Genomic DNA, 72,089 nt, shown 5'->3' on the forward strand with positions numbered 1-72,089 from the left:
AATTTTTACTCGAATTTCAGTTAAAAAATTGGGGAAAATCGAAGCTAACGTCATTGAATTTGATGTTGGCTGTGGTGATACGGAGTTCCGACGAGGAAAAGAATTCGGCGGTGGTGAAATGGATATGTGTTGTGTTGTTTCTTTGTATTTTCAAAAAAAAAATATGGTATCTATGTATTGTGTTGTTTCGTTGGATTTGTATGTTGTGTTGAGAGAAGAATAATGAAGGAATTCTCAGGAAAAAAATTAATGCTTTTTGGGGGAGAATATTACAGTTTGGTTTAATTAGAGTTGTTGTTGGTTTTGTGTTTCTGGGTTTTATGAATTCATGAATTTATGAATTTCTTTTTCTGTGATGGTGGTGTAGTGATGAATTTATGATGGTGGTGTGTGATGATTTATGAATTTCTAGATATAGAGTAATTAATTGGGGGATTTATGGATTTTGGGAGAAGAAGATATGAAGATTTTATTTTGGGAGAGAAGAAGAGATGAAGATTTATGGAGATGAAAGAATTCTGGAAAGTTTTTCTAGAAAATATTGATATAGATAGAGGAAGAAGAAGAAGAGAGAAGACAATGAAAAGTGAAAAAAAATTAAGTGCTGACGGTTCACTGGAAATACAATAGACATGCAATCAAATGATTAAAATCAAATCAAAAAATTTCGACATTAAAAAACTAACGGAGGGGACCAAGTTGACTAACGGAGCAAAACAAGAGGGACCGAAATGTTAATTTTACGAATTCTAGGACCAAAATGAAAACTGATAATTATTTAGAGGACTAAAAATCCAATTAAGCCTTATTTAAATTAAAAATATAAAAAATACTTTGCAATGAATTTTTTTATAATTACAAAAGTAAAAAAACAACAAGAACACATAGAACACGGCTCGACTTGGGGTATCAAGCTTCAACACTACCTTCAACTCCAGGGCAGGAACCTGCAAAATATCACACTTAATCATGAAGAGTGTCTGGGCTTCGCCAAAAAATCCGTTAAACAATTGCCCTCTCTAAATATGTGTTGGAAAGAAATGTTAGGAATCTGATCATTTGAACCAAAAATCTTGATCAATAAAGAAGCATATACATGTGTATTCCAATGATCCAGATGTTGAAGAATATGGAGAACTTCTAAAGAATTTGTCTCACACATAACTCTTTGAATAGAGTAGTTGATGATCAATATCAAGCCATTGATAAACACCAAATAGCTCAGCAAAAAGTGTATCACATGTCCCTCGTTAGAAGAGAAACGAATGTCACCGAAGTAGGTTGCCAAGACCAATGTCACTAAATGTACCATAACTAACCTCAATATTCAACTTTATCTTGAGGGGACGGGGTCCACTTAACAATTTGATGATTAATGTGATGCTTCGAGGAGTGAATATTAACATAAGATAGGTCAGTATGCATGATATCTATAAAATGAATGATATTTTGAGTGTTCCATTGCATGTCACCAAGAGTATGATTATTTTTTAAGCGACATATTCACCAAATAGTTATTACAAGCATGTTACGAAAGGGCTTTTTAGACATAGTTTGTAAACATATTTTCAAGGTTTGAAGCTGAAGAATATAGATCATTAACATTATGTATCTGCTGCCAAACTTCTTCTATGGCGTACAATCCATAAGGCAGTGAAACACATATTCCTAATGAGTTCGACATCTCTGGAAGCGCATTGTGCATGCAATGTTAAAGAAAATGTTGCAAAGTAAGCTCAAGAAACTTCAGTAGAATCTATCATATGTCTTTTACGGGTATATTGTAAAAGCCAACATACCTTATTTGAAACGAGACATATTCATATAATGGACCGCTTATTGAGCTAAGACAACATTATTTGATGAAGCTACTATGAAAGAGACCAAATAAATAGTCAAAGACAGGGAGGATATGATTAATAATGACCTTAGAAATAACTTTGAAGATTACATTATAGAAATTGATGGGTCAGAATTTCTTAAGCCTCGTAGGATTGTTCTCTGTAAGAGTAAGAAGAAGTAATGTCTAAGGAAATTTATCATCAATATGAACCTCAACCTTAGTCGCTTCATCGGTAAGAGACTATTGGAATAAAATTGGTTTGTACAATTCCTCTAAGGTTTTAATGATAACAAATTATTGAAGATCGATTTAATATGCTAATATTTGTTCAAGTGTGTAGGATCATAAAATATATCCATCAAAGTATTGAACATGTATTATAGCATAAAAAAGCATAAGAGAAGATTAAAAGACTATGGTACAAGATCCGAAGAAAGGTCAACCAAAAGTCAATATCTTGGATCAGAAGAAAAGGACGCCTCTCAGAAGCTGAAGGTTAACCTCATCATACTCTGTGAAGACCATCAGACTTAGAAGACCTCATGAGACTCAGAAGACCCCATCAAACTTGGAAGACCCTCGGACTCAACAGATTCTGAGGGACTCAGACTCCACGTCAGATTTTTCAACTTTTATAGCTCTCTCTGTCAAGGATCTGAATATAATTTTGTCTTCTTCTGACCACATGCAAAAACAGACAAAGAACTTCAAGGACAAAGAGAATGAATGGATACTTCCAGTTTCAATAAAAGAATTTTGAATGACTATTCAACCGAATTATCCATATCAGGCAATTACCCAACGTCCTTGATTTGAAGCTTCTCAACGACTCTAAATGCGTTGACACTCTTCACCAACGTCTCTCAAATCCATGCCTATAAAAGGAGTCGAATACCTAAAGAAGATTAACAAGACTCTACTATTTTAATGTGTCATTACTCTGTCAAAATCAAATAACACAAAACACTTAGGAATTTTTTTATCAACTTTTGTATCTTAGAAATCATGAAGTCTTAAGAGTCTATTGAACATTGTTCAGTTTACACTACAAATTGTATATTAAATGTAAGAACAAATTTGTTTATTTATAATAAAAAAGAAGTCTCTTGCCTGTAAAGCTTGAGCATCAGAATTCTCTTTCAGTTGTGATTGAGCATTGAAAGTCGCTTGCCTGTGTGCTTGAGCAATAGAAGTCTCTTGGAGTTGTCCTCGAGCAATAAAAGTCTCTTGGAGTTGTCCTTGATCATGAGAAGTCTATTGCAGTTGTGCTTTAGTAGTGGAAGTCTCTTGGTAGTGACCTTGAGTATTAGAAGTCTCTTGCAAGTGTGCTTGAGCATTTGGAAGTCTTTTGAAAGAGTCCTTGAACAATTTTAATCAATGAAATTATAGTGAAATTCCTTGGAAGTGCAAGGGGACTGGACTACTATTGTGTTGTGGGAGGAACCAGTATAAATTACTTGTGTATGATATATCTCTCTCTCTCTCTCTATCTATCTATCTATCTATCTATCTATCTATCTATCTATCTATCTCTCTCTCTCTCTCTCTCTCTCTCTCTCTCTCTCTCTCTCTCTCTCTCTCTCTCTCTCTCTCTCTCTCTCTCTCTTATCTTTGTGTTATGTTATTATCCGCTGCATTCAGACTCTGAACTCATCAGACTCTAACCAGTATTAACACTCAGAAAAAGAAACTAGAAAAAGTCAACATAATTAACCCCCCTTCTTGTGTTTTTCTCACCTTCAAAGACTTCCTTCCCTAAAATTTAAGGGCCACAAAATGTTCTACCTTTTGGTTATGAGGGTCAAGTTTGGTATCATTTTCTAAGAGTTTACTATAAAAATTGATGGCTAAATCTCAAATTTATATCACCTTAGTGCACCAAGTTCCATCATCCAAATGTGAGCCTTGAATTATATATATTTTTTTATACAAATAATTGTTTGAGTATGAAAAACCCTATTATTTCTATCTCCAATTTCACCCACTTCTCTTTGGTCTTTTGGTACCAAAAGAGTTCCTCATACTTGATAACTTTCTGGTACAACTTCTAAATACTATCCTCCTCCATGTTGAGATGAATAGAATTCAATCTCTTAGGCTTCTTTTGCATATACTAGACTTGAGAAGGTGGATTGAGACTTACCAGGATTAAATTTTTTTATTTGGGGTTCCTTCATCCATTATTAATTTGATCATGAGTTGCATTATCCTTTCCTCTCTTTCTCTTAAGTGAAATTGTGAAAAACTTTAAAGTTTCAAACCTAAAAAAGGTTCAAGATAAGGGGATCCACTTTCACCTTATTTATTTTTTCAATGCATGGAGAAAAAATATCTCTTATGGTCCAACATCGGGTTAATAACAATATTAGGAAGCCAATAAAGATTTCTCGTGAAGGTGATAGTTACTCTCACTTCCTATTTGTTGATGACAACCTTCTCTTTACTAATGCCAAAAGCTTTCAAGTTAAGGTGGTCCAAGATGTGCAGCAAATTTTTTGTTCTGCTTCAGGATTTAAGATTAATATTCTTAAGTCAAAGTTTATGACTTCCTCAAATGTACCTAGGCCTAAACATTTCTTTTCCTCTTTCATAGTAAATTAGAGTTTTTTTTTACCATTTATCTTGCTTACGTTTTCTCCTATCTTTAATTATACAAGATTGAAAAAAAATGACATCCAAGAAAGGACCTAACTATAGATAGTCTTATTAAACGACCATACCTTTGATAAATTACATATAAGCTTGATAAATTACATATACTTATTAAACGACCATACCTTTGACTTCCTTATTAAAAGATAGTCTTTTTTTGTTGTTTCCATAAGTTCTCTCTACGAGAGATAAGCATATTTGAGGTAAGCCATACATTAAGATAGTCTTTTTTTGTTGTTTCCATAAGTAACTCTCTCAAAAAAAATATTTCAACTCTCGCAATAACTCTCAATTTGTAACGATCTATTTTAAGTTGATATTGAGCTTATATCAGTGCCATTTTCTTTTTGATATCTTTGTTTTTTTGTTTTGAAATTTTTGTGTTTTTCTTATAACTTTTTGTTACTTTAGGGTTGTTATAATGCTACTTATATGTGTGTGACAATTTTATTATTCTTTTGATAGTAAAGTGTGTGAATTTTCATTTGATACAATTTTAATTTTGACAATATATTATTTTATATATATAAAAAAAAAATTATCATGTAAGTGGAGACATATCCTTGTTAACAAATACAAGATTGGTTCTTGACAAAAAAACTAATAATACAAGGATGGCTTAAGTACGGGTGTAGAAATGAAACCACTTACTGCATAATTGTACTTATTAACGGGAAGACGATCACTAACATGCATGTCTTTCTATTTTTTTATTGAAATTAATTTTGTTATATATATATATATATATTATAATATTTTAGTGTATAATATCTACTTTAATTTAATTTATTTATATATGTTTTTTATAATATTTATGTTATCAAACTTGATTAAATTTTAGCTTAAATATTTAATTTATATTTTTAAAATAAATTTAAAAAATTGAATTTGAAAACAAATTGAATTTGTTAAAGTAAAATTTGTCACAAAAAAATTTCAAATTAAAATAGGTAGTGAGTTTTCTATTTCCTAATAATTATGTTGTAGATTTAAATTTAAATTTGATAGAAATTGAGTTGTTAAAGGTAAAGTTGTCCACTAAAAGGTTTGAAAAAAAATACGTGTTAGTTAACATTAGAGTTGCTTTTATATAATAGTAGAAATGTCATCAGTTGTTAAAGTTTGCACGTGTAGACAAGACACTCTTTATTATAGATATGCAACGCAGTCAAATTGATGTAGAAGATGGAGTAATTTTGCACATAAGGATGATGAAGAGTGCTAGCAACACATTTTTAAGACAAATTTTTAACATATTCTTTCTACTTGGTTAAAATAAACAAAAGTTCCTTCAAATTATGTAATTATGTAAATATTGTATAAATTTGATAAGATTCATATAAATTTTAACTAATAAAGTATTAAAAACTATATGATAAAAAATGTTTTGCTAGAATTTCACATTGATTTAAAGCGACTTTCATGTTTTTAGTTTTGGAACAACCAATTCAATGCCTAATGATGATAATTTTGTATTATGTATTGGTGTATGCATAGGTGTGAACTTCTGTCAGACATGGGGTGTATTTGTAATGGCTTCCTCTTTCACTTGAAACATATCTTATGGTTTCATGTGGTATATTGTAGTTTGCCTTTTTTCAACAAAAAATAAATAAATTAGTCATACTTATGTGTATGACAATCCCTTCAATTTTTTTTTTTTGTTATTTTGACAATATATCATTCTTTAATGTATTTTTCCACGACTGAAACTTTTGTGTATGAAAATTATTTATTTCTAGTAGTGTTAATGACCTCTTTACAATGATATGAAATTATTTTATTATTTATTTATTTATTCTTTTCACATGTTTTGTTTACTTATAAAAAATTTAAAACTAGTTTGAAATATATACATTGGCGTTACGTTGGAAAATATATATTGAGTAAAATGACATAGAACAAGATAACACTGATGCAACATTGTAATGATGCAACATTGTAATGATGGAACTTGAGCCCCTTCGTATATGTGTTGAACAGTGAATTCAACACATTGAAATTTTAAAAACAATTTTTTTTTTTGGTATAAAAGAGGGTCAAAGGAGGAAACAAAAAACTAAGGAGCTAATCGCATATTTCTAAGCATGCACGCTCGAAAAAGATCATCAAACATGAGGCTTTGAAGCTCATTAGGAGGATACTCCAAAACTATCAGATTCCAAGAATTCAAAGATAAGCTAAAATTGGCTAGCCAATCAGCACATATATTGCCTTCACGCCAAGTTTGAATAACTTGAGTATGCAATTCTCGCCGAAGGATCTCTTGAATACGTTGAACCAAAGAAGAAATGGTTCCATTGATCTTACAATTGTTAGTAACCATGTTAATAAGCACCTTTGAGTCACTCTCAACAATCAAGTGAGATATACCCTATCCCCAAGCCATATCCAGCCCCAGATAAAGACTTCAATCTCAGCATGCAGAGCATCACAAGCTCCAATTTTGCGGTTAAAACCCTTGATCCACCTGCCATCAGATTGTCGGAGGAGCCCGCCACAACCTACAAGTTTACCATTACCTTTACATGTTTCATCACAATTAAGTTTCACCCAACCATCCAACGGTCTTTTCCAGCAATGTACACATTTTTCTTATGATGAGGATTTTTCTGAAAATGATCTTGAGCAACTTCTTCAATGACCCTGATGAATTTTTTTCTTTCTTTCTACATAACACATAAATTATTTAATTTTTTTGAATCATTAACTATTGTCATTAGAGTACTTGTTAGCTTATCTATTTTTTACCATAAATTTTTTGATATTTTTCTATTTATTTATTTTTTATCATAGGTTCCATCAACTGATATAATTTTATTGGAGACATTGTCTAACATTAACATGAAGTTCTCTCTATCAAGCGATTTTGAATATTAATTTTCTATATCATGATAGACGTGGTCTCTTTCGCAAAACTCAAACTCCGTTTGTCATTAAAATATTTTTTCCAAGCTAATTTCGATTGTCATTAATAGTATTAGATTGAATTTTGTGAGTTCAATACAATATAGAAATTATACGTTTCTAAAGAATAATTTTGTTTAACAAAAAATAACTAAAAGTAAATTTGATATGTGCATAATAGGTCTAATTATTTTTTCAAAAATACATAATATAATTTCGTAATTAAATGCGAGTAAAGCTAAATATTAGCTTTAGATCCCATATGTTATAGTTTTTTTTAAGGATTATTTGAGCTTTCTCTGAAAAGCATAAATATGAGCGAATTAGAGTTTTAGTCCTTAAAAAAAAAAACTTTTAATTTGTCATTGTAATATCCGATACCTTTTATTTTGCCATGTCAAATATAAAGATGATGTGGTCAAAATGTGTTGATGTGGCGACTACAACGCATGTAAGTAATGCTGACTTGGAGTTTGAGTTTGTTTGTTTTTTTACCTTCAATATCACATTCATCTCATAAGAGGAATTTGAGTTTATTTGTTGTTTTAAACAAAGTTTCTTCTTAGTAAGAATATTCATTACAAAACTAGCTTCTTTTTTGTTATGTGCAAAGTTTCCAAGGGCCAAGTCAGAAGAAGCTAGTGTTGTAATGAATATTCTTATTACTTATCAAAAGGTTTCTGGTCAATTATGGTTGATGCACAACAGCTCAGATTTTGACATATTATCCAAATAAAATTTGGATAGAGGAGGTTCCTTCTCACATTAATGAGGTGTATTTCAAAGATCTTATGAATTAATAATATCTCGTTTATTCAAAAAAAAAAAAAATCTGATTCCCAATAATAGTGGTTCAATAGTAAGATCAAATTTATTGAAAAAAGATATAGTCTATCCAAAACGAGTAGAAATTAACTGGTAGGTTAAAGATTGTATAATAGAAGAAAAAACTCCAAAAATTCACTTCAATGATTGAAAAGTATTATTCTTAAACAACACTTATAATATAACTGAAGGAGTATGACATACTATTTATCTGTAAGTAAAGTATATAATATTTAACCTCTAGTTTTTATTCATTGCGTTCATTTTTAAGTGTCTTTTTAGGTACACTAAAAGTAAGAAAGTAGATTTTTTGGAGTTTTTTACGTTGAAATTATACCCTCGTTAAAACCGACTGATAAATTCCTATATTTTCACACACTTTATCTATCTATATGAATACCATATAAGAATACTATATAACGATGAATTTTTTATTTTTGGCTGACTTTTTCACTTTCAATTATACTCGTAAATAAATTTCATATAAAGATGCTATATTATTAGCATTATTAAAAAAAAATAAGTATTCATATTATATTTGATAAATTGTTGATGTCTGTGAAAAAATAATAATTATAGTTTGTTATAATATGAAAATATAAAATATTTAAACTTGTAGTTTTAATTAAAATTTCATAAAAATTATAGTTAGTTATTGATATGTACTAGCAAGATATATAAAAAAACAAACATACAGGCACGACGAATAAGTTCTAATAAATTTGATGATATCTTTCTTCCTTAACAAACAAGTAATATACACACTCTCCAAAAAATTCATTGCATGCTCTATCTTTTTTTCCATACCAAATAAGCTATACAAACTCTCCAACATATTGATATTTTTTTGGTACGCTCTATTTTTCTTCCATAACGAACAATGTTTTTTTTTTTTTTTTTTTTGGTTAAGTAGTCTAGTGGTTAGAAATTCACTTTTAAAGTGAATAAGTGGTCTAGTTGATGCCCTATTTTTCTTTCATAAAAATAAAAACAAGCTACACTCTTTCTCTCCAACATTTTTTTTACACACTCCATCTCACTTCAATAGTCAAAATATTATACACAATTTTTTTAATAATTATAAAGCAAAATAAATTTATTCCAACTTCACATTAATTAAAGTTCAACTATGCTTTTCACTTAAGCAAAATTTAACTTCCTTAAACTCTTTTTAGTTTAAAAAAAAAAAAAAAACTTTCCTAAACTCTTTTGATCAACATTTAGATCTCAACTATGACTTTAAAGTTCCTTAAAAAAAAACTATGACTTCAAAGTTTTTATTTTATTTTAAATATTGATATGATATGGTTAATCAATTTTAACTTTACAAAGTTACATTTTGGTTTTTTTCTTTTCAAAAAAACTTTACAATGTTACTCCTTTAAAAATAAATGTTATTCCACTAAAAATAAAAAACTTCACTAATTTGACAGAATCATTGTTACATGCAACAAAATATTGTCCCAAAAAAAAAATGTCCCCTAAAAAAAAAAGAACACATTATCTGCAATCAAAGGACATTAAAATAAAACATAGCAAGTAAATCATAACCGACGGATTCAATCAATTAAAGTCACATTATTTTGAATATCTCATAAGATACGTACTATATTAAAAGTGATCCAATCATCATTAAAAATGATGTAAGCAAATAACAAACTTTTAGTCTAGATTAAAAAAAATATACAGAATTACTCCATAGAGTTCACATATATCCGGTAAAAAAAACAGAATCGTAAGTAATAACAATAACAATAAATTCAAATTAAAAAGATAATAAAGTGAAAAATGAAAATCTAATTAAGAGTTTTATAAATACCAATAACATTACCTTTCTCTTCTTGTTTATTTATATTTTCTCTTCTCTTCTTCTCTGTCGGCTATTTATCTGCATCTACATCTCTTTCTGTGTTCCCACCCAACTAACTTATTTCCCTTCATCTCTCTCTTTTTTCTTTGATCTACACTTCCGTAAGCAATTTCTCAATTTTCTTTGATTTATTCAAAATCACGATTTCAAATTTTATTATAATCTTGATTTTGATTGTGATCCAAACGCGCTTTTCAATTTCTTGAGCTTTTTCAGGAAGCGCAATGACAGCGGAGGAGGTGTTGAACGTACACAGCAAACAAATTTCCGATAACACCGACGACGTCGGCGTCGAAGGCGGTGAAGGTGAAAGTGAAGATCGTAATCACAACAACAAGATCACAGAGCATTGTAATGGTAAGGAAATTTCTGTTAACGGCAATGTCGGTGTTTCTGATTCCGTTCTTTCAGATCCGATCGTTACCGTTGACGCTAACGGTAAAGGTGGAGTAGCGGTAGAGGATCATAACAACGAATCTGAAGTGACGGTTATGAATTCTAACGGTGAAACGACAACGGTTGATGTCGTTGAGCGGGAAGAGAAGATTTGTGAAAACGGTTCGGGATCTGATGAGAATAACGTTAATGATGATGAATTTGTGATTGTTGAAAACGGTGGAGAATTGAAGGAATGTGCGGTGGAGAAGGAGAATCTTGTTGAAAATGAGATTCGTGAAGAAGAAGAAGTGAAGGTGGAGGATCAAAACGGTGTCGTTGAGAAGAATGAGATTTGCGATGCTGTTGTTGCTGACGTGGACAAGAGTGATCGTGAATTGGAAGGTGTTGAAAACGGAGTTAAAGAGATCGAGGAGGTTTCTGTTGCTGATGTTGCTGATTCTACGGATGCTGTGGAGGTGGTTGATTCTGATGTGGTGGAAAGAACCACCGAATCTAAAGATCACGAAAGCGAAAATCTTTCCGATGGAAAGAACGAAATTCGTGATGTTGAATTGGAAACTGCAGTTGATGGTGAAGTTGAATCAGCTGAGAAGAACGAAATTGAAAATGGTGAGGTTGAATTGGAAAGTGTCGTTCCTGAAGTGAGTGAATCAGCTTCAGCTGAGAAGAATGAAAATCACGATGTTGAATTGGAAACTGTAGTTGATGGTGAAATTGAATCAGCTGCAAAGAATGAAAATTGTGATGTTGAGTTGGAAAATGTAGTTGATTCTGAAGTGAGTGAATCAGCTCAGAAGAATGAAAATCTTGATGTTCAATTGGAAACTGCAGTTGATTCTGAAGTGAGTGAGTCAGCTGAGAAGAACGAAATTTTGGAAACTGCAGTTGATTCTGAAGTGAGTGAATCAGCTGAGAAAAACGAAATTCGGGAAGTTGAATTGGAAACCGTGGTTGATGCTGAAGTGAGTGAATCGGTCGAGAAGAATGAAACTCCAGTTGATGTTAATGGAGTTTGTGATCATGCAGATGAGAAGGATACTCCGGTTGATGTTAATGTAGATACTCAAAATGATTTAGAGAAGGTGTCCGTTGAGTCTGTCTCTGATACAATTGTTGAAAATGGTTTGGAGAAGGTGCCGGTTGAGCCTGTCTCTGATAATGGTTTGGCGGAGGTTGAGGTGAGTGAATGCATTGAGGAGAATGTGATTCCTCTTGATGTCGGCGAATCGGAGAGGTCTGTTGAGATACCAGAACCTGCTGGTGAAGGTGAAAATGAACCTTCTGTTGTTACTTCTGAGGTGAAAGACATTAAAGAGAAGAGTGAGGCTGAACCTTCAGATAATGCTGTCAAGGGTGAAGGTGAATCTATTGAAGTCTCTGAGATTAAAAACGATGCAGTTGGGGATGAAGTTGAACCTTCAAAGGAAACAGCTGAGAGTGAATCCGAGCCTTCAACAGAAACAGTGGTGGAATGTGAAGCTGAACCTTCAATTGAAACGGTGGTGGAGAGTGAAGCCGAACCTTCAACGGAACTAGTGGAGGGTGAAGCTGAAGTTTTGAACAATGTAGTGCAGAGTGAGGCTAAGCCTTCTGTTGATGTTGCAGATTTGAAAACCAATGCTGTCGATAGAGAAGTTGAACCTTCAGTTGAAACTGAAACTGCGGTTGAAGCCGAAACTTCGGTCGAAGCCGAAACATCAATTGAAACTTCAGTTGAAGCCGAAATTTCAATTGAAGCGGAGCCTTCAGTTGAAGCTGAAACTTTGGTTGAAGGCGAGACCTCTATTGAAGCTGAACCTTCAGTTGAAGCTCAAACTTCAGCTGAAGGTAGCAATCAGACAACAGATGAAGATTTGAAAACATCCCAAGAAGCATCTGCCCCTGATGCTGTGGATGCATCTGCCACCGATGTGGTGGATGCACAGGACATGGGCTCTGAGGTGGTGAGGAGGCCATTCTATTGGTTGGTCCGGGTTCCGAGATACGATGATGATGACAATGTAAAAGAGCAGATTCAACATGCTCTTCAACAAGTAGAGGAGCAGACTAAAATCCGCGACGAAATTCGAACTGAAAGCCAGGCTAAAAAGGTAAGCAGTCGACACAATATATTATATTGTTATTAGTTTGATTGGTAAAATAGAATATATCACTGTTAAATGAAGAACAGTATATGATTTTAGATAATTATTTTGAATGATTAATTTGTTCAGGCCCTTCGTAAAGAGTATAATCAAGAATTTAGAGCTGCAGTACAAGAAGAGAGAGCTGCTAGGGAGTTGCTCAAAGCCAAACGACAAGAGATGGATTCAGTTCAATCCACCATGAATAGATTAAACAATGCAATTTCTGTCGGGGACATAGATAGCAAGGTAATGCACTCATTTTGTAGTCCAGAGATATTTATCACGATTTGATTTTTATATCTGTTTTGTTGTGTTAACATCTCTAGATTTGTAATTTATTTTCAGATTCGAAACATGGAACACATGATCCAGCATGAAACTCTGCCTCTAAAAGAAGAAAAGCAATTGATTCGCCAAATCAAACTATTGAAGCAGAATCGCGGCGAGCTGTCTAATATTATTGCAAAACAGGATCAATCACAATCTCTCGACGACAAAGAAAGCATGGAAGAGCAAACTAAGGTACTAGAATCATGTTGCTTTTAATTATATTTCCCAAATTAATGGAATTAACTACCTGTATCTTTTGTATTAACTAACTGAGCATTGTCTTTGACTTAAATATTTTCAGCGATTACAGCTTTTGAGGAAGGAATTGGATGTGCTTAGAAGTAATCTTCTGAAGGCAGAAGCAATAACTAAAGCAGCAAAGAAGAAATATGAGGAAGAAGGTAATCAAGTGGATGAGGTTATGGCTCGGTATAACGCTGCTGATGACACTCGTCAAGAGGCATTTGTCAAGTTACAAACTTTGAAAAGGCAATTGCATGAGAAGGTTTGATTTTTCTTTCCTATCTATTTCATTCCGTTTTTTCTGCCCTTTTTCCTTGAGGGAAATATTGTAGAAAGGTATTTGTTTTGTTTATCATAACAGTACACAATCTACTCTTTGATTGCTTTGGCTTTAATATTTTGAAACTTGAGTGCTTATTCACAATGAGGAAGGTAGGAAGATTTACTTTGATACTAATGCCAAATCTAGGGCTTTTAGTTCCAATACTAGCTTATACTGGTTTAGTTGCTTGTAGAAATCTAGATGGTCTAAGGAAATTAAAACCATGTACTCATGAAGTAATAATCGATTATTGAGTAGCTAGTGCAAAAGGAATATGTTGCTTTGTGGTTTCCTTGTGCCATTAAAGTACGCAACAAATGCCACACACCTTTGTGGATTAAAGAATTTAATGCTTAGGCTGTGTTGGCCCAATGGATATCTCATTTTCAGGATTACTGTATTATCTAGGCTACACTGAATAGTGTCTGGAGACTAGTGTTAGTAGGCAAACACATATCACCTCAACTTTTTTTTTTTTTTTTAACAGCGTAAAATATTATCTGCTGAACTAGGTTGTTCTGCAGGATGATGTGTTCTTTGGTGATACATCTTTGATGAATTTAATAATTTTTTCTGTTCTAGAATCAAAACATTTTTAACTTACTCTATAAAAATGTACAATGCTAATAGCAAATGCTTAGCCTAGTTTTGTTCACCATACTGTGCAGAGCAAATATTTTTGGGAATACAGAAGTGCTTCAATGAGACTGCAAGAACTAGGAGCACAGGGGAAGAAAGAGGACGTGGAGCGCTTATGTATTGATCAGGTGATCCTTTTTACACTTGAAACGAGTAGAGTTTATCATTCTATTACTGCGCTGTATTATTAGGCGAATAAACTTGAATGTGGCACTTACCAATAAGCTTTCAGGCTGAGAGAATGCATGAGCTGTTGAAGAATGATGAGTTCAGAAAGGACTATTACCGGTGCAACACCAGGAGTACAGTGAGGAGACTGCAAACTTTAGATGGCCGAACGCTTAATCCTGGTGAAGAGCCGCCCATGATTCCTGCCTTCATTGAAAGAGCTTACAAAAATGATTCTTCAGTTTCGCAGTCAACCCCTGAACAACAAAAGAAATCAATACCAACAGAACCTGTTACTGTTAATACAAAGGATGAACCTGCTTCCAAGGCTGTGGTACAAAAACCTGAAATAAGCCAGACAAGTAAACCTAAAAAGCCTGCAAAACTTGCTCCTTCAGAGAAGAAGTCAGCAGATCGAGTTTCTCGTTGGGGGGATGAGTCCGATGAAGAGAAGGAACCTAATGAACCTGTGAGAACAAAGGAGGAAGACGAGCAGATCTTAAAGGCTGAACAGGCGAGGAAGAAGGAAGAAGAAGCAAAGCTGAAGGAAAAGAAAAGGCTAGAGGAAATTGAGAAAGCTAAGGAGGCACTGCAGAGGAAAAAGCGTAATGCCGAAAAGGCCCAACAAAGGGCTCTCTATAAGGCACAAAAAGAAGCTGAGCAAAAAGAGAAGGTAATAACATTATGAGTTAAACTCGTAAAATGATTAGTTTAATTACGCATGTAATCACATTACATTATGATTTCCGTTTGTCGTGATTAAATGTTTCTAAATGTCTATCCCATTAAATTAAATGTGATTAATTGACCATGGTAAATATTTTTTATACTGCAGAGTGAATAGTCAATAAGCTTAAACTAAAATTCATTTACCGGTAGTTCTTCAGCTATATAATATAACCATGCCTATTTGTGCAGGAAAGGGAGAAAAGAGCAAAGAAGAAGGGAAAAAGAAAGACAGTTACTACTGAAGATGCTGTGGAGAATACAGAACAAGATGCTGCAGCTTCTCCTAGCTCTGAAACTCTGACAAGAACTCTTGAAGAATCTGATCAGATCGAGAAACCAGTTGAGGTAACAAAACGAGCAGTGAAACCATCTCAATTCACAAAACAAAACAAGGTGAAAGCTTTACCCATGGCTATTCGCAACCGTGGTAAGAGACGAATTCAACCATGGATGTGGTGGGTTCTAATTGCAGTTCTGGTTATTGCTGCCTTGTTTTATATGGGAAATAACAGCTCCTTGAGATCTTCATTTCAAAGCTTTGGTTTTTGAGGAGACTCCAAAGTTAAAAAAACTTGCTTCGATGCTAAGCAATCATTAGGTGTTTGCCTTGGGGGATGGTAACCCTTACATATTTATTACATATATACATATAGAAGCAATTCTTTTGGTGCCTTTACAATTTTTTTGCTTCTAGTTTTTGGTCTGTAGTAGTCATTATTATTATTATTTTTATTTTTATTTTCTTCAAACCAATATTTGTTTCTGATGTGATTTTAACTGGTTGATTGCTTCTGCGACCAATTATTATGGTAATAAATTATTGTGATTGTGGTGGGTTTTTATATTCTTTGGTTTTTATTATATTTATATTTATCTTTCTTCTTTCTATCGTGGCCACTTCTTACGATTGAGGATATAGGTTAATGCGTCTTTATGCTATCATTTCTCCTTTAGTTTGGATACCATCAAACGCATAAATCGTAGGACAAATTATCTATGGATCACACCAGATCAGATTGGCAACATTGGTTTGTGGCTTAACTTGGGGTTAGGTTACTTATCGGTAAAGTTAAACCTATGTTTTTCCGTCTCATGTGAGCATAGCTCAGTTGGCAAGGACATGTATTTTAAATGTAGAGGCTGGGGTTCGAACCCTTGAATTATAGTCATTAGGGCCCTGTTTGGATTGACTTATTTTGAGTTTATGTGGGCTTATCTACTCCCATAAGTCTTTTTAAAGGTGTTTGGGTAAATAAATAAAAATAGCTTATCATAGTTTCATAAGCTGCTTATGCCATATTTTCATAAGCCTAAATCTTTAGCTTACCCTCCGGCTTAACAAGAAGCTTATGAATTTATGTAACCTCCTTCGATTCTCTCTGAATCCACTTTTTCAAAATATATATTTCTTTTTTTGTTAGTTATCTTTGCATGAGTAACAAAATTGCTATACTTACCTTACTAAAGTTTAACACGTAACTGAGATTTTTATTTTTATTTTTTGGAAGGAAGAATTTTATTATTTTTTTGTTACGTAACAAATTAAAACTGAATAAAAAAACAAATTTAACTTGTCTTTTTTTGGTAACAAACTGTACATTGATATCTATAATATTGTTTTTTACATCTTGATTAATTTTATAAAAAAAAAATTGATAATTGTGGTTCGATCGTTTGATTTTTTTGTTAAATTAAAAATATTTAAAATTCGATAATTACTTATGTAATGTTACATCCAAACACTTCAATTTATGTAAGTACTTTTTAGTGTACATATTCAAACATAAATAGCTTATCAAATATAAGAGCTTATAAGCCCTAATGTTATAAGCATTTATATAAACTGTTTATCCAAACGGGGCCTAGATCATAAAACAACCTATATTTTTCTAAAAGGCAATTTAACTATGAAGATAGGATACAAGATCATAAAAAAGTGTCAGATATAAAAATATAGATTTACTTAAGGTGAATATAATTTATTAACTATTGTTACGTTTGTAACGAATTTGGTCACTTTTTTATTTACAACTAACAACTCAGTTATTTTTATTTACAAATTCGAATTTGTTCTTAACAAAATTTTCTAAAATTATGAAAAAAAATCTTCAAAGAATTTCATAGAATTATTGACCGAATACAAGTGAGGGAGCTATGATTTTTCTAGAAAATCTTGTACACATTTTTTCTGTTTCTAAGTGTGATCATAGTGATGGGATATGTGCTTTTAAGTCTAAAGATTTCATGTTATTATTAGAGAATCTCTTTTTCCACCATATTCATTTATATAGTTGTATAAATATCATTTATCTTTATATGGTGCTTTCTAAAATCTTCATTTTATTTGCCGGAGACCTTCATATCATCTAATAGGTTTTTCTGATTTTTTAAATGATTTAAATTATATAATTCGAAATAGTATAAAAAAAATGTTTCAGACTATATAATCCGAAATCTGAACGTTGTAAAATGAAAAATTTAAAGGACACACAAGAGTGGAGAAGGGTGGGAAAATAAATCCTCTTGTTGTTGTACAATTGAAGATAAAATGAATTGGGCTCACAATAGATAATTCAAATTAAGTAAAATGAGAATTTTATGAAGCGCACAAGAGATATGTGGAAATTAAACCCTATAACCTTACACATATACTTTCACCCCCAACAAATTTTCAAGAATTCCAATTTTACCCAATTTGCAATTTAACCTTTTACCCATTAGTTTTTTTACCCCCACTTTCGATCAATATGAGTTCACCCTCACTTTCTGATGATGACATATGAATTTCCAGAAACTTGTAACAGGAAACCATACATAATCACAACATGAACATAGAATCAAAAACTTCCAAGATATGTAAGCTGTGAAAACAAATTCTCAAAAAGAAAAACTCACATATGCTTAGTTGGTCCAAGGGGGCTGCCCCTAAAGCAAGAACTTTATGCCCCCAAATTTTAGAGGTCTCATGTTAGACCCTCAAATATTTTTTGCTTTAAATATATTTTAGAAAGTCAGAGTTTGGACATTGTTTGAATATGATTTTGTGGCGTATTTCTTACTCCTATACTGTGTTGGAGGAGTTATATGGACATGGTTTTCTACTGATGATTAGCCTTTGTAGTTTGTGATGGACCATTCTTACCTTCCTGTTATGGAATGGCTGGTTGTTCATACTTTCTGGAAGTTCCTTTTTGAAGTTTTATTACTGGAAGTTTTCTACTGATGTCATACTTGCTGGCTGTTCATACTTGGCTGGTGATGATCTTGTTTTTGCTAGTAGTTGGTCTACAATGTTCCTTGCATGAAGATTGAAGAGCAAATTCTGCTTGGAAGCTTTCTCTTATGGTTTGAAGATTTGTATTGGTCACATTTTTTTGTTTGGTGTTAGCTTTGTAATTCAAACTCAAGTTAAGAGTTCTCTTACCTTGAGTTTGAGGGAGGCTGTTGAAATATAGTTAGTTATACTCATTTTAGAGTTAGTTAGTGTACGAGTTCAGTCACTAGTTGACTCTTTTGTATCTCTCTTTAACTTTTATATCATTTTCACTATTATCAATATAATAACTTTCTAAGCCTTTCCTCTCTATTTTTATGGATGCCATGTTTCTCAACATTCTTTAAATATTTTTGTGCCTAACTCAGTTAATAGTTAAATGAAGAGTTATATACTGGTAGTTTATGTAGCAAGGTTGATCCCAAAAGTAATTATTTTATTGGTGGTACTTATGTTAAATTATTTTTTTCTTCATATTTCTATTAATATGATGTTAGTTGTTGAAAATATATTAAAACAAGTTTTATGCAACCAAAATATGCAAAATTAAAAAAACAATTTATATTTGTGTTACAATTCAATTTTACTTTGCTATTTCAATGTTTAACAATTCATAAATAATGTCTATATTAAACATTATTCTCAATATATATTATTAATTAAACTAAATTTTTGTTTAAAAAAGTTCTTGCACTAACGAGGTTGAGTCTAACGGACAAAGAAAGACTCTCACTACTTGACGAATCAATATACAGACTTGAGATCGATATCTATATTTAGTATCCGACATGCCTCAAATAAAATTACGCATTCAATATTACTCCCTCCGTCCTATAATACTTGACACAGTTGACCTTATTACACATGTCAATGCATAATTTTGAGCTTAAATATCTTGAATAATTGAAAATACTCATCGAAACAAATTTAACGACATCTTATATGATACTATTTATCTTTGTATGTTAGTAGAAAAAATATGATCAAAATAAATTAGATCAAAATTGCACATTTTCAAACGGGTCATCTATTACGGGACGAAGGGAGTATTAATTATTTTATTTTTCTATCAATAATAAACTTAAAAGGTTTCAATTCAAATTTTATTTTGGACGTAGGAATGTATTGGCCCGACCCTCCCCATATCTCTCTTTTTTTCTTCTTCCTTTTATGACTCGTAGAAAATATTTTTTTGAAAACTTAAAAATGGAGAATAGTCTCTATATGTCAAAAGAAAATTCTGGTCCCCGAGCATGCAATAATGGAGATCTAGCCATTTTGTTCTAATTTATCTTTTAATTTAATCATGCTTTTACTTCTCAATCATGCAAATTAAACTAAAACATTAATCACTCTTTGAACATATGAGTGAATTAACATTTTTAAAATTAATGACGAGAGAGAGCGGTCTGGCAAGGGAGAATGGTGGTTATCCTCGTTTCCACCGAGGACAATTACGTCGGTATTCACCTTCACCGGAAGTAAGGTACTATAGGGGGGAAGGGGGGCCCAGCAGGGTGCCACAAAGGGGGGGATATAGGGGAGAACGGGCCGACGTGAGACCGAGGAAGAGGAAAGCACAGGAACATGTGGCTGGATAGCGGGATAGACATAGGGACAATCAGCGGCATCGAGGTACAAGGGATCGACGTCAAGAGCAGTCTAGGGTTAGGAACACGATCGATTATACAGATTGGTATGATGCAGAAGAGGAAAGCAATTATGGTTTTCAAGAGCTCTCAGATGACCGTAGGGTTACCATACATTATGTGCGACCAGAAAGGGCAAAGGTACGCGACGAGTTGCGATATGAGGATGGTTATGTGTTGGAGCATCAGCGATCACATTCTAGCAAGCGTGAGAAGGATTCGCTTGATCAATATGGTACATGTCACGAGCAACAACATCTCCAAGTACGACGTACAACACTGGTCCAACATGAAACAGTGCATTAAGAGAAGGTGAACCATGATGTCGTTTGTTTTTATTTTACAAATATCCCTCATGATATATCATATATTGCTTTATGACAAGGATTTGAGGTGTGCGGTATTATGGAGGACGTTTATCTGGCACGCAAGCACAATGTTAATGGAGGTGCGTTTGGCTTTGTACGTTATGGTAAGGTAAAAGACGTTGAGAAACTTCCGAAGGCTTTAAACAACATGTGGTTTGGTGATTGGAAAGTGGCGAGTTTTGGCATGATCGGTAATAATAGGAGAGAAGGCAGGGAGCGCGGTGAGTGCAGACCACAGGAAAATCATTTGGGTTGACTGGAAATCTATTTGTCGGAGTCAGGAGGTTGGAGGATTGGGGGTAAGGAGAATTAAAGATTTTAATTTAGCATTATTAGGGAAGTGGTGGAGAGGGAGAGTTTGTGGTATAGGGTGTTGGCGGCGTTGAATGGTGTGGAGGATGGTCGGTTGTGTGTTGGAGGTCTCGATAGTTCCGCGTGGTGGCGGAATATATCGACCTTGAGATTGGAGGGGTGGTTTCTTGGCAATGTCAGTCGCTTCTTGGGTGATGGTAGAAATACGTTGTTTTGGACTGATGTTTGGGTAGGCGAGGTGTCGTTACGGGTTAGATTTATTAGGTTGTATGAGTTGTCGTTACTAAAGGGGGAGTCAGTGCCTTCGATGAAAGCATTAGGGTGGGGAATTGAAGGTGATGCGTGGAGGTGGAGGTGTAGGTTGTTTGCGTGGGAGGAAGAGTCGGGTGGAAGAGCTTACCCTTTTACTTCGAAATGTTTCTTTACAGGTTCACTTGGAGGATAAATGGATGTGGAAGGTGGACTCATCTTTACATTATATTGTCCGGAGCGCATATAATTCTATTATTGCTCAGGTTACTGTTGATAATGCGGAGGCAGCTCCTTTTATTTGGCATAAAGATGTTCCGTTAAAGGTGTTGTTGCTTGTTACGTGATCGGCTACCTACAAAAAATAACTTACGTACGCGTCATGTTTTACACTTTGATGATCACTATTGTGTTGGTGGTTGTGGATCAACTGAAACATCCAACCATTTATTTTTACATTGCATTCATTTTAGTTCGGTTTGGAATCATATATTACGGTGGCTAGGCGTTGTTTCGGCGTTGCCTAATGATGTTACATGGCATTTTACTCAATTCCAACACTTTGGTAGTGCTTCTAAGTCGAGGCAGTCTATTTTACAGTTTATTTGATTTGCGACAGTTTGGGAAATTTGGAAGGAAAGGAAAAACATAATTTTCAAGGCAAAAGATAGTCCAATTATGCAGGTGGTGGATAAGATTAAGTTGCTAACTTTTAAGTGGTTGAAGGTGAAGTTTCCAACTCTTCCCTTTAACTATCATGGATGGTGGCTTAGTCCGTTTACTTTACTAGGCATATGCTAATTTCTGTAGTTATCTTGGGGTGCTTTGTGGTGCAAGCTCTTGCATTGTAATTATTGTATATTCCTTGTATGAACTTTTAGGTTTTTCTTCCTTAGCTCATCTTGTGCTAGGAGGCCTATGTGGTGGTAATATACAAACTCACAAACAGAAGCAAATTTGCTAGTTTGTTGGTTTTTCTCTCCGTTGGTTTCTCCCATTTGTTGCTTCTCCTCTCTATGATGGTTTCTCTATTTGGTTACCTCTTTTAGTTATGATATTAATTGATTTGGTTTGATTTCTTATGTTTATGATTAATTTGTAATAAGCTTTAGCTTAACAAACTTTAACTTGAGTGAGTGTGTTAGAACATTAGAAAATATCTTTATCATCTTATATGCACATAGTTCTAAGATTGATTCTTAAAATACAAACCTCTCAAAAATCATTTTTCATCAAAATTTATGTCAAGACATACATTCCAATCTTTTTCATATCCACATCATTTCAATATTTAAGTGATTTGTAGCTAAAATGTCAATAAACTAAAATGTAAATAAAGGACGACGAAGAAAATTAAAAAGTCTGTTTTTTGTTTTTTGTTGTTGAAAGAAAGGTCTTTTTTTGCTTTTGTTTTCTTTCTAATAAATAATACTTTGACATGTATAATTAGTAAACTAAAAATTATAACAATCATCTATTCATTTCTTTAAAAAAAAATCATCTATTCACTGCTACGAAAACACAATTAATTTTTTCTCAATCTTGGGAAAATTATTCTAGAGGTTTGCTAATCATAAACATACGAATTTTTTTTTCCTAATATCTACTCTAAATCCTAAATTCAGTTGCTTGTACAACAATTACATATGCCTAATGACGCGTTCTTTAAATTGTAAATTGTGTATTTACAATCTACATAGTCTCAACGAATACATTTTGAGGGATGGAATAATCTTGTCATTCTTTAGAGCATCAACCCTAACCTAAATTGCTACCTTACAGTACTTGTATAAGTATGAGAAAACTTTGGTTAGAAATCTATCTTTTTTATTTTTTTTATTTTTTACTTTTGACGATTGTGATTTATGGACACATTTATTTCTCTTGAAATGTCTTGTTCCATTTGTTTGGACCCCATTCCATAGGCCAGACTAATTTGATCACTATTTCTGTCGCTAAATGTGTTAAAAACCAATTTTTACTTTAGCGACTGAATGTTCAGTCATTATTTCTGTCGCTAAATATATTAACGATTAATTTTCATACCTTAGCGACTGAAAATTTTGTCGTTAAATAAAAATTTCTAATTTTATTTAAAATTCATGTGTGGCTATATCCACACATACCATAAGTTAGATCTGCTTTTGACTTCCAATATTTCTCAATGTATGTCACTTTACCAAAAACTACTATATAGATAACTCTCAAAACATTATGTTTCATTTTCGATTTATAATAGCGGCAAACCCACTTTAAAAAAAAAAATTTGGTAAACACAATGATCTATACTTATATATAAAGAAATATGGGGGTTTCAAGAATATTTTTGACTGACATTTTTGTTATTCCAATTATACATTTAAATAAATTTTTATATAATAATATTATATGTGTTATTAAAAAAAGATAAAAAAAAATGTTATATTTGTTATATTATCGTTGTCATTGAAAAATACATTGTTGAGTTTGTTATATTTGAAAGTCACAAATATCTATATTTATAATTTTTTATCTATATAAAAAAGGCTTAATTGCACTTTTGGACCCCTATCTTTCCAAAAGTTGAGGTTATGGACCCCTAACTAATTTAAATACAAAACAGCCCCCTATGTTTTGATTCTTTGGCAGTTTTGGACCCCAGTCCATTGTTGACTTGGTCAACGCTGACGTGGCACCCTAAGTGAGGTGCCACGTGTCAATTTTTTTTTTTTTTTGCCTTTAGGAGAACTAAACGACCACCCAAAGAAAGATTTCTACTCTTCCAACCAGATAATCTTGACTTAATACGGTCAATCAACGGTTGCCAAAATTTTAGTTTTCGAGCATCACCACCTATAGGCAACCCCAGATAAAGGAAGGGGACTCTGCCCAATTTGCAATTAAGAACAGAAGCTGCCTCAGCCAACCAAGAATCATGAATATTAACACCAACTAACATACTTTTGTGGAAGTTCACCTTAAGACCAGAAGTCACTTCAAAGAGAAGAAGCAGAGCTTTCAACGCTATAATATTGGCCCAGCTTCGCTCCCCAATCAACAAGGTGTCATCAACAAATTGTAGATGAGTGATGGAAACATGATTATTTGCGTCAACTTTGTAGCCAAAGAACAGGTCAGCCTCTACAAAAGCCTTCATCATAACATTTAACCATTCAGCTGCTATCATTGATAAAATCATGAAATTTCTAGATGATATCATTGATAATCTACAAACATTAGCGCAGTAAAAAAGCTGAAGTGCCTGTCTTTTCATTTGTAAATAATAATGATAATTTGATAAAATTAGAATTATTTTTTCTATTATAACCATTACTTAATATTTGTGAATTTAACAAAAATACCCAACATTTCTTTTGAGAGAAACAAAAATACCAACATAAGGTGAAATAATTGACAGATAACTAATCTTCTTTTAACATGTGATCATAGATTTGATAGTGTATATGATGATCAATCCAAAAAAGAAGAAAAGTCCCCCTCATTGTTGAAACAAACTGGGTTTTAAGTTTTAACTAACTGAATTATTTTACATTTACTTTTAGATTATTACTGCACCCTCAAGTTGTGACCATGAGAATGAATTCAATGAATTGAATTCAATTGATTTGCCATCATTACATCCCTTCCATTCCCTCATTTGTCCTTAAAGTCTTGTGTACTATTGTTACGTAACAGATCACCTTCCCTTAACTTTTACTTCTAAAAAAGTAATAAAGCAATCGTACGGAACAAATACCTAGTGGGAAGAAGGAACTGTCTTGGATTCTTCCTTAGTCGGCTACTTCCCTTCCCAAATAAATAACCCATCAAACTCTCTTCTTTTACATATCTTGCCATCCATCCTCATCTACCCCACACCAACAAGGTGCGTGTGTGTTTGATGCAACTTGAGTTGAGGACAGCAACAACTATATCAACAATAGAAAAGACTCAACAGACCATGAAGCACATGTATCATCCATTTCTAACTATATATATACCAAATCAATCCCCCATACCCAATTAAAAGATAATAACAATATGATTACTATTGTACCAAAAAAAAAAACAATATGATTACTATCATTTAATTATTCACTAAAAATATTTAACTTTAACTAAAATTATCTTAAATTATTCATTGTGAAACCATGTAAATCAACAAACGATTTTCGATAACAGAATACAACCTTACATATGAGTAAATTTTTTATTGACTAAACCAACTTTCATTGACAAGTTTTCTTAAATATTATGTAGTTGTGATTACTTATTTTACAAAAGAAAGTTTAAATTTATTGGATTCAAGCTCATAAAAATATAATACTCTCTCCATTTCATAACAACTGAGTCATTAGTAAAAAAATATTGTTTTAAAAATATTGAATAATTTCAGTTTTCAATACAACATTAATTATTTTTTCAATTATAACTCTAATTTATATTACTTTCACTACTCTCAATTCAAAATACATGTTTTACATTTATGATAAAGAAGAATGTAACAATACTTATAAAGACACTCAATATTATTGTTTTCTCTTTCCATTATACACTTTTTTTAATGTGTGTGAAATGATTAATTGATTCGCTTAAACTGAGACGAAGGGAGTAGATATCAAAATTCAAAGAAGATTGACAAACATTTATCATTTCTAATTACATCAATAATAAAAGTTGAATTTATGCTCTACAAAACATAAATGATTGATATATTAAATTCATATACGAAAGTTAAATTACATGGATCAATGTAAAAGAAGTTGATTCATATCTTAAAAGAACGCGTAAATTCAACTCTCATATAAGAATCTAATAAATAAGTAATTGATGTTTTGTAGAGAATGAATTCAACCATTCAAAATTGATACGAAGTATATGAAAATTATTAGAATGATATTATTATATCAAAAGTAAACTCATGAAATAAAAAAGAAATGAAAACAAAAGTACAAAACAAAGTAAACACTTGCAAACTCAGATCCTTATGTTACTTTAGATCTGAATTATCATCAAACCTTTCACATGAATTTCCCATAGCTCCTCTCTCCTCAAACACCAAACCTAAAAAAAAAAAAAAAAAAAAAAAAACTAAGGTACTTAGTACCTACCCTTATTCTTAGTCTCATACCCTTACATGTCTTTGATTAATTAATCAAAAAAATGGAAAAAGTAGCTCCTCCTCTTCTTCCTCTTCATCCTCCTATGTTATCATCACATCAATTTTACGATTCATCAAACACCAAAAAACGTGATCTATTATCATCATACGACGTCGTTCACATCCCAAACGATAATTGGAACCCTAAAGAATGGAATTGGGACAGTATCCGTTTCATGACAGCAAAATCAACAACAGTAGAACCACAACAGGTCGAAGAATCTCTAAACTTAAATCTCGGAAGCACGGGACTCGTACGACCAAACAAACGAATCCGTTCAGGATCTCCAACATCGGCTTCATATCCGATGTGTCAAGTTGATAACTGCAAAGAAGATCTATCAAAAGCGAAGGATTATCATCGTCGTCATAAGGTGTGCGAAGCTCATAGTAAAGCTTCTAAGGCTTTGTTAGGGAATCAAATGCAACGGTTTTGTCAACAGTGTAGTAGGTTTCATCCGTTGGTGGAGTTTGATGAAGGGAAACGGAGTTGTAGACGGAGACTTGCTGGTCATAATCGGCGTAGGAGGAAAACGCAGCCGGATGAAGTGGCGGTTGGAGGTTCGCCGCCGTTGAATCAGGTTGCTGCTAATTTGGAGATTTTTAACTTGTTGACTGCTATTGCTGATGGTTCTCAAGGTTTGGTTTCTATTTTTGGTTCAAAAATTAGTTTTTGATTTAATTTTGTTTGAATAGTAGTTTTTATTACTATTTTTGGTAATTATTATGTAAATTTTAGAAATTTGAAACAATTATTTTGTTGGTATTTATTTCAAATAAATAAAAGTAACTATATTTTTCGAAAAAGTAAAAATTATGGTGAAATTACTATATTTACCTGAATAAGCTAATTAAGTAGTTTTTTTAGAGCTAAATTTTGGATCAATGATGTTTTTTTTTTTTTTTTTTTTTTTTTTTTTTTTTTGTGGTGTTAGGATCAATAATTTGTTTCTATAGATCAAATAAGTTTTTAGTTTTTTTAATAATTAGAACATGCCCTTAATTGTTATTTACTTTGAATTTTTTTGATCATGAATTGCAATAATTTAGAGATTAATTTTTTGAGATTTTTCAAGAAAGTTTAAGTTGTGTTGTATTTGTCTACTGGAATGAAAATAACTTTATCTTAAAAATCAGTTATGATTGTGAAAAATGTTTTTTTTTTTTTTGGAGAAGCTACAGAAAGCAGCTTCTAATTTGAAACAGTTTTTAGACTTTTTTTTTTCTTTCCCTTTTTCAGATTCTCAATTTTTTGAAAATTTGTAAGAAACGAATGAAACTTCTAAAAGTGATAATTTTGTTAAAAAAACTAAATTTTTTCAAAATAAAATTCGTAACAAACCGACTCTAATTTATTTTTGAGAAGTGATTATTTTTCATAATTTTCTAAAAACATTTATGGGAAAAATAAACAGAAACTACCAAGCAAGCAAGTGCTACTTGTGATTGTTTTTTCTATTCTTATGTGTGGGCTAAGATTGTTCGTGTTGATGATATTGTTTAGGAAAATTTGAGGAAAGAAGGTCACAAGTTCCAGATAAAGAGCAGCTTGTACAAATTCTGAATAGGATCCCTTTACCTGCTGATCTTACTGCAAAGTTGCTGGATGTTGGTAATAATTTGAATGCGAAAAATGATAATGTCCAAATGGAAACTTCACCCTCCTATCATCATCGCGATGATCAACTGAACAATGCCCCCCCTGCCCCGTTAACTAAGGATTTTCTTGCTGTTCTTTCCACGACTCCATCCACACCTGCTCGAAATGGCGGCAACGGGTCCACAAGTAGTGCCGATCATATGAGAGAAAGAAGCAGCGGCAGCTCTCAGTCTCCAAATGATGATTCAGATTGCCAGGAGGATGTTCGAGTTAAATTGCCGCTGCAACTTTTTGGCTCCTCTCCAGAAAACGACAGCCCGTCTAAATTGCCATCTTCGCGAAAGTATTTTTCATCGGAAAGTAGTAATCCTGTGGACGAAAGGACGCCGTCGTCATCTCCTCCTGTTGTGGAGATGAATTTTGGTTTGCAAGGTGGGATTAGAGGTTTCAATTCTAATTGTATTTCCACTGGATTTGGAGGCAATGCAAATAAGGAAACTAGCCAAAGTCATAGTTGTACTACTATCCCTCTTGATCTCTTTAAAGGTTCAAAATCTAATAACATGATTCAACAATCTAGTTCAGTTCAAAGTGTTCCATTTAAAGCTGGTTATGCATCTTCAGGCTCTGATTATTCACCTCCCAGTTTGAATTCAGATACTCAGGTTCGGATTCTGCAAACCCTGGTTCATGCTTGCTTTGAATTTGTACTTTGCTTTTTATATGTTGTTATTCTTTTAATTAAGAGGCTTAGCCATTTTGTCTTTTGGGTTTTAATCTATTTGTGATGGTATTCCAACAGGATCGTACTGGGAGAATAATGTTTAAATTGTTTGACAAGCATCCTAGCCATTTCCCAGGAACGCTGCGAACACAGGTGAAATTAGTGTTGCACTTCCCTATTAATATTTTGCGAATCGGATGATGTCATTTTAATGAATATGGCAAAATGTCCTTCGCCAGATGCAAAGACATGATAGTATTCATAATCATTTTGTCTTTTTCAGATTTACAATTGGCTTTCTACACGGCCATCAGACTTGGAGAGTTACATAAGGCCCGGCTGTGTTGTCCTATCAATTTATGCTTCAATGTCTTCTGCTGCTTGGGTGCAAGTAAGCGAACTTCTGTGAATCGTGATGCACATTTTGACCTTGTAGAATTTTGCTTGCTGATTACTTGCATATTGTATTTTTTGCAGTTAGAAGAAAACTTCCTCCAACGTGTTGATTCTTTAATTCATAACTCAGATTCTGATTTCTGGAGAAATGGAAGATTTCTTGTTTATTCTGGCAGTCAGTTAGCATCACACAAAGATGGTGAGCACTGTGACTAGTGTTGATTTCTGACTTGTTTCGATCATTTTTTATCTTAGGCCTCATATTTTTATATTCATGCTTTAACCTTTGGAGGTTGTACTGGTTTTTCCCCTCTAATTGGATTGTTTATTACTGATTTTACAACAAACTTTAGATGGTTAAATATGCCATCATAGCTAGATTTTTATTATCAAGGATTTGAATCAGATTTATTTAAACTGAAATTCCAGGAAGGATACGCATGTGCAAACCATGGGGAACATGGAGGTCTCCAGAGTTGATATCAGTGTCTCCTTTGGCAATTGTTGGTGGACAGGAGACTTCTATTTCATTGAAGGGAAGAAACCTGTCTGCTCCTGGCACAAAGTTAGTACTGATTTTCCCCTTTTATGGACGTAGTGTTATGCTTCTTTCTGGTCTGTTCGCTTACTGTTTGTCCTAAATTTTGCAGGATTCATTGCACTGGTGCTGACTGTTATACATCGTCAGAAGTTATAGGATCAGGAGATCCTGGTATGGTCTATGATGAGATAAAATTGAGTGGTTTTGAAGTTCAGAATACATCTCCTAGTGTTCTAGGTCGCTGTTTCATTGAGGTATGTCTCTACATTCTATTGACTGCACATGATTACTGTGTATGGTTGCATACACTTGCTGTCTTGAAAATTTTCATGTACATGAAGTATATATTTGTGAACTTTTATTCAAAAAAATAATTGCAACTTACATGTTTGTGAACAGGTTGAAAATGGTTTCAAGGGAAACAGTTTTCCAGTGATAATAGCCAATGCGTCCATTTGCAAGGAGTTGAGACCGCTTGAGTCTGAATTTGACGAGGAGGAAAAAATGTGTGATGCCATTTCAGAGGAGCATGAACATCATTTTGGGAGGCCCAAGTCAAGGGATGAGGCTTTGCACTTTTTGAATGAGCTTGGTTGGCTGTTTCAAAGGGAAAGGTTCTCGAATGTGCACGAGGTTCCAGATTATTCGCTCGACAGGTTCAAATTTGTACTGACGTTTTCTGTGGAAAGAAACTGTTGCATGTTGGTCAAAACCCTTCTGGATATGCTGGTTGATAAACACTTCGAAGGAGAAGGGTTGTCAACAGGGTCAGTGGAGATGCTGAAAGCAATCCAACTTCTAAATAGAGCAGTGAAAAGAAAGTGCACAAGCATGGTTGATTTGCTCATTAACTATTCTATAACTAGCAAAAATGACACATCCAAGAAATATGTATTTCCACCGAATCTTGAGGGCCCTGGTGGCATTACTCCCTTGCATTTGGCAGCATCTACAACGGATTCTGAGGGTGTAATTGACTCTTTAACAAATGATCCACAGGAGGTAAATATTTCCCCCCTATTTTGACAAAAAGGTTATAGAGGAAATGTCCCTCATCATTCAGATTTACTGAGTTGTTTTTGCTAAGTATCAAATGGAAAATAGTCTAATTGGATTGCCTATGGTTTTTTGGGATTTAAATAGGTCATGTATGTCAGTCAACATGTGGGGACCTACTGCCTAGTCTATGTCAGGCCAGACTATGTCAGATTTGTTTTATAAATAGACAAGGGATTTTTTGGAAAGTCTATTTTGTTGAAAATGACAAGTTATACATATCTTAAAATCCTCTTATGCCTTACAGGCCAGGCTATTTAAATAAATTTGAAGTTTTTTTTTTATAATGTTTTGTCAAAAAGAAAAAAATAGGATTTTGATGTGTTAACAATCTAATACTTTAAGCACATTGACCTACATAAAAGAATTAAATCTATGAATTTTTAGTTATAAATTTTGAAGTCCTTGTCAACCTTAAAGTATGTCCTAGTCAGCCAACTTAGAATATAAATCAGTAGTTATCATGTTGTTTGGACTTCAACTCATCCTTTTCTCTACACTTAGGATTATATTTCAATGTACATTAATGATGCTTGCATGCTTCTATTTTATCGAGTCCTTGACTTGTCTGTATTTTTTATGCTGGTGTGTAGATTGGGTTGAAGTGCTGGGAAACCCTTGCGGATGAAAACGGGCAGACTCCACATGCCTATGCCATGATGAGAAATAATCACTCTTATAATATGTTGGTTGCTCGTAAATGTTCCGATAGACAAAGAAGTGAAGTTTCAGTTAGAATTGATAATGAGATAGAGCACCCATCACTGGGAATTGAGCTAATGCAAAAGCGAATTAACCAAGTCAAACGAGTTGGGGACTCCTGTTCCAAGTGTGCAATTGCAGAAGTTCGCGCCAAAAGAAGATTTTCCGGTTCACGGAGCTGGCTTCACGGTCCCTTTATTCATTCGATGCTAGCTGTTGCTGCTGTTTGTGTATGTGTTTGTGTGTTATTCCGTGGAACCCCTTATGTAGGCTCAGTTTCTCCCTTCAGGTGGGAAAACTTGAATTATGGCACAATGTAATTCTGTTGGTGAATGAAAACTCAAAGGTATTGAGAAGCATAAAACCAGGGCGAAAGGATGAACTTCAGTTGTGCATTTTGCGATGAGAGCAAAAAAATGAACATATTAGAGGTTAATTTGGAGCTATATCTTGGCAGATCGAGGAGAAACTAGAGATGGACTTAATGCTGCGTATTTCGCTGTGATGCCAGAGTTGTAAGTTACACCTGAATGTTGGGTGTCGAAATTTTATAACTGAAGAAATCTTCCACTTTTTAGACCAGATAGAACATAACCTCACAATATATGGACAGAAAATTATGAGAGCAGTAAGCATTGGGAATAAAGAGAAACTGAGTTGGGTAAATGTTTGATGCAATCAAATAATTTGGTTCATTGCCTCCTTTTTTCTCAAGGATCAATGACTAAAAAATTACCTGCTATAGAACTATGCATCATGTTCTAATGCATAGGTTTCGTTACTGTAAAGTTTATTTGAGGATATGATAATAGGGGATGACCATACTATATGATTACAAAGTGTAATAGTAAATTTTAAGTTATAATCTAATGTAATTGATGTTTCAGTTTTCAATCAGCTCTACACTCAGCTACCTTCTGACATGATTTTCCATTTGTGAATTTTTTGATACCATTAAAATATGTTCTTGTAGACAGACAGATAAATGCTTTGAAAAAATAAATAAAAAGTTCTAACCATTATTGATATTTTCTTGGATACCACAGTTCTATCAGATACTACTACGACAGATATGCATTGCTATACTGGGTGATTTTATTGAATTGCGTAGCTTATAGGGCTGTATCATTAATATTGTGAGTTAGTATTATATGTGCATGTGAGTTGTATCAATAATGTTTTTAAGCCAATAAAACAAGTCATATGAACATATATTAATATTGTGAGTTAGTACTATATGTGCATAAGTTGTTTTGTTGTATCCAACTCTAATTTTTGAGTTTTTAAACTTTTATCTTGCTGTTTTTATCGTAAATTGAAGAACTTAGCTCTCTCATGTTATATTATATAACAAAACTTTTGATTTTATTGATATATTCGGACCTTAGTTTTTTTAAAATTTGTCGTATTCTTGTATTGCTATCTGTATTATATCGGGTACCGTATCCATAAAAAAAATATATTTATATGTACATTAATAAATATATATCCATATATCTATATGTACATTTTTCTTATATCTAAAAAAATAAAATTTCTCTTATATATTTATGCGGTGTAATTGGGTATTAGAATGCTACCCATACCATACCAGTTTATTTTACGGGTAGCTACCTTGTCCATACCCAATGAGCGGTGATTAGGTAATAGGTATAAATCCAATTATTAAGGAAGCACAAATCAAACTCAATCTAGTTTTGTCTGCAGTTAGATATAAGCAGGATCAAGCACAATATTTTTGTAAACCATCTTCCATCCAAATCCATAAACTTAAAACAATTACTTAAAAAGAAAAACCTTCACCAGAATTTCTTATTTTATATATCACCCTTCCATTCTCTTAAGTCAATAATATGGGCCTCTTTATCTTTAGATAACTGATTCTGAAACACCATAAACTTAGGACTATTACTTTTCCCACCTTATGCATTTTCTCGCGCGCCATATTTTTTTTTTTTCTAATTTTATCCCTGGTCCGGATTTCGTTTTTCGGATGGCATTGTTAGAATTTTGCAGATGTTTTCGGATTTGAAAATCCGGAATAATGTTTTACCAAAAATTTTGCAATTTTAATCTTCAAAATTCGTAAAATAAAATGCAAATAAAATAAAAAACAGAAATAAAAAGACACAAACATAAAAACAACTCATTTTATTAATATATGAACTATAAATTACAATAATTTTCAAGCTTTTTAAGCTTATTACATAAGATCCTAAATCTATTTCTAATCTCCTCTGAGCCTAATTCTAATCTCCTAAGAGCCTAACCACTGGTATGTGATGGAACATACCGGTAGTTTGCCTATTGGAGGAAAACCGGAGGAGGAGGGAAGATGAGGGCTGGAAGAAGAGAACAATGCCCCTGAGGGAGGTGGGGGGTGCTCAAACTTACGCCCAGGTAGACCAAGCTAAGAACCACACTGACCCACATGACCCTCAAATGAACCGCGCTTCGTTGCATCGCGGTTCCATCCTCATTGACCGTTCATACAAACCCTGAAAGTTTTCAACGAGACCCTTATCTATGAAAGACCAACGATGGAAAACCATGGTTGTAGAAGGAAGAAGAGGAGGAGAGGGTGGGAGAGGATGGTGTGAAAAATGGTGGGGTTTGGAAGGCTATTTATAGGGAGGGGTGGGTCAAAAACGGTTGGGAGGCCATAAATGCAGTCAAAAAACTCGTTTTACCACTTTTTTTTTACTTGACCACCGACAAAAACGTGTGGTGCAGACCTCCAGCCATGACTGATGTATTCCAAAATATATAATCCGGAAAGCACATCTGTTTTCCGGATTAATGCAATAATGTTAAACGAGAGAAAAGTTGACACTTCCTGTAGGGCTAAGGGTGTTCCGGAATGTAAAATCTGGAAAGATTCAGAGCCATTAATGTGCGTTTGGACAGTTACAACCACCACTAACACATTTTCATTGACTGTATTAATGATCTAGGACTTGTTTTAGGCTATAAATAGGCTTCCATCTTCAACAAATATCTTCATTCTTCACTTGACCTCTTTTCTTACATTTTCTTCAAATGTTTTTTAGTTTTTAAGGGGTGTCGGTGGTGTCATGGTCATTAATTGTTGACCGTTCATAGGAACCATGCAATTGCAATGCATTGCAGCTTGTGTGGGGTTCATATAACGGTCAACAGAGACCCTTGATATCAAAGAAAGACACAAAAAATTACATAACATCTGGTCCGGATTTCTGTTTCCGGAAATCACTAACAATCTAACCCAGATTATGTAATCCGAACCAGAGATATTTTAGTAAATTTTGCAGGGCACGCGAGGAGGCAGCAGAATGGAAAAAGTAATAGTCTAGACTTAATGTCATTCACGTTTTGTTAAAGTTGAAGAGAAGCAAAAGAGAGCACACTTGCTAGAAGTTCAATTTAAATTAGATCTTCCAACAAGTTGTAGCTTCCTTATATCAATATAGAGAGTGGTTTTATATCAATATAGAGAGTGGTTATCTAATCTCATGTCAAGGAAGCATATCTAAATTCTCGAAATTTTCTCCAAATAACACCTGCATCCGCAAAAAACTTTCTATTTTATTTGCCCAATAGATATCAGTTAGACAACTCCAAATATTTTATTCCAAGATACCTTTTTGTTTAGGCCTGCATACATATTTCCGGGGATAACCTATGTTATTTTAGAATATATTACACTCATCTTCTTTAAAAAATATTTAAATTACATTTTTTTTTTCTCTTTTAGGTCAAAATATACACCCTCCTATGCAAAATATATTAATTAGACAAATTACTCTCTCTTTACTCGAGAAAAACTTGAATTACATGCGCATTCCTCCTAACGTTAAAATCTACACTTCTCTTCCTTATTATTTTTTTAATGATTTTAATAGTCTAGTAACGAAAATCTAAGGCATATAGGAGGACACTAAAAATTGACGTGTATCTATTTTGTTATTAGCAAAATTTGAATCATATTTTTGTCTAGTTTTGATATACAACATCATTAACATATATTTTTAAGCATTGTTATTCATTAACATATATTTTTAAACATTGTTATAAAATATGAAACAATACAAAACAATAAAATATTTTAAATCACTAAGTCAATAAAATAATAAAAAAAATTGTATCACTTACATCAAAATTAAAAAGAAATAAATTATTTTGTTTTGAATGCTGGATCAAAATATGTAGATATCATAATTCATAAAAATGGTTTAAAATGTAGTACATAAATAATTCTTAGGGGGAGAGGATTGTAATCCAAACAATATTAGAGAAGGGGAGTATATAATTTATGAGTGATGCTATTTATCTAGAAATTTTTTATCCTGAGAGCACCACATAAATGTTTTAGCCAATCAAAGGCCTGCTTGTCCACAAATGGGGGTGATGGGTGAAATATAGAAAATGTATTCAACAGCTACACGGTCGTGAAATTCTCGTTATAAATATCATTTCTCATAATTTGTTTTAGATTTTTACTTTCAAAGGAAGGGAATGTATATTATAATATAAGATAGGAGGGGAATCTAATTCACGTTTTCTCTTACGAGAGGAGAGTATAATTTATTAACTCACTAATTTATTTCATTAACCATAACATGATGACAAAAACTATAAGTGTATAATACTTCTTGTAAAAAAAAAAAAGTGTAGAATACTTTTTATAACCCTTTGGACATCTTGAAAAAGACATAAAATATAGTGATAAACAAATCAATGTTAAATTAGACAATCTTGTAAGACAAAATTAAGATTGACTATATGAATTTAGAACACTAGAGCACTTGTCATAGACATAATTAACGGTTGCTGATAATTGTCGTGTCAGATAATCTAAGACAGCAGTTCTTAGTGGAGAAATCCAAACTATATATTTCATGAAGACAAAGGAGCCTACGGTATACAGAGAATTAAAAGTTCCTATGATTCACATCATTTTCCTCATGTAAAAACTAGCAGTATTAGACTATTAGTATTACATTCCTTGAATACCAATGTTGGTGTCTGGTATGTGGTATCTTAGTCAATTACATCGATCATCTATTATGTTGACAAAAAAAAACTATCTCATTCTCTTGCACAATGAAATGTTGGTACATGTTTTTAAAAGCTAACTCTACTGTACTGTCTACAAAAATTCCAAAAGAATCAAAATGGAATTGTGTATGGCAAAGCAAGTATGTTAACCTCAGGCATAAATTGCGCCCGAGGCCATAGAGATTTTGAACACCGAAAGGCATCGGTCTTCTGTTTCTTGGAGACATGCTTTGCTTCTATCTTCACTGAACTAAATAACCAATCTTGATCCAATGCATCAAATAGTTCATATGCTATCGGCTGAATGTGAAGTAAGGATTTGTACAGTGATTCCACGCATCGACTTTCATCATCAACTGTTTTATTTGCTTCTAGAGCATCAACTGGAACCAAATTCTGCAATGGTTTGCAAACTTTGGAAGCAGAATTTCTATGAAGCTGCTGATTGGGGGTCTCAACTTTCGTGAGCGGACGATCAATTCTTCTAGTTTCTTGAGTGAGTGAATCTCCAATTCCAACACTTGTTGAACAAGACCCAAATTGAAATCCTTGTTTGGATTTCTCAGGTTCGCTATGTTTCGTCAATGGAAGACGAGTTTTAATAGCATCTTCTGTTTCACAAAGTAGTACACATTAGATTTTGTAAACAAGGTTTAAACAACACAGCAATAAACAATGCAGTTAACAAGTTTCTAAGCTTTCTCACCATGATCTTGATTAGGTAACAAGGTGCACCTCTTTCTCTTGCTGCTTTGAGTACTGTCAGAGGAATAAGGCTCTTGAGGTGAAGAGACAGGTTGTTCAAGTTCCTCAGTAATACCACTCCTTTCAAGTTGTTCATTCTCATAATCTTCACCCATTAGCAACTTCCCATTAATGTCTTTTAACTTCATAGCACCACCAAAACTTGCATGAGAGGTAGTTGAATCTTTTTGTTTCAACTCTTTCTCCCTTTTCCTTTTCTCCCTTTTCTCTTTCCTCTCATTCTTGTCTTCCTTCCTGTTCTTTTTCTTTCTGTCTTTCTTGGGCGTATCCAAATCGAAACGGAGCTTTAAAGAACCAAAACAACGATTTCAAACAGCGGATATGGAAGACCAAAGAAGCAAACATGCTAATATATGCAAGCATTTCAATCTAAAAATCAAGTAACCACATCTTGTTTACAACTATCATGCGACAATATTGTAACAGAAGATCGATCACAATGATTAGTAAATGATCAACAACGAGCATAATTAGTCACACATCAACCAAAACTGACGCGCATATTAATGAACCCTAATCGCATGTTATATACAAAGGAAATCCAAATCACACACGAAGTTGAGCACAAAAGCAAAAATTGAAACTGGCTCAACAAACCTTAATCATATACCCCGGAGGTGGAAAAGGAAAGCAACGAGACATCTTCGTGAAGGAAGAAAAGCTAGGGTTTGTTTGGTTGAAGATTGAACAAGTTTTCTTCTCTAGCACGAAAACAAACCCTAATATCTCAAACGCACAAAGCAAAATATTATATCTGAGGGATGGGTTTGTATTTATAGGCTGAAGTAACTGACTGAAAGGGTCACACTTAAGTCAATCACGCGTATCTATGATAACTGAATCGTTTACTTCTTAAACCAATTTAATAGAAAACCTGAAAATCGAATCAACCCAAACTAAAAATCAAAAACCTCGTTTAGTTTAGTTTTGTTTGGGCCATTTTTCATTCAACCATACAGTTAAGTCTGGTTAGTTGTTTTTATTTTTTTCATCCAACCAAACCAAACCATATATTTATGTGTTACTACGCAAAAACCGAATCAAACGAACCAATCCAAACCATATATTTTTTTTTTAAAAAAACAACTAAACTAACTGAATAAAATCGGATGCCATGTTCAAATATTAAAAAAGGTCCCCAATGGAAAAACAAGAATTTTTTTAAGCAATAATAGTCATTTATTTAAGTTGTAAATAACCCTAAAAAAAGTCATTATTATAAATTAAGTAAAAGTAAGTTTGTATGGTAGGAACTAACTAACTTGTGTTGAGTTTCACTATCCAATAATTCTTTTAATAATAAAAATTGGGTTCATAATAAAAAGAAACATCAAAAACTTAAAAAGAATAATCACTTTGTTTGCGCAAAACGGATTTAAACTAAAAACAATAGAAAAAAAATACTAATTATTTAACGGATTTAATTTGTGTTGTTAATGGAAACAAATGACGAAAAATTCAAGGTATAAAGTATTTTTCTACATTTATAGATAACTCTGAAATGCATATTAAGTTGTAAATTAATTTGATAAAAATATTGCAATGACATAATAGTTGTTTATGTAATTGAGACTTTTATATTTCGTTCAAATTCACACAAATGTTTGGAATTGAACCTCAAGACCAAAGACTCAAATGCATTCTACTTTACCACCAAACCATTAGAGCATCTGCAATGGTATTTCCCTAACAAGGACTCCTTAAATGGACTCCACGTGACACATCACTTATTTATAATTTTTTAATAAAAGTATCTATTAAGGACTCCAATGAAAAGTACTTAAATATGTCTCACTATCATTACATCATTAAACAAAAAATAATTTACCTATTACTCATTTTTACAAGTGGGACCAAATAGTACACATTTTATTACTCCTTTATGCAAGTGAGACCAAGTAGTACACATTTTATTACTTTTTTAAACGTGGGACCCATTAGTTGCCCAAGAGAGAGAGAGGGTTCTTATATAGTTGCTTGTTCCTTAACGGGGACTTATTTTTTCTTCCTCCAATGGAGGGTCCTTAACGGGGAGTGGTCATTGTTAAGTAATGACCCCCCATTGAAGATGCTCTTACAAGACATCTATTGATTTTTTTTATTTTTTTTATTTTATTATATATATTTAACACTTTTGGAATCTATATTAAAATAAATAAATATTGAGGCTCCTAAAATTGGGAGGCCCGTCACCGTAGCTCACCTTGCACTTGCTAAGGGCCGGACCTGAATATATATATATATATATATATATATATATATATATATATATATATATATATGGATTTGCTAGAACACACCAACTAGTTTTTATGTGGGAGTGATATATATGAGAAGAATGTTTATAATGAGAGATTAGAGCATCAAAATAGACATGTTATTCTTTTAAAAAAAATTATAACTTCTTTAATATAATATAATAAATTATTCAAAAAATTAATATTTTATATATCTGGTTCGACCCGGTTCAACCCCCAGTTGAACCTCTAAACCTTAAACCCATGCCTATATCGGTTTATTGTCCGGTCTGGTTTTGATTACCTTGATATTAATACACAAAACAGACACATTAATTACAATAATAAATTTAAAAAAAAAATGCTGAATAAAACAAAATGGACTTACATATAGGGACACTAGGAGTAAAATGCAATCCGTCATATGGCAGTATAACCAAAATGTGAACAATGCTGAAACCCTTTTGTCTTTGTCAAAACCTTCTTCAGACCATTAAGCCAATTAATTCAATCAAGGTGCAGTTAAATGAGAATGAGACCATGAATGAATTGATTATCAATGCAACAAAAATGTTTGCAAATAATAAATAACGTTTCAAATAAAACGTATAATTTTTTTCTATATATATTTTTAAGAAAATCATCAGCATGAGTTTTCTACTAAGTTGAACATGTATTTTTCTGTGATTATAAATGGAGGTTGTTTGTTCCCCTTAGATTGTCCAACCAAACTTAAAAGAAGAACCTATGTCAAAGAGCAAGATGAAAAATGTTGTTATGACTATGGTCATGATAATGGCGATGAGTATGTTTGTTTTTGCACATGCAATATCTGAAGGATTAATAAAATGCAAAAACTATTGTATGACAAAGCATTGTGATAAGATAGGCTGACTGTACTCACCGCAAGTACATAGATAAGTAAATGTATTTATCTTTTTACATAATTTAAAAAAAAAAAAAAAAACTTACTAGTGTTTCTAATAAGTGTGAAGTTAAATACTTTTTTATATGGGTTAAATTACATATCTTATCCCTTAACTAATTATGAGGTTTCATATTAGTCTCATACTTATTGTTATATATTGGTCTCTTAACTCACCTTTGTCTTAATCATTTGGTTAATTCATTGTTATATTTGTTGTTTCATTCTTCAAGTATTATTTTCAAAACTAGGGATTGTGCTCCTCTTCCATTCGTCCCTAGCGGAGTGTGATCCTCTTTAAATAGGAGCTGGAGCCCGCCCTTACCCTCCCTTCCGTTCGTCCCTCACAGAGTGTGCTCCTCTTTAAATATCAGGTTTGAATTATTCTGGTGCTAACAACTTATGTGCTGGATCAACTCATACATTCTATGATTTGGCGTCAATTGAATCTGTTAATGAACGGTAAGATTGGTCTTCAAATTAGTTGGTCATTGACCCAGTCAAATTTCTAATTTTTTTTCTTAAAAAAAAAATCCCATTTCATGTTTTTTCATTGGACTTTTTATTTAATTTCATATTAAGCTTAATTTTTTTTTTTTAATATTCCAAAACATTTTTCTCAAATCCAGTTACATTATCTTCGACGTCGTTGGCATTTACCTATGGCATGATCTAAAGATCTCTTGAATAGCACTTTTAGAATGGTGTTTTGTAAAGAGATTCAAATTTTCATTAAACTTTACTACTAATTACAAGTTGCTTCTTCCATGTCAATGATGGTTTTTAACTCTTCAACAATTTAAACCCCATGTTTTAGAAATGAAAGGTATTAAAAGTACTGGCAATCTCCCCATCAATTTTGTAGAATCCACAAAACCCAAAAGGGAATTCTTTTTTTAAGTACATGCCGCCAATTAATGTTGAATTGATTCACTCAACATTTTTAAAAATGATATCAAGTTATTCTCTAAAAAAAATGATTTCAAGTTATGAATCAATTCAGGCCACTTGTAATATTTCATGTTGAATTAATAAGTAGCATTTGTTTGATACTCCACAACTTCTATAACTGATTTATATTATAAGCAGGTCTTAAATATTTATAAGGATAAGGGTATAATTGTTGGGGGTAGGATAAAAAAAATAACATTTTTACTTACGACGTAACCAGAGTCACAGAGCTATGAAACACATACATAAATCAGATTAGACGTGTCCTAGCGTTGGACACGTGTTGTGTACGACACCGACATAACACCAATACATATAATTGCACTAAATTATATGATTTTCTTAAATTATTAGTGGAGTTCCACCATTTAGTCACATGACAACAACATTATCAGTTGTGGAAAGGTTACCCCTCTTATCAAGCAAGTCAATAATTGCTTTAAATTATATAGGTGAAAATAGGTACCCATGGGCACATGTTTTGTTGCCATGCTTACCTAGTATGGTTGATTTTAAAAGAGAAATGATATTTGTAGAACCATTTTCTAACAACTTTTTGACAATTTTCTCTTTCATAATCACATTATGTTTTTATTCTCTTTCTTTCTTTTTCTTTTTCTCTCTCTATTATTTTTGACCAATCAAAAGATATAAAAACAAAATTGTCATAAAGGTTGTACAAAAGAGTTGTACAAATATCACTACTCATTTTAAAATAGTACAATTCTGAACTCGTAGAATTGAACATGCTATAGCATGCTTTCATGTGTTATTTATTTTTATTTCTTTATATCCAATTTCAATCATTCCTCCACATATGTTTTTTTTACGTTAACCCTTCTTTTTTTAAATGCATGCCGCCAATTAAGGGTGAGAATCTAAACATATTTTATATAATGTTGTGATCATATGACGTTGTATTTGGAAAAGGAGCCATGAGTTACTGATGTGTTATATGTTTCATCAAGCTAAGTTTATGAATAAGGCTCTATATGAACAAGTCTTGACAAAAAAAAAAAGATCATACTGAAGTAAAAAAAATTATATTCAAGTCCTTTTTTTTTTTACAAACTTATATTCAAGTATTTGGTTCTCTTGTATGTTTGTTAATATAACTGATTTATATTATAAGCAGGTCTTAAATATTTATAAGGATAAGGGTAGAATTGTTGGGGGTAGGATAAAAAAAATAACATTTTTACTTACGACGTAACCAGAGTCACAGAGCTATGAAACACATACATAAATCAGATTAGACGTGTCCAACATGCAAAATAATACATAATAATCAGAGTATTCAACTTAAACACGATGTCACACTTCTTTAAAAGATAAATTGTAAAATTACTATTTATTAAAACATCTGCTTTCAATAAATTTCAACAACGTCGCATGCGGAAAATATTTATTCTTTCAACAAGTTGACATCAAGACCTCAACATAAACAACGTAATTAAAATCCATTAAAATGGTCTAACAATAAATTCATGAGGTAAAATACGTAACAATGGAAATAAACATCAAAATCTTCATCCCGTTACGTATCAGAGCGACTCCTAAGACGACACAAGTAATCAACTCACATCAGCAGCTAATCCTGGTTATCTACACGTTACCGACATAGAGGCAACATTCAAACAGAAGGGGTGAGATTTCACATTCAATAATAATAAGCATACAATTCTATAAAAGAATTTAACAACACATAACAACATCAATCCATCATTAAAATACTAATAAACAATAACTCATATGAGAGAATTCAACAACATAAAATAGCATCAATTCATCATTAACAATACTAATAAACAATAATTTAAGTAACATAATTCACCAGCACAAAACAACGGCAAATCATCATCATAATTATACTTCATTATTCTCATCGTCAAGATAAATTAATCATCATCATTCAAATCATCATCAACAATGCTTCACATAATTCCAATTATAAATCATCAATTAACTTTACTCAACAGCGCAACAACAACAACTCATCAAATGCAATATGTATGTGGTACCATCAGAGCATCAAGCCCTCAACTTTAATATGAATGATTATACATTCCAGAGCATCAAGCCCTCTACTTTAAATGATTATGCATGGACTCAGCAATCAATTCATCATTAACAATACTAATAAACAAGAATTTAAGTAACAGAATTCACCAACACAAAACAACTGCAAATCATCATCATAATTATACTTCATTATTCTCATCGTCAAGATAAATTAATCATCTTCATTCAAATCATCATCAACAATGTTTCACATAATTCCAATTATAAATCATCAATTAACTTTATTCAACAACGCAACAACAACAACTCATCAAATGCAATATGTATGTGGTACCATCAGAGCATCAAACCCTCAACTTTAATATGAATGATTATACATATGAATGATTATACATTTCAGAGCATCAAGCCCTCTACTTTAAATGATCATGCATGGAATCAGTAACAAATGCAACAACAACCTACAACTTCAACGACAACAGCGACAACGACGACAAAAACGACTTTGCATCATAATATCGTAATTCATCAATCAAATATATTCATATAATAATCCAGCAATCGTGAACAACATCATATTCATCAACATATACATTCATATAATAATTCATCAATCATGAACAACATCATATAACACATATTCATCAACATATACATTCAGATCGATATTAAATCATCCAACCTAGATATTCACGTCAAACCAAATTAGATCCATCACAACATAGGTTAAATACTCTTAAACACCTTAATTGAACTCATAATACTTCTAGTTTTGAGGTTTGGAGTTATTCCATAAGTTTCGGATTGACTTAGAAACGGTTATGCTGAATTTTCATAAATTTTCACTAAGACCTCCTTGGAGTATTTTCATCATAACTCAAAAATCAAAAATCATTTGTAAGTCAAACCAACGCCACTGGAAAGCTAACACAATTATCTAAAACTTTCATGTTTATACCAAAGGCCAATTCAAAACAGAAACGTGTGAAAAAGACGCAAGAACGTGAAAAGGGCATGTTGTCAGAGAGTAAAAACACAAGTATACATATATACATAACTTGAATATGTAAATTCATCATCAACAACTTATTTAATATTAAATTCACATACCCAAACATTGCATCAAAACATAAGCACGAATTTCACCAATTAAATTCACAATAATCACTTATGGGTAGAAGTAGAAAAAGAGATTATACAAAAGATTATGAATGAAATCTAACCTTAATTTCTATAACATCAAAACTAACAACAACTACAAGATTAAACCCTTTTTCAGAATTATACAACCCAATATTAGAGAAAGCTAGTCCCATCTTTACCTTAGATTAGATGATGGGACTCTACAAGATTGCTCCTCTTCTCATAAGATTCTTCTCTTCTCTGACTTCTCACTTTCACCATTTTTCTCCCTAAAGCAGTTTTCTACGTATTCTCTATTATGACTTTCTAACCTTTCTTTTTATAAACCTAACACATTCTCCCTTATTCCTATTCTGCCCCTCAGCCTCAATATTCTAATTAAATATATTCCTCCACTAAATAATAAAATATGGGCTAATAATATATTTCTCCACCAAATAACATAATATTTCTACACCAAATAATGTAATATTTCTACACCAAATAACATAACATAATATAATATAATATGCTACTAAGAACACAAACATAGAACACAAAAATGACACACATCACAATAAATTAAACAAATTACTCTAAAGCACTCTAAACTCAATAAAATAATTAAATAAATAAAATAGGGTGTTACAACTCTACCCCCGTTAAAAGAATTTCGTCCTCGAAATTCAAAGCACAAGAGAATATGCATTTAATTATTGTTTAAATATCTTAAACTATATATAACAAAATACAAACTTCAAACAATACACAAAAACCACATTAAAGTTAGTTAGTTAAACATGATCACATAATAAAACATAACCATTAATTAGAAAAACACAACGACAATATTCAACTGTTACGCGACACAAACGACTCAACTACTTGGCCGGACCGACCGACCTGCTCTGACACCAATTGTAACACCCCGTTTTCCCAACATGCAAAATAATACATAATAATCAGAGTATTCAACTTAAACAGAATGTCACACTTCTTTAAAAGATAAATAGAGTAAAATTACTATTTATTAAAACATCTGCTTTCAATAAACTTCAACAACGTAGCATGCAGAAAATATTTATTCTTTCAACAAGTTGACATCAAGGTCTCAACATAAAACGTAATTAAAATCCATTAAAATCGTCCAACAATAAATTCATGAGGTAAAATACGTAACAATGAAAATAAACATCAAAGTCGCTATCCCCATCCCATACTCTCATATATTTAACCGTTACTCTACCCATATCATGATTGAAGTCATAAGGAGGTGGAATTGGACGCTTGTTTAGTAGATTCATCACCTTTGTTTCTGCCTCCAAGTATGTAGGAGAAGGAGCTCTAGTATGACTAAAAATGTTCTCAAATTAGAAATTGTGACATGTGTGAGCTTTGGAATCGAGGAGAAACATCGAAGAAGAATTTTGGATTGACCAATTTTCTGTTTAGTTTTTGTAAGAAGATGAAGAAATCAATGCTGCAACTATCTAAGGTTGGGTTCATAATCCATTTATATAGTACTTTCTTCTTTTGTTGTCCAATTCCATTTTTATCTTTTATTATTATTTAAATTATCAATTTATATTTTTTTGTTTATCTATTAACTATTTATTAAAATCGACGCCATATGAATTTCCAATTTTGCCCCTAGGAGGGGCAATTTGGTAATTATAACACCCCGTTTTCCCAACATACAAAATAATACATAATAATCAGAGTATTCAACTTAAACACAATGTCACACTTGTTTAAAAGATAAATAGAGTAAAATTACTATTTCTTAAAACATCTACTTTCAATAAACTTCAACAACGTCGCATGCGGAAAATATTTATTCTTTCAACAAGTTGACATCAAGACCTCAACATAAACAACGTAATTAAAATCCATTAAAATGGTCTAACAATAAATTCATGAGGTAAAATACGTAACAATGGAAATAAACATCAAAATCTCCATCCTGTTACGTATCAGAGCGACTCTTAAGACGACACAAGCAATCAACTCACATCAGCAGCTAATCCTGGTTATCTACACGTTATCGACATAGAGGCAATATTCAAACAGAAGGGGTGAGATTTCACATTCAATAATAATAAGCATATAATTCTATAAAAGAATTTAACAACACATCACAACATCAATCCATCATTAAAATACTAATAAACAATAACTCATATGAGAGAATTCAACAACATAAAATAGCATCAATTCATCATTAACAATACTAATAAACAATAACCCATATGAGAGAATTCAACAACATAAAATAGCATCAATTCATCATTAACAATACTAATAAACAATAATTTAAGTAACATAATTCACCAACAATAATTTCAAGTTATGAATCAATCCAGGCCACTTGTAATATTTCATGTTGAATTAATAAGTAGCACTTGTTTGATACTCCACAACTTCTATAACTGATTTATATTATAAGCAGGTTTTAAATATTTATAAGGATAAGGGTATAATTGTTGGGAGTAGGATAAAAAAATAACATTTTTACTTACGACGTAACCAGAGTCACAGAGCTATGAAACACATACATAAATCATATTAGACGTGTCCTAGCGTTGGACACGTGTTGTGTACGACACCGACATAACACCAATACATATAATTACACTAAATTATGTGATTTTCTTAAATTATTAGTGGAGTCCCACCATCTAGTCACATGACAAAAACATTATCAGTTGCGGAAAGGTTACCCCTCTTATCAAGCAAGTCAATAATTGCTTTAAATTATATAGGTGAAAATAGGTACCCATGGGCACATGTTTTGTTGCCATGCTTACCTAGAATGGTCGATTTTAAAAGAGAAATGATATTTGTAGAACCATTTTCTAACAACTTTTTGACAATTTTCTCTTTCATACTCAACGTACTTCGTACAACGATTTTTCCAATATGTCTCAAGTTAGGCCAATGGTGAATTTATAAACTTAGTCAAGGTCTGCTTTTTTTTTTTTATGCACAAACATGCTTTAAGTTTTTTATGCACAAATTAAAAATACATATTGCATTATTCTTTATTTCATATGTATAATTTGTGTTAGGATACATATTGCATCACTATTTGGAAAACAACTAAATCAATCCTAACCAGTTTGGATGGTATTATGAGAGTTGCACCAAATGTTCGAAGACATCAATGTCAAATGGTGTTAGCTATAAATGCACATGCAGGAGTGATGCTTAATTTCCATTTGTTTCAACAATGTTAATTGGCCAACAAGGTGCATATAATCCACATGCATGCATTAATCTAGACTTTATAGGAATATAATAGAAAGATAAATTAGAAGTCATGGTACATTTTTTTTAACTTAAAATCAGTTATGATACCTTCATTTTATAAATTATATGTAACTATATTCACATACATCTTATCCATGTTAATATGCATTAGACTAATATTGCAGTTATCTCCCTGTTTAGCATTTTCCAAACGATGTGTTAAAAACAATTCTGAAAGAAAATCGCAAAACAATCACTCTCATTGATGACCAGACACAAAGAAAGTATAAGTGTCGCCTCATTACCTCCGAAAGAGCAAGCTTTGAAAAATACTTAGGTGCGCAGTGGTTCAATTTCTGCAGAGAACGTGTGATGGAAGAAGGTGGTAAGCTCATCTTTGATCTCGAAAATTTATCGAAGAACTTGCACGTTCGAGCTGTTCCAAAATATATCTTTGATGCTGAACTATTTGAACTTCTACTATTTTTTCGTATTGCTTTGGGATGTAATCGTAACTTATCTTGACTTTGGGATGCCATTTTTTCTTTTCATTTTGTCTGATGTAAATATTGGCAAAAATCCCTTTTTGGTTAGTCTATGACACTTGCAGTCTCTTTTATAAACCTAACTATTATGTAACGTTAATATGCACATTGTTGGTTCCTTCATTGGTTTCAATTAGTATCATGTTAATTATAATGTTATTTTCATAATCTCTTGAACCAAATAGAACATGTTCTTTTCCTACAGCAAATCTTTATAATGCTTTGGTAAATGTTTTATAAATGTACATATAGCTGAGATTTGTGCAATATGCTTGCTTGATTTTCACATTTATGAACGACAACAATTTCATAGAAAAATGCAGCTTTTTCCCTTAATTTGCTCATTTCTCCTTTATAACAAAGTTTTTTAAAATTACAGTAAAAGTGATTTTTTAAAATATCCGAGTTTGTGCAATATTCATTAATTTGCTCATTTTTCCTTTGGAACAATATTTTTACAAGATACGTTATTCAATAAAAACAATCCACATCAATGATGCACACTATAATTTTTATTTTAGATTATCTATTATAACAAACCGTTGCACAGTAAACAGGCTCCCAAGTGTCACCGAGCTATGAAATACATACACACATCAGATTAGACGTGTTCCAATGCCGGACACATGTCGTGTCGTACACCGACACGACACTAATACATATAATTATACTTAATTATTATGTGATTTTCTTAAATTATTAGCGCTATCAGCATATCAGTGTTCGTGTCTGTATCCGTATTTCATAGTCACGGAGAAACCTATCCATATTATCATAATAGATGTCAAGCTTCTTATCTTTCTTGTTAAACAACGGCATATGCCACAATGTTTACCATCTTCACTTTGAGATATTTTCTTGAACTATCAACCACTTGAAGGAAATTAAATTTATATGGTTGAGAATGGATGCCAAGTATTGTAAGTGGAATATTTGGGTATCAATTTGAATGTATATTCGCATGGACGTTCTTATCTTTAAATTGGTTAATTTACCCTACAACACATATTGCATTGAACTTATATATACAGCCTATTAGTAGTAGAAAACTTTGACCATACAACGGAAATAATTCTAATTTACCAAGGGGTCAATGATGGGGAGCAAAAGCCTTAGCATCGTAAAGAGAAGGCTAGGTTGAGTTAGGCTTTGCAAGACCCTCATTTTGACTGAATCCCGTGATTTGATTCCTCAATTTAGCAGTTTTGTTTTGGGGGAAAGAATCGAGTAAAAAATGCTTGCTTTAATTGATCCCAAGTTGTGACAAAATCATTAGGTAGTGACTGAAACAAAACCCTAGCTTTATCCCTTAATGAAAAAAAGGAAATCTCTTCAAATGGCATAACATACTCTTTGCAGCCATTTGGTTATTACACAAATATCTTATTCTTCATCTATGAAAGAACCTTTCAGTCTCAGGTATTGGTTGAACAATATCTCCGAGACTTCTTGTTCTACATTCAAAGAACAAGAGATTCCAAAAGTAACAAAATAAAAATTCACATTAATTGGTATAAAAAATTGAATATATTTGTAGTTGTATGAATTTTTTTTCCTTTTAAGCTATTAACTTCGGTGTTGTTAATTTGTTTTTAAATTCATCCTCTTTAGTTTTTGCGATGTTAAATTTATGTTTTTTTCCGAAGTATTCTACCAATTTGAATAAATTTATTTTTTCAATAGTAAAAAAATGAATCACTTACAATGTATTGTGTCAATGCCATATTTAATCTTGTTATTATCGCGGTTAATTTTATCACCAAGGAACAACAAGAAAAAAACACATATTTCAAATTTGCAACGTGTGAAGAGATTGAATAGTCAATATTTATTTGAAAAAATTATCACCATGGTAGAGATTGATCCAGATTTCATTCAACCCCAGAGCACAGACCAAAGCTAAGTGTCATAGAAGCTAAAAACATTTGAGTACCTATATCACCTATATTAGATGATTCCAATAATGTTCAAAACCCTTTAAGTTTTGATGAGCTTGTGAGGAAGATAGGAAGTGCATGCAAAGAATGGGGATTTATATGCAAACATTGTTATCTGAACTTTCATAGAAACTCATGTGCCGGATCAACTCATACATTCTGTGATTTGGCGTCAATTGAATCTGTTAATGAGCGATAAGATTGGTCTCCAAATGAGTTGGTCATTGACCCAGTCAATTATCTAAAAAAAAAATCTTAAAAAAGAAAAATCCCATTTCATGTTTTTTCATTGGACTTTTTTCTTAATTTTTTTTTTAATATTCCAAAACATTTTTCTCAAATCCAGTTACATTATCTTCGACGTCGTTGGCATTTACCAATGGCATGATCTAAAGATCTCTTGAATAACACTTTTAGAATGGTGTTTAGTAAAGAGATTCAAATTTTCATTAAACTTTACTACTAATTACAAGTTGCTTCTTCCATGTCAATGATGGTTTTTAACTCTTCAACAATTTAAACCCCATGTTTTAGAAATGAAAGGTATTAAAAGTACTGGCAATCTCCCCATCAATTTTGTAGAATCCACAAAACCCAAAAGGGAATTCTTTTTCTAAATACATGCCGCCAATTAATGTTGAATTGATTCACTCAACATTTTAAAAAATGATATCAAGTTATTCTCTAAAAAAAAAATGATTTCAAGTTATGAATCAATCCAGACCACTTGTAATATTTCATGTTGAATTAATAAGTAATACTTGTTTGATACTCCACAACTTCTATAACTGATTTATATAATAAACAGGTCTTAAATATTTATAAGGATAAGGGTATAATTGTTGGGGGTAGGATAAAAAAAATAACATTTTTACTTACGACGTAACCAGAGTCACAGAGCTATGAAACACATACATAAATCATATTAGACGTGTCCTAGCGTTGGACACGTGTTGTGTACGACACCGACATAACACCAATACATATAATTACACTAAATTATGTGATTTTCTTAAATTATTAGTGGAGTCCCACCATCTAGTCACATGACAACAACATTATCAGTTGCAGAAAGGTTACCCCTCTTATCAAGCAAGTCAATAATTGCTTTAAATTATATAGGTGAAAATAGGTACCCATGGGCACATGTTTTGTTGCCATGCTTACCTAGTATGGTCGATTTTAAAAGAGAAATGATATTTGTAGAACCATTTTCTAACAACTTTTTGACAATTTTCTCTTTCATACTCACATTATGTTTTTATTCTCTTTCTTTCTTTTTCTTTTTCTCTCTCTATTATTTTTGACCAATCAAAAGATATAAAAACAAAATTGTCATAAAGGTTGTACAAAAGAGTTGTACAAATATCACTACTCATTTTAAAATAGTACAATTCTGAACTCGTAGAATTGAACATGCTATAGCATGCTTTCATGTGTTATTTATTTTTATTTCTTTATATTCAATTCCAATCATTCCTCCACATATGTTTTTTTTTACGTTAACCCTTCTTTTTTTTAAATGCATGCCGCCAATTAAGGGTGAGAATCTAAACATATTTTATATAATGTTGTGATCATATGACGTTGTATTTGGAAAAGGAGCCATGAGTTACTGATACATGTTATATGTTTCATCAAGCTAAGTTTATGAATAAGGCTCTATATGAACAAGTCTTGACAAAAAAAAAAAGGTCATACGAACTGAAGTAAAAAAAATTATATTCAAGTCCTTTTTTTTTTTACAAATTTATATTCAAGTATTTGGTTCTCTTATATGTTTGTTAATATACTATCCACACCATTCTTTGAAACCAACTTGAAGATCACAAAGCTCAATTGCCTTATGAATAGTATATAGGATGCCTAACAATTTTATTTTGTAGGCCGTTTTAATGCCTTATAAATTTTTTTACTTCAGTTTGTATGAGCTTTTTTTTTAATCAAGACTTGTTCATATAGAACCTTATTCATAAACTTAACTTGATGAAACATATAACACATCAGTAACTCATGGCTCCTTTTTCAAATACAACGTCATATGATCACAACATTATATAAAATATGTTTAGATTCTCACCCTTAATTGGCGGCATGCATTTAAAAAAAAGAAGGGTTAACGTAAAAAACATATGTGGAGGAATGATTGGAATTGGATATAAAGAAATAAAAATAAATAACACATGAAAGCATGTTATAGCATGTTCAATTATACGAGTTCAGAATTGTACTATTTTAAAATCGACCATACTAGGTAGGCATGGCAACAAAACCCGTGCCCCCATACCCGTTCAAACCAACCCTGATTTGACGGAGTTTTGGGTATGAGTTTGGATTTTCCCCGATTTCATAATACGTGTACGAGACGGGTAACGGAAATATATGTACCCACCCTGAACCCATACCCAAACCTACCCAAATGTAAAAAGGTCATGTTTTTGTTGAGGGGGTTGATAATGATATGTCATGTTATTTGGTTTGATAATTATCATGATATAAGAACTTTCATTGATCGTTAAAGGAGAAACTGAGTTATTCGGTAAGAAAATATTAAAATGAGCGCAAATTTTTGGATAATGCATTATAATATTACCATTGAAGCTTAAAAAAATATTTTTTTTTATTAAAAATAGTTGATTCAGACGGGGATGGGGCGGGAATACCCGAACCCAGTGGAGACGTGGATGGAATTCAATATCTCATCCCCGTTGGATATGGGTAGGGTAACGGATAAGTATATGGGAGTATGAGATGGTAATGGAGAAGGAAAAACCTGCCCCCACCCTGCCCCATTACCATGCCTAATACTAGGGTACCACATTAACATATATATAGAATCTTTACAAAATAAATGACGAATACATACATTATCCTTATATCAAATTTTCCAGTTTAGACACAAATGTTACCAAAAAAAAAAACTATCAGCAGAAAAAAAAAAAAATGAATATGAAGTTGTACTACTGCCTAGCCATCGTTTTACATCACTACATGTGTGTGTATATAAATATAAATCGAAGATAGAAATAAACCAATGATACACAATATTCTTTTTCCATATATACACACACACACACGAATCTTTTTGCTACTTGTTTTCATTTCTAGGAGAAAGACACAAACAACAAGTAATATGAACCTTAATGACAAAATCACAATGGAATTTGAATTTTCTTCGATTGAGATTTCACGCAGTCATGTAGTCGGCAGTTGAGAGCTTTTTTGATCAAAGCCGGATCAATAAATATAATTTTAAGGTAATGTTTGATGTACACCTCATCCATCCATTCCACTCAAGTGGGCCCACATTCCCATCTTAGGTGTAATGAGTCGGTGGAGTATCCATCAAACATTACCCATAATTTTAAGCTCGATACATCAATTATACTGATGTCAACTTGAATCAAAATGAAAGTGGTCCGATTTTGATACAATAACTTCAAGCTGCTAACTCATGCTATGAATGTGTGTAGTATTTAACCGTTGAATTCCAAATTAATTAATCATCATATGGCTCTAAAATACTTGTTTTTATGTACGATTCCTTCTCCTCCTTGGACTAGAGAAAAACATGAGAAGATATATATAGTAAATAGATATTATTTACGAGGTTTTGTAGTAGTATTATTATTAGCACTGGTTAGAGTTCCATTTCCTCCTTTGGTAATATTTTGAACAAGAACTTCACCCATACTTTCACCAATACCTTCAACAAACCCACCAATAAATTCAATCACAACTTGAGAAGCAACTTTAGCAGCAGCAGAAAGAACACTTGGTTTTTCAGGAAGCCTAATACCATTAGCTTGAAGACCATTAACTTTATTCTTAGCACAAAATGCATGAAGATTGTAGTTACACACCGTGCACCGATACACTTTCCCCGACCTTCGTTTCTTGCACTCGTTGCAAACAATCGTGTTGGAAAGATCGGTGTTTGTTGCAGTCCCGGTGGTGGTTGATGAATGTGTAAGTTTGAGAGTGTGTGGATGATTTGGGAATTCAATTTCTGTGTTGAGCATGGCACAACATGGATGCATTTGGAAAGCGCATGCAGTGCATAGGAATGTATACCCTTTTGTTGGTTTGCCACAAACGTCGCATTTGGATTTTGTCATTCCACTTTTCACTGAAATATATAAAATTCATGCACACCATAATGAGAATGAAATCAAGAACCATATGACATGTTAAAGAGTAGGGATGTACAATTTGATCGGTAATTTTTTTCAAGTGAATTAATTTGATCACTATAGTTATAAGATAAAAAATTAGTTATGATGAATATGGAAGTCCCAAATAAATTTCAAGAAACAATATTTTAATTTTGCATGTATTCAATCACTACTAAAAAAATAAAAATTAGTGAGGGATATTTAGTGAGGGAAAACATGAAATCCCTCTCTAATTCCGTCACTAAATTTTGCGACCAAGGAATTTGTGAGGAATTTTATTTTTTCCGTCACTAATTTCCCTCGCTAATTTTGCTTTTTCTAGTAGTGAATATGTTAACATAAACACTTCTTACATGTAAGAGCATCCACATCGGTGGATATATGTTTCAGGTTGTTAGAGGGTGTAGCATGGTGTGAAACTCTTCATAGTATTGAGTAATGTTGTTGTAGGTATATTGAACAAGCACATGTGTAAGGTTATATTTGTTGGTTTTTATTGGACTCTCTAGCTCATGAATATTGGGTGGGTGTTTTGTAACCCTACATTATGGTGGATATTTCATTTTCCTAAGTTGTTGATTTCGGATTTTTTAAGTTGCAAGGGTTAGAGACTTAGAGTAGCCATGTAATCTATTTTTTTATTTTTTATTTTTTGACAAAATGTACTCTATTTTTTAATACATTCTTATTTGCTTATAAAAAAAAATGTAATAAATATTTATTTTGATTCGCTCAAAAAGTTAGTTCAAGCTCCACCACCCTTTAGTTCCACTATAAAATCTTCGGTTTCCTATTTATTACTTCCACCGTTTCTTTTTAATTGTCACTTTTAGAGAAAAAAATTGTTCCTATTTAACTATCATTTTCAAAGTTCAATGCAACATTAAATGTTGTTTTACCAAGATTTCCCTTAGATATTTATTGCAGAGAGAGAAACATATGAAATAAAATATTAAATTAATAAGGTCATTATAGTAAAGGTAAAAACAATTGTATCAAAAGTAGTAATATTTATTTATTGTCTTGGTTTATGTAAAATGTTAAAAAGTGACAATTAAAAAGGAACAGAGGTAGTAGTATATTTTAAATTAGGATATTGCTCACGGGGGCTTTAAGGGTATTGATTAAGGAATCCCTTTGATAAAAACTTGATCTTGAAAATATAAGTTTTTCTTTATTTTTGTCTCAGTAATAATTACACGACATTTTTATGCAAACTTATTTATTTTAGAATTTTAATCAATGTCTCATGAACACTCGTTAACATTCTCTTTAAATTATACATCTATCTTTTTTTCTTTTTTATTATTATTGATGCTGGAGATTTCATCAATGAAATTGTGACATGGGAGGATCTATTCTTGTATTTCAACTCTTTCATTTTTTTTTCTGACTTAATTCATGCTTTCAAACTGAATGATTAACTCAATTAGTTTTTTTTTTTAAGAGCTCCATTTTACTTTTGGTGTAAAGGTTAGAATTTGAAGTAATTATTGTTTAAGAATATGCCATATGCGTCAAAAAAATGTCAATATGCCATGCATAAAAAGTAAATAAAATAAAAAATATTGGATTTACAAAAATAAACTTGAGGAAAGCTAATGCCAAATTTTTTTTTTTTGAGAGAAAAGTTAATGCCTATTTAATGCTGCACAATATTAATATATGGACCGTACTAGAGGTTTAGGGATCTCTAACAAAGTTTGAAACACACAAACATATTCAAAGAGAGCAAGTTAAATTTCAAGACTCCTTTTTAGACATCTAGCAATCACTCAAGCGGCATTTAAAACACTTCATAGTTAATTATCGTTTGGTCGTTTTTTTAAATTGGTTAAATCGATTTAAGTTAATAACAGGTAGTTAACTGCCGTTCAATAGGTGCATGTGAATAATTGCTAGGTGACTAAAAAGTAAGTTCGTTTTGTTATTAAAAAAAAAAGTATCGTAGACATCTACAACTTGTAATAATTTTAAATATAAATACGAATTAGTACTTCATTTAATCATTATATTAAAATTCTGTCACAGAAAAAAAAAAATCATTATATTTAAACTATAATAATTTGTTAACAACAAAGTTAAAAATCATATAATCAAATAATTCAAGTATTAATTGGTAAAATTTAGGGAGAGAGTTAGTACCTGGTTTGGAATGGAACAACATTGCATGTTGGGAATGGAAAGGATGAGCCTTAAGGGCAGGAGGAGCCAAAGCACAAAAGTCATGAAGTTGATAATTACATTGTTGACAAACAAATCTCTTGCCAGAGCCATATTCTTTACACCCTACACAAATAAAGAGGTCAGGAAGATCCACCATTGAGAGAGGGTGTTGTGGATGACTGAAATGAATTATTTCTTCTCCAAATATGAGTTGTGGTGAGGTAGGAAATTCAATTGGAGGAGGTGATTTTTTTGTGACTATAGTTGTGACTTTGGAATAATATTGATCATCATGACTTGGAGCAGTGATTTGGTATTCCTTAGTTGGTGATTTTTCTAGTAGGAAGGTGTTTGTTTTCTTCTCTACTTGTTTCTGCTTCCTCATCATCATTATTATGATCACTTATTTGATCACACACCTATTGCTATTTTTAGCTCTATTTCTTTGGTGCATGTAGCTAATGGCTAGACATTGTGGAGAATATATATAATGATACAAAAGTCACACACTGTTTATGTCTTTTAAATTACACCCTGTGAAATTAGAAAGAATAAAAAAAAGATGCTATGCATTAAGGCATCTTGCATGTGCATGCGACACAAAGGATACCAACTTTTTCAACATTAATCTTTTTACGAGTCATTCTTGTATTAGGGTTTCCCAATCGCAATTATAATGGTGACACTATGGTTTTTTTATGTATAATGACGGATCTTGTCCAAAATATTGAGGGGAATGATAAATATTAACTAAATATTATAATTAAAATTCATATATATAATTCATGTAAAAAACGTCATCACAGCAACTCCAACACAATACTAAAGTTTCAAATTACTATCTACCAACTAGATAGTATATCCTAGCCTTAGAGAATCATAACCAGCCGTAGTGAGAAGAGAGTAATATATGGGGTGTCGTGTGAGACTGACAGAGAGAAAATATCTAAATATATCAGAGGTATTTTGGTCATTTTCTCTATAAAAAAATTATTTATCTTTATAGTGGGGTGGAGCCGTGGCTACCATGGGTTCCCACCAAAAACTGCCACTGTTTATGTCTGCATTATTATATCACGCAATTGAAATTTGAACATTGAGAGCCCACAAGAAAGTAAATCATAGATTTAAAGATTGAGAACTCACAAGAAAATAAATCATAAATTTATAGATCGAGAGTTTACAGAAAAATAAAATCATAAATTTAAAGTTTGAAAAATAAAATAAAAAATTACTAAATCATTATCAATAATTAAATTATAAGATCACGAGTATAATCTTACCTTATTTTTAGTATATTTAGAAAGTTTAGTTGGTTGTGTAAGAATAGAAATAAAGAAAAAACTATTGCTAAGAATTATATTCTTTGTTCAAGATGCTTTGTGTTTGTGCCACCTTGTTATGTGTCCTGAAATATTTTTCTCTCCATTTGCCTTGTGGGGCTTTCCAACTAATCCTTATGGATTATCAAATGATCTGTCACATCTTTTATTTTGATTTGATTTGATTTTTTTACATACTAAAATTGGTATCTTATCTTAATAAACTAATTAGTAAAGAAAAATTAAAAACTTATGGATAATTCTTTCATCTATTTAGTTTCTCTCTCTTTTCCACTGAATTTTTTGTTGATCAATGATCTTATATTTATTTCAATGATTTATTAAAATAAAGAGAATCAAATAATAGATTTCTTTCTTTTTTTTCCTCAATTTCTTCTCATCCCCGCAATGTGAGGGTATGTAATTATATAGGTGGCTACTTTCTTCTCCCCAACATCACACACCTAATTTTACAAGTACAAATATTTACCTTCATATAGTTTATGGAGGTTTGAATTCACTCTCGAAAACATGATTTTTTTTGTTACAAAAGGGAAAACATGAGTTATTTTTTGTGTGAAGGCAAGGAAAACTAGCTTCAATTATCTATTTATCTATATTTATATACAAAAGGAATATTTAGTTTATGTGTGATACTTTTTCTTCCAATTGTATCTTTCATTTTAACTATTTTATTTACAATTTTTTAAATATTATTTAAATATTTAATGGAAAAAAAACAGTTTAATTTCATTGTAAAAGGGAGAATCTCATACAATAGGAACGACATCGATTAGTATAATAAAGGGAGTTAATTTTCATCTTATTTGTCAAAATTACTGGATATAGCAAAAAAAAAATAGATAGCTTTAAATGCGAGACAAACATATACAGGTTAGAAAATCTATTAAGGTTGATTTGGTGGCATTGACTTAGGATCTGGGAGTGTGTTGCTCAAGATTTCATGTTTGATTATCTCCGGTGTCAATTTGGGTGGTCTAATTTAACTTCTTAAAAAAAAAAAAAAAAAAAAGACATATAGGTTAGTTCTCTTCCTTCCACTAGATTGATCATAAAAGAAATAAGTGTGGTTGAAACAAATTGTTATGTTACATGGAAAGCCATCTTGGGAATAATTTAATAAGATACCTTGCCACCAAAGATTTCTTCTTCTAAGTTGAGTTTGATGATATAATTGAGATACCTTGCCACCAAAGTCATAATTTTCTAAGGAGAAATAGGATGGGCCATTTGGTTTGGGATAAAATTAAGAAACCTTTTTGGTTAACCAAATTAACTTGTCAGATTCATAGAAAATTTGTAGATTTGTATTCCAAAAAAATTATGATTATACTTGTTTTGAGTTGGAAAGCATATATTGGACGAAAGATGTTTTTATTTGATGCCTCTTTTTCAATCACTTGACTAAGTGTCATTGAAAGTGATTCCCAATTATTAATTGTGTGTGTTGTAAGTGATTCCCTTATAACATATATCATTCGTATATTTAGCTTTATCCCATTTTGCCTTCAAGTAATCCACAAACCACAATGCACAAAGGAAAAAAAGATGCATATTCTCTAGCTTTAAGACTTTTAGCAGCTCTTAAAACTTTTGCAACATATTTTGTTTGGTGAAAATTCCACCATGCAAATAGTTTAATTTCATTATGTAATTATGTTGTCACTTTTGTTGAATATAGTAGAACCACACAAAAAATAAATAAAGGGAAAGAAAATTGGTGACCTAATGGAGTTAGTATCCTCTCTCTATTTTTTATTATTTCCATTTTTTCAATTACTATAGTTTTAGAAGTATAAACACAATAATGTAACATTAAACGAGTCTAACATTGTTTATACAATCTAAAATATTCAAAAATTGTAATAATAGAGAGATACTAGTAAATGAAGATAAAATAAAGAGAATCCTAACTCGACCCATATTTCTTTACCAGAAAAAAGTTTAGTAGAATTTTCAACGTTTGAATTATGGTAACAAAATGCTTGCCACTGCTAATAAATTCAAAGTATATAAAGTACATTTGTTGAATAAAGACGTGCAAGAAAATGCATGTTGAAGGAGCAGGTAGATACTACCTCCTTTATCTAGCCTAACCTAGATTCGTCTACCTTATCCCACAAGTTAATTATTACAAACATGTCAAATTTCTTTTACAATTTGTAGTTGATTTTTATGTTTTAATGATGATTTTGAAACATGAGTATAAATTATAGAATCAGCTGTGCTACATTGAACGACTTTTCACTGTATGATAGGTATAGGCAGCACTAAATATGTATCACCAACTAAATTTCAAAGTTCATATATAGATAAAAAAAATAAAAATATTGAAGCAGAAATGTGATATGCAAATTGATACGAATCCGCAAGTATATGGTTTTATCGAGTAGTGAAAAGATTATCGTTCATAAAGAGTTATATGTAATTATCAATCTTATTTTTAATTGTGATTGGCTGAAAAGATCAAATTGGTTGGTTTTATAATCGTTTTGTTAAAATTCAGATTAAAAGGCGTCATGGGATGGTTTCATCTTAATATCGAATCATTCCAAATCTATTTCTCTATCTTTAAGTTAAATTCTTTTCTTAAGACAAGATTCTCTTAGTTATTTTATGTTTCCTTTCAGAATATATAAATGTATCTCAATAACAACCAAGCTTTATTCTCATGGTTGATTATTATTGAGACCTTTGAAGTGCGAATTTTATTTTTTCAAGACTTCATAAAACTATTCATCTGGGGTATGGAGTGTTCCCATCATGTTTTGTGCAGTCTTGTCCAATCTCATTTGTTCCAATATCAAACTTCATTTTTCGGTCCTTTGTTTAATGTTTGAGATGATGAAATAACAACTATTAAACTATACCTTTCGGTCTTTCGTTTAATACTTGTTACTGGGTTTAAAAACAATAAGATTAGATTAGAAAATAGAATTTAACCAAAATAGATATCTAGACTTAATTTGAATAGGATTAAGTCATTAGACTATTCCTAAAAAATTCCAAGACTAGAAGGTTTACTCATTCATGATCATGGTACATAGAAGATTAAAGTAAAAAGGCATAGAAATAAATTGTATAATTGTAAATGACTGAATGTAAATTGGTGGAAGATAAATTGCTGAAATGTAAAGAACAAGAAAGTAAAATGAAGTGCAGAAAATAAAAAGCAAGAATAAACTTAGAACAATGTTAACTTTGATTCAATCAAAAACAAGTTGACAAGATTCCAAGATGATTACAAATCTGATGGAGGACCTTTCGTTTGCCTTTAGTTTGACTTCATTGCAACTTAACTTATGATCGAAATACTGGACATGAGTCAGTAAGGACCGTGTGCTTTTTTCCAACTATTCATTTTTCTTGCTTTTCTTCAATTTCTTTGCTCCTACCTATGCCAAATGCTCTCATTTCTTCATTACTTGTCCTGAAAATAAAAAATCAAAGTATTTGTAGTAAAAGAACTCTAAACTATGATGAAAACTAACGAAACTTTATTGAATTTGAATGCTAAAAACGACATAAAATTGTAAAAGATAATGGTGGAGGATATTTTGGATCAAAATTAACGAAACTTTCTTCAATTTGAATGTCATACCTGTCTTATAAAATTTTAAAAGACAATGGTGGAGGAGATTTTGGATCTTTATCTTTTAGATTTATCAGTTGAAAGATAAAATAAAATCAAAACACAGAAAGTAAAACAGGGCATTAAGTGTTCTTTTTACTCTTAATTACAATATTATAAGTGAAGTTTGATAACTCAACTCAATAGACTAATGCTTACTCCTCTCTTAACTTCTGCACTATCACCTAACTCCCCTTATGTAACGTCTGAGGCTGACGAGGCAACCGAATCACATTGAAATGAAAGGGATTCTGAGACTGTGTAGGTATGGGACAACATGGTTGAAGGAAGACTTATAAGAATTGTTTGGTTACTGCCTATATCAACAAGATGCATCTTCTTTTCGGTAGCACATTCCATAAGAACTCCACAGTTAAGCATGCTTGACTTGGAGTAGCTAGTCTTTGGATGGGTGGCCTTCTGAGAAGTTTCCCAAAAAACGTGGAGTCAGTCGACAATCCTGAAAGTCGTCTGAGATGTTACATCTTAAATATACAAAAATAATTTTCTTGTCATGTTTTCAATAGAAAAAAAAAATAAATAATGCACCTAAATAGTGCATTTAAGTATTGTCCAAAATGAGAAAGACATAACCTAACTTGAGCATTTATTTATGTGAAGTGTGACTCAAGTAAGACAGTCTGAAGGACTTTAAGTCCTAGAGAGAGAGAGAGAGAAAAAAAAAAAGTTTGCTTTAGGCTGCAAACAAAAAGCATGCCTAAACCTAATATATTTTGTGTTTTTTTTCCACTTTATTCATCTCTCGTGCGCACTTTATTTTGACAATTTACCTTCTATTTGAATTTTATAACCTCAAGTGAATTTTACGTTTTCTACATTATAAAATCCGAACTATATTTAATCTAGTTTAGTACAGATTCAATTTATTAATTCAATAGGATCTATTAAAATTTTATAATACAAAATGACATAATTTAAAATAAACAACAAAAATTTAATACTTCAATACAATTTATTAATTAAACTATAATACATTTACATTAACATGACACTTTGTAGTACCCTTAAAAAACATTGTTCAACAACACATGTTGGACACCTAAAGCTAAATTTGTACCACATGAAGACAGAGGAAGAAGATGGGAACACAAGATGATGGAGCATGAAAAGGTGGAAACTTATCTAAACAATCTTAGATTCAAACTGATTTGAAATGCAAATTGATGGGGGACAACCCACTTTGACCATTTATAATAACTTGACAAAATGACACGAAAGTCCGTGTTGACCATCATATTCTCCCCATAAATACCACAAAGTAGTTTTGAGGATAATATGAATGGACAATAGTGTAACTATGACATCATAACCGCACCCAAAATGAAAAATAAGAAAAAAAAACAGAAGAAGGAAAGACATTGCACTTTAGAATGAAAACTATGGAAGAAAAAAAAAAGGCTATTTATAGCCAAAGGATCACCTAGGCTGTAAGTGCAGTCCATAGAAACATGTAAAACAGATTCTTGACCCCAAATTTTGTTGATCATGTCGAAAACCGTCCAAACCTTATTGGTAACGACGTCGTCTATGTTATGAGTATGGTTTGGATTATATAATATAAGAATTTGTCTGGATTATATAATCTAAAACGTGCCCAAACTGTGTAAAAACTTACATTTAAGGGTTTGATAAATATTGGATTATGTAATCTGAACCAATCAAATAGATAATTTCTCTATGTTCCACATTACAGTGACAATTTATGTCGACCTCAACAAAGAGAAGATTCAATCAATTGACGTGTTTGGTTCATTTGCAAACCACATCACAAAACCATGAACACTTATCCAATAGATATGAACATTAATCCATATAAAGTATACTACAACAAGGGGAAACCCAATCTATTTAGGGTACATGTTGATATTACATTGTCTCAGAAACGGTGGACAATGTTGAGTATCGACGTACGTCGGTTGACTCAAGCATGCCCGGTTCACCCAGATAAAGCTCTAGAATGACGACGTAAGAACCATGTTCTCTATATTTGATCAGTACAACTCGAAAGGATTGATCGAGTAAGATGCTTCATTGGTGTGATCTTTTCATGATATTCAAGAAAGTTTGATTGGGCTCATGTGAAGGTGAAAAACACAAGAAGGGGGGGGGGGGGGGGGGGGTTGAATTGTGTTTTCTTTTTCTCTTAAAAAATACTTCTTCTGATAAAACTTCAGAAGCAGTTTGATTGTTTCTGATGAAATGATCAGAGTCAGATTGCAGCGGAAAAGAACAGAGCAGAGAAAAGAAAGACAAAGACACAAGCAGTTATCCTGGTTCCTTCCACGACACGGAAGTAGTTCAGTCCCCCTTGCACTTCCAAGGAGATTTCACTATAATCACAAAGATTACAACTGCTCAATACTCTCTAAGTATGAGACTTCACAAAAATGCTCAAGCACACACGCAAGAGTCTTCCAATGCTCAAGCACTAAGCAAGAGACTTCTAATGCTCAAGCACGCAGGCAAGAGACTTCTAATCAAACAAAAATACAGAGAATTGAGTTTGAATTGAACACTTGATATACAATCAGTGGTGTTCACAATACAATACAGAAAAGACTCTAGACTTTGAATTTCTAAGATGTATCAAATCAGTGCAGAAATTCAGTGTGCTTTGTAGAATCAAATTGACAGAGTTTTGGCGCTTTTGAACTTATGTATCTCTCACTTTAATCTTCAAGTCTTCACTCCTTTATATAGAGGCGTGAAAGAGACGTTGAGATAATCAGCACGTCTAAAGAGTCGTTTGAAATCCTTTGATTATCCACCAGTGATCCTTTGCCTGATTTGGGTGTAGTCCTTTGAAGAATAAGCTTCAAATTCATTCCCATCTTGAGTGTACAAATTCTGCAGGCATGGCTGTTGTTTTGTCTTGTAGCGTAGACAGAAAACAGAGTAGTGGAGGTAGTGGTTGTACACTTGTACTTTGTCAACTCTATTAACGAGAGACAAGTGCTCAGTGCTATCCATATATCCGTTGATACCTCCCTTTCAATTCTTCGTTCTTCTTGGATAAGACTGAATTGAGAATCAGCTACTTTGAATCTTCAGTTTGATTAAAGGATCAAACGTAGCTTCTGGTGAAGATATTGCTTCTGATGAAAACTTTTGCTTCTGAAGACCTTCTGCTTCTGATGACGTCATTACTTCAGAAGCACTTCAGCTTCAGGAGCAGTTTTCTTCAGATGCTCAGAATTTCTTTTACATTCCATTGTTCTTCCAAGACCTATTGAAATAACTTGAGTAGCCTTTGGTCCTGTACACTTGAACAATTATTAGTAATAACCAATTGATAATTTTTAATACCTTGTTATCATCAAAACTTAATAAGGTTCATTGTGAAACACATTTTGTTCCAACAATCTCCCCCTTTTTGATGATGACAAACAATAGTATTTAAAATGTTCAATTGTTGTTGATCTAATTAATAAGTTGACCACTGGGATAGAGGTTTGTAAGCTCCCCCTGAGTCTAATAGATCTTTAAGGTGAGGTTTGTAAGCTCCCCCTGAGTTCTATTCTTATTAATTAAATTTCAATAAAATACTCATAAAAATCAGATCAGAAGTATTTAAAAAAAAATTAGAAGTGGTTATAGTGGGGCTCAGTGCCTTAAAAATACTATACATTTACTCCCCCTTTTGTCATCAACAAAAAGAATAAAAACAAAAGAAAGAGTAGCAGAGCATATAAACATATAAACCTTAAAAAAAATAGTATGTCAGAGCAAAACATATTGAAGGTGAAAAAGCACAAGATCCAGAAACAATGATAATATATATAAAGAAAGGTTAAGATACAAAGACAAAGCTACTAAGAACAAAAGTAAAAAACAAGCTAGTGTTGGGTGTGCAACTAAGGTTGGGCTTGCTTATACAACTGTTCTAAGAGATACTTGATCTGATCATCTTTCTTCTGAAGTAGCTCATCCTTTTCCCTTAATTTCCTTTTATGCCCAGCATGAATTCTTGCAGCCCTTGTGATGTACTCTTCTTCTGGATAGTAAGGAGAGATGTCCAGCAGAGGCACAAAATTCAGCTCTTTCTCCTTAGCTGCTTCATGCATATCATCCAATAGCTTCTTCAACATAGCAGAGTGAGATGACACACATTTTGTTCTGAGCTGACTCATCAGATCAACAAAGCTCTTCTCCAGATCCATCCACTGATCATAATAGTGAATAGGAGGTACAGGAACTGTTCTGCGAAGAATCAGTGCCTGAATCTCATCACTAAGTCTGATCAGCTGTTCCTCTATATACTCAGTCTCAAGGATACTGTCAGGGATGGTTGAAGGTTCAGATTGAGTTGTATTTGATGTGGAAGGTTGGTCAGAGGTTAAGTCTATTATTGGTGGCTCTGGTTGTTGTTCTGGTTCTGTTGTTTGGTCAGAGGCTATATGTTGGTCAGAAGTTGTTTGCTGGTCAGGAGCAACTTGTTCAGAAGCAACTTGTTCAGAAGCATCTTGTTCAGGAACAGTTTGCTCAGGAACAGTTTGCTCAGGGATGGTTTCTGTTTGTTGGTTTTCTAACACAATCTTTCCAGGGACTGTCTTAGAGGCCTTTGTGGGTGTTGGTTGCATTTCACCACCTAGATGTTTTTCTAAGTTGTGAAGGGTTGAGTTTTCTTGTTGTTGGGGGGTTTCTAAAGTAGTTGCTTCTGAAACTACTTCAGAGACTTTTTGTGGAGTTTGGTTATTTGGTGAGTTTGTTTGGGTAGGTTTTTGGTTAGGTTCAGGTTGTTGTATACTAACAGGTTCTGGAATATCTGGATATAGTGGATGAGTAGTAGGCAAATTGAATTTCTCACACAGTTTAATCCTATTTTTGGAAAATTCTATTTGAGTTCTCTCATAGTCAAGTGTTCCAAATTCTGTTAGTTTGGTAGGTTTGGTTTTTAGAAGTTTGTCTATGTGTTGGCTAAGGGGTTGGTCATCTGATTCTGTGGATGATGAAGAGGGTGAAGAGGGTAGAGTAGGAAACTGAGTATAAGTTGGAGCTTTGGATGGATTACCTGAAGAAAGAGGTTCTGACTGAGGTGCTTCTGGAGCTTTTGTAGAAGGATCTGATGATGTGGCTCCTGAAGCTTGCTTATTCTTCAAGGCTTGAGAAAGCAGAGTTACTCCATGCTGAATAGTTTCTTGCTCTAACTCAGAAGCTAAAGCGGCAACGACAGGAGTAGGCACATACCCTGCAGCTTTGAGACGCTCATCCCTTTCTTTCTCATACAATTCCTTCATCCTTTTCCTTTCTGCTATCTTGGATGCAGAATACTCCCTAGCATACTGCTTTAATTCTTCAGACATTTCAAAACTGGGCATGACTATAGTCTCAGAAGTTATAGTCCTTTTTGCCTTCTTAGGGCTTGAGTCTTCATCCCAGTTTTCTTCCAATTCTTCCAACATTTCTGCCATTCGTCCTTCAGCTGTCTTCAGATTTCTTGTTAAATTAGACCTCTTCCTTTTGATGGTCTGAAGAGCAGCTTCTCTTTTCTTTTTGGGACTTGGAGGCTCTTCAGAAGCAGCTTGCTCAGAACCTGTTTGTTCAGAAGCAGACTGTTCTGCTGTTTCTTGAGCAATCCTTGTCCTTTTTGTGATAAGAGGAACATCATCCAAATCCTCCACCTCCTCACGAATGGTGGACATAGCAAATTTTTCCTTCTTGGCTTTCTGATGCTTCTGAGCACCCTTCTCAGTAGCATCTTCAGCAAGGTATTCTTCCTTGGTGATCTGCTTCTTCTTAGATTTTCTGCCTTTGGCCACAGGCAGATCACCACCATACATCTCTTCTGGGATATCTTTCAAGCTGATCTTCTTGTTGTAGCTTTTGTAGAAGTCCAAGATGTAGGCCCTTTGCACATCCAGGGGATCTTTCTTGCAGATGGGGATGTGATGAGTGACTAGATCAGATATGACATCAGATTCATGCATATCTGTATCTAGTTTCTTGCAAGTTGAAATCAGCCTCATCTTGACCAGAGTTGCCCCATTGATTATTTTTCCTGTGACTGCTCCCAGCTTCTGATTATCATAAATGCCCACGTCTTTCAGGGCACTTAGGAGTCCTCCTTCTTGAAAGATTATGGAGAGCAGCCTTCGATAGGGAACGTACTTCCTGTTCTCCATCTGACTCTTCTTGAGTTCCTTGATCATGTATTTAAACATATACTTGGGAACGTTCATTGTTGTTTCCTGAGAGATGGTGTGATGCAGAAAGACTTTGTGACCAAGTGAAGGTTGATCATTTCCTCCACCTTTGGGAAAGATGTTCTCATTCTGGATCTTCAGCAGCATTTTCTTTTCCATGCTTAAGGTGCTGTAAGGCTTAGCATCCTTTGATCCGTAGATAGTGTTGTTTACTATTTCCTTCCAAGGGCTTGTTCTGGGGTTAGGAATCTCTTCTCCATCGTATGTCCCAGCAGCATCCCTTCTCATGGCTTGAGCAATCACTTGCTCATTGATTGTTACAGGAATCCCCATGACGTTTGATCTAATCTCAGTCCCAGTGAAGGCGAGTAGACCCATTTCTTCTCTGGTTTTTCCTTCCAAAGTAGGATCAACCAGAATCAACTGAGCTTCTTCTTGTTTAGCAGCAACTTTGTCAAAAATTGAAGCTCTTACCCAGAATTGTCTGACCAGTACTTCGTAAGTAGGACCATTGAGAAGACTGAAGTAACTCATCAGCTTCTGCTTCTTGTAGAACTTTACCAAGTCGCACCCATGGTGAGTTAGAGAAGCGAAATCCACTGGATTTTCCGCTTGAATGATTAACTCCCATTCCTCAATAGACATAGTTCTTCCTTTGATCTCATATGTTGGAGTATCTATATCCATATTTGATGACGAACCACCAGCAGAACTTGAAGATGCCATTGATTTGAAGTAGTTTTAGGGTTCTAAGGTGTTTTGAGAGGTTGAGTGAATGCGCTTACTTTCGCAGAGGGTTGAGAAGAAAATAGAAAGTGTTTGTTGTGAAGTGAGAAGTGTGTGAATTGACTTAGTGTTTTTATTAAAACGTTTGCAATTCAGAAGGGACAAACAAACACAACATTAATGACAAATTGGGGGCGCGTGTAAGTATGTTAAAAAGCAAATAAAACATCATTGCCCTTTTTGTTATACTCCAATACAAATAGACCACGTCAGAGACTCTTCAGAAAACTACCTTTTGGGTAATGGGACAGCTGTTACATAAAGTAACTACCAACGTTCCCACTAACCATGCTATTCAGAAGCAAAGAATACCACTTCTGAAGTTTTAGTGCTGACGTCATCTTCAGAAGCACATTTTCCTCAGAACCTCAGTTAAGAGCTTCTGATGAACCAAATGCTTCTGAATAAACTTCAGAACCAAACTTCTTATTCAGAGGCAAGCAATTTTTCAATCAGACACAAAATGCATGTTCAAATTTTTCTTAATAAAATCAAATCTTTCAACAGATAAAGGTTTTGTAAATATATCAGCCCATTGATGTTCAGTATCAATGAATTGTATATCTAAAATCCCTTTTTGAACATAGTCTCTGATAAAATGGTGTTTGATTTCAATATGCTTGGCTCTTGAATGTAGAATTGGATTCTTTGACAAACAAATAGCAGCAGTATTATCACAATAAATGGGAATACTGTTAGCATTAATCTGATAGTCTTCCAACTTATGTTTCATCCAAAGTAGTTGTGTGCAACAACTTGCAGCTGAAATGTATTCTGCTTCTGCTGTAGACATAGCAATAGTTGCTTGTCTTTTGCTTGCCCAGGATATCAGATTCTCTCCCAGGAATTGACAATTTCCACTGGTTGATTTTCTTTCAATCCTATCACCAGCATAATCAGCATCACAGAATCCAATCAACTTATAATCTAGGGATTTCCTATACAGGAGTCCAAGATTAGTTGTTCCTTTCAGATACCTGAAGATTCTCTTAACTGCAGTTAAATGAGATTCTCTAGGATCTGATTGAAATCTTGCACACAAGCATACACTGAATAAAATATCAGGTCTAGATGCAGTGAGGTATAACAGAGAACCAATCATACCTCTGTATAGCTTCTGGTCTACTACTGTTCCAGTATCTTCTTTGCTTAAGGTGCAGGTTGGATGCACTGGAGTGTTCATCACTTTACAATCTTCTAGCTTGAACTTCTTCAGAAGCTCCTTTGTATATTTTGTTTGATGAACATATACTCCTTCTTTACTTTGGTTGATTTGAATTCCAAGAAAGAATTTCAATTCTCCCATCATACTCATTTCAAATTCATCCTGCATTAACTTAGAAAATTCTTTGCAAAGAGATGCATTAGTAGAACCAAATATTATATCATCAACATATATTTGCACAATCAAAATATCTTTCTTAAGAGTCCTTCTGAAGAGTGTTGTGTCAACTTGTCCTCTTTCAAAATCATTTTTAATTAAGAAATTACTTAGTCTATCATACCAAGCTCTGGGAGCTTGTTTCAAGCCATATAGTGATTTCTTAAGTTTATAAACATGGTCAGGATGCTTAAGATCCTCAAACCCAAGAGGTTGTTTAACGTACACTTCTTCTTCAATGACACCATTAAGAAAGGCACTTTTGACATCCATTTGATATAATATTATGCCATGATTAATTGCGTAGGATAGAAGTAACCTGATTGCTTCCAATCTTGCAACTGGAGCAAATGTTTCAGTGTAATCAATGCCTTCTTGTTGACTGTAGCCTTGAGCAACAAGTCTGGCTTTGTTTCTGGTTACTTCTCCTTGTTCATTCAGCTTGTTTCTGAATACCCATTTTGTTCCAATAATGTTCTTCTGAAAGGGTTTGGGTACCAGATCCCACACATCATTCCTTTAGAATTGATTTAGCTCTTCTTGCATAGCTAATATCCATCCATCATCTGAGAGAGCTTCTTCAACAGTTTTAGGCTCAATTATTGAAAGCAGTCCTATTAATGACTCTTCTTGTCTAAAATGTGATCTTGTTCTTCTAGGACTATCTTTGCTTCCAATGATTAGCTCCTCAGGATGTGAAGATTTGTGCTTGAATTTAGGTTGAATAACCTGCTGAGTGTTATCTTGAAAGTCCTCAGAAGCACTTTCATTCTGTACTATTGGGCTAGATTCTGCTTCTGAATTAGACTCAGCTTCTGGAGTGATTTCAGCTTCTGGACTAGATTCAACTTTTGTATACTTTTCAGAATCAGAAGGTTGATCAGATTCTGATGCATCTTCAGAATCAGTTGTACCTGCATTACTTTCACTTTGCTCTGAAGTTTTACTTCCAGGCTCTCTATCATCAAATTTTACATGCATAGATTCTTCAACACATTGTGTTTCTGAATTATACACTCTGTATGCCTTTGACCTTTCTGAGTAACCTAAAAAGATTCCTCTTTGAGCCTTGACATCAAATTTCTTCAGATAGTCTTTAGTGTTTAAGATGTAACAAGTACATCCAAACTGATGAAAGTAAGAGATATTGGGTCTTCTTCCTTTAAAGAGTTCATATGCTGTTTTCTCCAACATAGGTCTGATATAGATCCTATTTTGAATATAACATGAAGTATTGACTGCTTCTGCCCAAAAATGTTTAGCTAAGTTGTTTTCATGGATCATGGTTCTGGCCATTTCTTGTAAGGTTCTGTTCTTTCTCTCTACAACCCCATTTTGTTGTGGAGTTCTAGGAGAAGAAAACTCATGGAGAATCCCATATTTTTCACAAAAAAGTTCAAATGGCTCATTTTCAAATTCTCCACCATGATCACTTCTGACTTTCAAAATTTTCAATTCTTTTTCAGATTGTATTTGAGTGCAGAAGCTGCTAAACACTTCACATGCATAGTCTTTACTTTTAATGAATTTTACCCAAGTCCATCTGCTGTAATCATCAACAATGACTAATCCATATTTACTTCCATATAAAGATGCAGTGTTAACTGGACCAAAAAGATCAATATGGAGTAATTCTAAGGGTCTGGAGGTTGATACAATGTCTTTAGATTTGAAAGAACTTTTCACAATTTTCCCTTTCTGACATGCACCACAAAGTGCATCTGAATGATAATCAATGTTAGGCAATCCTTTGACCAGTTGTAACTTGCTAATTTTAGAAATTAATCTCCAATTAGCATGTCCCAACCTTTTATGCCATACCCATTTTTTATCATTCATTGACAGAAGGCAAACTACCTTCTGATCAGCCAGATCAGAGAAATTTATTTTATAGACATTCTCAACTCTCTTTCCCTTGAATGTAATGGATTTGTCATCCTTGTTGACTAGTGTGCAGTTGGTCTTACTGAACGTTACATCATACCCATTGTCACAAAATTGACTAATGCTCAATAGGTTGTGCTTCAGACCATCTACTAGCCACACATTATTAATTGAGATGGAGGAATTACCAATAGTACCTGTTCCAATGATCTTTCCAGTTTGGTTGCCACCAAACTTCACTTCTCCTCCATCTTTCATTGTAAGGGTAAGGAACAAAGCTTTCTCTCCAGTCATGTGCCTTGAACATCCGTTGTCTAGGTACCATGACCTTTGTTTCTCTCTTGCCCTTAAGCACACCTGCATTTTTGGCCAATTCAGATTTAGGTACCCATATCTTCATGGGTCCTTTTGGGTTAGTTTTGGAGGTTTTACTTTTCCTCCCTTGTGCCTTAGGGTGAATGCTGAGTGGCTTCTGATCATTCAATACTTTAGGTTTGACACCTTTTGGTATTGTTTTCTCAGAAGCAGTAGCTGCTTTGTTCTTCTGATCCTTTTGTTTTGGGATTTTAGATTCTGGTTTAATCAGATTCTGATGAACAGGTTCTGATCTTTTCAGAATTTTAATCTTTTGACTTTTAGGATCAGATTTTGTCATCACCTTGATCTTAAGGTTTTCTGGCTTTGATGTGATCTTAGCCTGTGAAC

The 72,089-nt window shown here is 32.8% G+C and overlaps 4 protein-coding genes and 1 long non-coding RNA gene across 5 annotated transcripts; 2 read left to right on the forward strand and 3 right to left on the reverse strand.

The window, feature by feature from the left end:
- The first annotated feature begins 10,040 nt into the window (after positions 1–10,040).
- On the forward strand, positions 10,041–15,897 carry LOC11418856 (plectin). The gene is made up of 8 exons (XM_024778618.2): positions 10,041–10,198; positions 10,314–12,586; positions 12,710–12,868; positions 12,968–13,144; positions 13,254–13,457; positions 14,186–14,284; positions 14,389–14,997; positions 15,243–15,897. Exons 2-8 carry the CDS (start codon positions 10,322–10,324, stop codon positions 15,600–15,602), a joined length of 3,873 nt encoding a protein of 1,290 aa, XP_024634386.1. The 5' UTR covers positions 10,041–10,198; positions 10,314–10,321; the 3' UTR covers positions 15,603–15,897.
- Positions 15,898–25,804: 9,907 nt separating this feature from the next.
- Positions 25,805–31,961, forward strand: LOC11419827 (squamosa promoter-binding-like protein 14). Its single transcript, XM_003589635.4, has 9 exons — positions 25,805–26,684; positions 27,550–28,310; positions 28,448–28,522; positions 28,653–28,760; positions 28,847–28,964; positions 29,195–29,330; positions 29,416–29,560; positions 29,706–30,308; positions 30,956–31,961. Exons 1-9 carry the CDS (start codon positions 26,048–26,050, stop codon positions 31,382–31,384), a joined length of 3,012 nt encoding a protein of 1,003 aa, XP_003589683.1. The 5' UTR covers positions 25,805–26,047; the 3' UTR covers positions 31,385–31,961.
- A 4,231-nt stretch (positions 31,962–36,192) lies between these two features.
- LOC11434357 (uncharacterized) lies at positions 36,193–37,508 on the reverse strand. Its single transcript, XM_024774573.2, has 4 exons — positions 37,464–37,508; positions 37,009–37,150; positions 36,808–36,951; positions 36,193–36,712 (listed from the first exon to the last, which is right to left on the reverse strand). Exons 1-4 carry the CDS (start codon positions 37,506–37,508, stop codon positions 36,213–36,215), a joined length of 831 nt encoding a protein of 276 aa, XP_024630341.1. The 3' UTR covers positions 36,193–36,212.
- A 15,251-nt stretch (positions 37,509–52,759) lies between these two features.
- On the reverse strand, positions 52,760–56,643 carry LOC11428552 (uncharacterized). The gene is made up of 2 exons (XM_003589630.4): positions 56,175–56,643; positions 52,760–53,983 (listed from the first exon to the last, which is right to left on the reverse strand). Exons 1-2 carry the CDS (start codon positions 56,584–56,586, stop codon positions 53,454–53,456), a joined length of 942 nt encoding a protein of 313 aa, XP_003589678.1. The 5' UTR covers positions 56,587–56,643; the 3' UTR covers positions 52,760–53,453.
- Positions 56,644–60,722: 4,079 nt separating this feature from the next.
- On the reverse strand, positions 60,723–61,680 carry LOC120579722 (uncharacterized). Its single transcript, XR_005645470.1, has 2 exons — positions 61,140–61,680; positions 60,723–60,968 (listed from the first exon to the last, which is right to left on the reverse strand). It is a non-coding gene; the product is annotated as an uncharacterized lncRNA (long non-coding RNA).
- Between the last annotated feature and the right edge of the window lie 10,409 nt (positions 61,681–72,089).

Source organism: Medicago truncatula, chromosome 1 (genome assembly GCF_003473485.1).
Source record: "Medicago truncatula cultivar Jemalong A17 chromosome 1, MtrunA17r5.0-ANR, whole genome shotgun sequence".
In the NCBI taxonomy this organism is placed as follows: Eukaryota; Viridiplantae; Streptophyta; class Magnoliopsida; order Fabales; family Fabaceae; genus Medicago; species Medicago truncatula.

Excerpts from the sequence above, each read along its gene's own strand:
- LOC11419827 (XM_003589635.4), top strand. The coding sequence starts at position 26,048 with ATGGAAAAAGTAGCTCCTCCTCTTCTTCCTCTTCATCCTCCTATGTTA. Across the intron at positions 26,685-27,549 it reads TATTGCTGATGGTTCTCAAG|GAAAATTTGAGGAAAGAAGG; the intron begins GTTTGGTTTCTA and ends GATATTGTTTAG. Across the intron at positions 30,309-30,955 it reads TAACAAATGATCCACAGGAG|ATTGGGTTGAAGTGCTGGGA; the intron begins GTAAATATTTCC and ends GCTGGTGTGTAG.
- LOC11434357 (XM_024774573.2), bottom strand. The coding sequence starts at position 37,508 with ATGTCTCGTTGCTTTCCTTTTCCACCTCCGGGGTATATGATTAAG. Across the intron at positions 37,151-37,463 it reads CTCCGGGGTATATGATTAAG|CTCCGTTTCGATTTGGATAC; the intron begins GTTTGTTGAGCC and ends GGTTCTTTAAAG. Across the intron at positions 36,952-37,008 it reads TTCAACTACCTCTCATGCAA|ATTATGAGAATGAACAACTT; the intron begins GTTTTGGTGGTG and ends TAATGGGTGAAG.
- LOC11428552 (XM_003589630.4), bottom strand. The coding sequence starts at position 56,586 with ATGATGATGAGGAAGCAGAAACAAGTAGAGAAGAAAACAAACACCTTC. Across the intron at positions 53,984-56,174 it reads GTTGTTCCATTCCAAACCAG|TGAAAAGTGGAATGACAAAA; the intron begins GTACTAACTCTC and ends TATATATTTCAG.
- LOC11418856 (XM_024778618.2), top strand. The coding sequence starts at position 10,322 with ATGACAGCGGAGGAGGTGTTGAACGTACACAGCAAACAAATTTCCGAT. Across the intron at positions 12,587-12,709 it reads CTGAAAGCCAGGCTAAAAAG|GCCCTTCGTAAAGAGTATAA; the intron begins GTAAGCAGTCGA and ends TAATTTGTTCAG. Across the intron at positions 14,998-15,242 it reads AAGCTGAGCAAAAAGAGAAG|GAAAGGGAGAAAAGAGCAAA; the intron begins GTAATAACATTA and ends CTATTTGTGCAG.